Raw genomic sequence first — 68122 nt, 5'->3', positions numbered from 1 at the left:
TGCCCTATGTATGAAATTCTAGCCCCTCTGTATATCACTTTGACAATAAATGAATAATTTTTTTAAAAAAAAGAAAGACAAAGGAGGAGGAGTTGAGGTTTATTCCTGCAATGGAATACTAGTTGGCAAAAAAGAATGAAGAATATATGGGCACGACCAAAAACAATAAAAGAAAACACATATTGAATGATAGACGCTAGAAAGAAGAAAATATATATATATATATATATATATATATATATATATATATATATAAAACGTGTGGTGTGGGGGGGTACTGGAAGAGGCAGAGCTTGCCTCTGGTGATACAGGCTTGATCGTCTCCCACTGGGAATGACAGAATGCCTAAGGAAACACCAGGCACCTTGAACCTGGGAAGGCTGACTTCCATCCACCAAACGGGACCAAGGAGAAGAACCAAGATTTATACTTTCCGCTATGTGTCAATTTTGCCTTAGTAAAAGAATTTCTTAGTTTTAAAATGTCTTGTAGCTAACTAAGCTCAGTCACTGAAATCTTCACACTTTTTTTTCCTCTGTGGCTAAAGAAAGTGGTTTGCTACTAAAGCTCAGTGTACACATAGACATATTCACAGAAGCCCACACTTACGTGATACCAAATTAAACTCATTTCTTTACAACGTCTGAGAAGGAGTAAAATTTGGGATTTGTTTCTCGTGATTTGAAACAGCATGCTGAAGTTGCTAGCTGTTTCCCTGCTTCCATTTTTTCTCCCCAACTGTCAGTGGTCCCACACTTTGGTTTATTCCTCAAGTGGTTTGTGTTCTTTGATGCAAGGCTTTGGAGAACTAGACTAAATGAATTAATTACACTCAGGAAGCTGAGGCAGAGGGATTGAGAGTTTGAGGCCAACCTGGACTACAAAAACAAATAAGTAAATAAATAATTACCAATACAGAAGGTTTATGTCAATCTACCATCATGACACTTCAAACCAACTAAACCCATTACAATTCAGCAGACTGCAAACTTAAAATACGTTTTTAACATTTTCATCCTCGGTGTGGCAAATATTTAAAACTTGAAGTGTGTGCTAGAAAGGGTTCCATGAGACAGGTATCCATATGTGTTGCTGCTACAAATACTAATTAATAGAACTTTCTCGAAAGCAAACTGGCAGAATCCCTAGACTCCTCTCTGGGTCTTAAGTTTTCTGTAATTTTAATAAGTTGAACTTTTCCTTGTCCTCTGGCCCAACACCCCATCGTGTTACACGCTTTGCTCTCTAGATTCCTTATCTAGCTTATAATCATATGCAACTCCTGATCCAAACAGCATGGAAAAAAAATCCAGTTGTGAGAGAGCATATTTTTGGAGTATTGCCTTGGGACACGGAGTCTACCCATGCTTTTAGCTGTGCTAAATATTACCCTGGGCTCAGCTCTGCATTCTTGGCCAGCATTGTTTTGGCCTTTCGTAGAACTGTATCTTTGAAATTTTCCTTTGGAGATAATCATCATGTAGCATTTCAGGCGTCCACAAAAAAAGAGAGAGACATAAGTTCAAGACTGTGTTCATGAGACTGCCTAAGGCTCTTCCCAAAGTTCCCTCTGAGACTTCCCAAGCTGGTCTAGCTGGGGTTTCTCCTAAGAGCGGCAAATGTGTGTGTACCTATAGGCAACAAAGGACTGGGCAAGAAGCGTTTGCCTCCTCTTTTCCTGCTGGGAATCCTGAAGGCACATGCATGACCACCTCTGTGAAAGTACCATATGGCTACTTACAAGAAAAATGCTTGGAGTGACTCATGTACCAAGGCCCAAATCTGAGCACCATGAAATCTGTATTTGTTGTACTTTCCTGTCAATAACTATGGGTTCTGGCAAACAATAGGTCTTCGTTTAACCATAATCCTTAACAAAAGTGGGAAAAAAAAGTCATGTCTAAGTGTTAGCACCTTCTGTTGGGAATTGACAGGAGCTGACATCAATAGCAGTGATTGAATCTTTGAACAAGGCGTCTCCTAAATTCTGGGATGCCGTATGTCTTATCTTCGAGTTACTTGTTTGTGTGTCTGTTTTTCACAGCTCCGGAAGCAGGAGCTTTGCTTTACTCATTGAGTATTGGCCGAGCCAAAGAATAGCTGAACAAATTAATGATGTTCAGAATTGGCACCATAATTTTATTTGTGGTTTTATAATAATTTTCTGTTCATCTGATTTCTACATTTAGACTAATCTTTTGAGAAAGGAACCGCAGTGGTACGGTGCTGAGCACACAGAGCTGAGCACTGAGAGGTGCTTTGACAAACGTCTGGCTCCCTGTAACTGTCAGCAAGCCTAGTGGAGTACTATGGTAATATTTTACTGGGCCAATCTGGCCCTGCCAATCATAACCAGCACTTAGAAAACACTGTCTGGATACAATATGATCTGATATTGCAGCTTATCTATGTTTATGGTATACTTAGAACATCTTGGTCACTACCCTCATATTTTAGAAGGTAAGGACTTGCTACTTTTTGTCTTTTGTAGAAACAGAATACCTTGCCTTGCTCCGGTCTGCATTTCCTAACAATTTTGATGTCAGATTGTAAAGGTGAAAATGCCAACTGGCCTTACTGGCCTAAAATGAACCTACAGTATAACCTCGCAGTTCCCTGCCCTCTGCCAAACTCACTGTTGAGCGGTCCATGCTGAAACTTTGTCCCGCCGAGACACCTTCAACACCCGCCTCCCGGGACACGGTGTCAACTCTCTACTCGTGTGCAGTCAGAAAGCTGCAACCGACAGGACCAAAACACCAGGCCCTTCCCACTCCCATGAGAATGAGGGAAAGTAAATAAAAAGCAACCTTCTTGACTTGGTCTAGGGTTCGGTGGACAGTGGGGGCGGGGAAGTACAGTGAATTCCAGGGGTTCTCACGTGGCCCTGCGTGGCCTTGGCCGTGCCCCCTCCTCTCCCTGTGTCTCGTAAGGTGGCCAAGAGGCCGCTGGGCCCACTGAGCCTCTGTGGCCAGAGCCGCCTGGCGCGCTGGGCTTCCACGCGTGCAGAGCAGCCAGAGCTTGGCCAGTCCCCCCTCAGGAATGGCTCCTGACCTGGCTGGGTCCCCAGATCTCTCCCACCTACGAAGGCTCAGCCACTCGAAAACGGGGCCACAGGGGTGAGCACCCTGACTTTTATTGCTCAGCTCCAACCCCAGTGACCTCTGCAGACAGCAATGGCCGTCACCTGGCAGCTCCCGGCCATGTTAACCCTAGTGAGGGGCCATTTGGGAAGAGCATCTTCAGACATGACCAAGGGGACCCCACACCGTAACTCAGGGCAGTTCCCGAAGGGCCAGCCTGAGGGGACATCGAAGGTGAAGGATCTCTCTCTCTCTCTCTCTCTCTCTCTCTCTCTCTCTCTCTCTCTCTCTCTCTCTCTCTCTCACACACACACACACACACAGTCTCAATCCATGTATCTTACTGTGGTTGTATTCATACCTGTTTCATTAAATGTATCATTTTAACCACTTTAAGTGTCCAGTTCAATGGGGTTGAGCGCAGTCAAGTTGTTGTGCAACCATCACAGTTTTCCTGACTGAACCTCTACTCATTAACCTTTCAGTTCCCTCCCCTAGCACCATTCTGTTCCACCCTTCTACATGCTGTCCCCATAACTCTGTGATGTCTTATGATCCACCAATGTTGTAACGTGTGTCAGAGTCTCCCTCTTTACTAAGGCTGAATAGTATTCTATTACAAGTGTGAAACACATTTTGTTCATCCATTCATCTGTTGATGAACACTTAGATTGTTGGAAGCCATCTTTTCTTTAATGTGTTTCCATTTTTAATTGGCGTATAGTAATCTAGTAATTGTATGTGTTTAGGGGGTACACTGTGATATTTCTGTATCTGTGTACAATGCATCATGATCCGATTAGGGGGGTTGACATATCGGTCTCCTCAGACGTGATCATTTCTTTGCATTGGGAATAGTCAAAGTCCCCTCCACTGTTTGGAACTATTTGGTTGTCATCCACCTCCACTCAGAGGGCGTCCTTTGCCAATGCTGCATCAGGAAGCATGTTTGCAGATCACTTCCTGCTTGCCTCTCTTGCCTTTGCTCTGGCTCTCAAGAGCCCTCTTGGAGTCAGTAGTCTAGAGGCTTGGCCTAAAGCTACTAGAAGGTACTGCACAGTTACTCCTGACCCTAAACTGCACATATCCCCAAGGGCCTGTGCCAACCAGTGTTCTTAAGTGCAAACACCAAAAAGGCACCAAATGCCAGACGCCAAAGGCTCACACCTGTAATCCTAGCTACTCGGGAAGCTGAACTCCTAGGATCGCAGTTCAAAGCCAGCCCAAGAAGGAAAGTCCGTGAGACCTTTATCCTCCAACTAACCATCAAAAAGCCGGAACTGGAGCCATGGCTCAAATGGTAGAGTGCTAGCCTTGAGAAACAGAAGAAAGAAAAAGAAACAAGGGCTGGGAGTATGGCCTAGTGGCAAGAGCGCTTGCCTCCTACACATGAAGCTCTCGGTTCGATTCCCCAGCACCACATATATGGAAAATGGCCAGAAGTGGTGCTGTGGCTCAGGTGGCAGAGTGCTAGCCTTGAGCAAAAAGAAGCCAGGGATGGTGCTGAGGCCCTGAGTCCAAGGCCCAGGACTGGCCAAAAAAAATAAAGAAAGAAACAAAGCTCAGCCACCAGGCTTTGAGTTCAAGCCCAAGACTGGTACAAAAAAAAAAAAAAGTGGGGGAACTAAATAAGTTTAGTAGCAAGATTCACTGAAGGGATATAGCTGGTACACAGAATCTCTCAGAAGACTCAAAAAATAATAATAATAACCAAGGCTGTTGTTAGGATGCTTTAAAAAAACAACTGCATGAGCTAAAACTGCAGCAGAAGCAGCTCCTCCAGATGAGGCCGCGGCCCCCGCTCAGCACCGGCCCCTCGTGGGAGCCCCTCGTGTCGTGGGAGCCCCTCGTGGGAGCCCCTCGTGTCGTGGGAGCCCCTCGTGGGAGCCCCGCCGCCCTGACGCCCTGGGCCTGCGCTGGAGACTCGGCCTCCCCGCCAGTCCCCTCCTCGCAAAGGGAGCTCGCTGTGTCTGCTCCTTCCGGGCAGCAGCTGGGGGCCGAGCAGACCTGGATGCGTGTGGCCAACCGTGCACCTGGTCAAACCCCATGGCGGGCCACAGGGAGAGAGAGGCCAGGAGAGACCAGCCTGTGTCCCAACCCAGGGCAAGACTCAGGTGCCGGGTGAACAAGAGCAGTCACCAAGACCCGCTGCAGCTGGACTGCGCTCAATGAGCGCCCCAGCCCCGTCCTGGTCCTCTTGAAAGCCCCCCAGTAGCTTTCTCCTCCTGTCCCCATGCTGATCACAGTCGGAGTGGTCCAGGCCAGGCACCCATGGCCCGCCTGAGGCTGGTTGCCTTTGGAGCCCCCAGCACCGTGCTACTTCCGGCCAAACAGCACTGCGCCTCCTTCTCAGGCCTGCACAGGCTTTGTCCTCGGGTCTGGGCTGATGGAAGGTAAACCGCGTTGCCAGTGGTGGTACCCGAGGCTCCCGCAGGCCTGGACGCAGCGCGTGTGCATGGAGGTTGGATGTGTTCCCAGGAGTTCCTGCGCGTGCAAGGAGGAACCTCACGGAGAGGAACTCAACCCCGCCGAGGGGAGAAGAGTTTGGGGCCAGAGGCCAGGGAAGCTTCCTGCCTATCCTCCACCCGTCCCTCGCACCAAGCGTGCTTCTCCTTCTTGGGACCTTGTGGGCTTCTGCCCGATACCACAGGGCCCCTTGCTGCTCCTTGTCCGTCACGTTCGCAGGCTTCAGTCGGCCCTCCTAGGCCAATGCACCACACACGGTGACCGAGCACGGGAACCCGCCGGCCACCCACAGCCGCTCAGGACTCCCCGGGGCGCCCTTCCTAGTGCTCCAGTACAGGAAGAAAACAGCACAGCCCATCCCCACCCCCAGGTTCTTCAACCTTCTGAGCTTTCTGGCCCCTGGGCCTGAGCTTGGGGAGAAGAGAACAGCCTCCATCTCCGAGCTGTCCCTCTTCTCTGAGCACTGCACGGCTCCAGACACTTGTCAAACAGGAACCTCACGCTTGGGCTTCTTCCCAGGCTCGCAGCCAGAGCTGAAATCCTTGTGGTCTTTGAAGCGATGACAGCGTCAGGATCGTCTCTTGTCACGCTATCTGCTTTTCTAAAATAGAATATGGAAGAGAAAGGAGCACTTGGGATTTGGAACAAGCCCCTTCAGCCCACACCTGCATCCATGGGACATGGAGGCTTTGGGGAAACCCCAAAGGAGACGAAGGGGTCTGTAGGTTGGGCCCGCCACCGCCGGCCAATGTCATCCATCTTGCGCGAGTGCACCTCAGCCTGGGAAGCTGAGCGGGTCCCTCCTGCCCTCCCCTCCCGTCCCCCCGGAGTATGTTCCTCGCCCCGGCTGTGCCCTAGCTATGGTGACGGGGTGACCGTGAGTGCAGGGAGCCATGCTAGCAGGTTTTCATCCAAGGAGGGGTGCTTGGCAATCCTAATGTACAGGTCAGTCACAAGGAAGGTACCGACCGACTCGCCCTGGTATCCGAATCGGGGAAATCTGGTGGGCTGGGGACTCGACGGTAGACAGTGTCAGAAGTGGATCAAGTCACGGAACATCCGGCCGGTGTCTACAAAGGACTGGACCGTGGGCGGGATGAGCCTCCCCTCCCCCTCCCGTGTGTGAGCTCCGATGAGAAGCAGCTGGCTTCCCCTTTCAAGGATGTCTTCCTCCGCATCAGTCCCGTCTGTCTTAAAATAAACCTTCCGTTCTCAGTCCTCCAGGCGAAACCTATCGGTATTTACAGCCCAGCCTCGGAAGTTCCCAGAAGACTCCTTTCGCTGGACTGCGGTTCCCTCTGAGACTCTGTGAACTTCAGGCTGGGCAGTGATGTCTGTCCCAGACCGTGGCTCTGCTCCTCAGACAACAGAGCCCCAGCCTCAGGCGAGAGCGCGCTGAGAACAAAAATACACCCAACAAATGGTAAAAAAAAAAAATAAAAAAAAATAGCATGCCCCCCATGTTTAGGAAAGTGGGTGGACAGGGCGGCGCCGACAGGAAGGCAGATTCCTCTGTTTCTTATTTTCTGGTGCCATCAGGTGGTAGGATTTCTCGGTTTTGGTTTTAGCAAATGATGCAGATAGCTACTCTTGGGCAAAACTTGTGGTATAAAACACTCTGCTCATTAATGATAAATCACACTTTTCACCTTCCAAAATTAGCTGCTCAAGGACTTTGAGTTAAACAAGATAAACGGACAAAGCACGTTTGCAAGCATGTAATGGTGCAAAGTGGTTTCAATATGGTGTACTTTGATCAAATTCAGCCCATCTTTATTCATCTTTCTTAGGGCCTCTTTCTCCCTCACTTTTTTAAAGCAGGTTTAAATGGGTTTATTGTGCAAATTTTATACATATCCATAGGTGTGTTCTTTACGCATATCTACCTTCCATCCCCCTCTCTTTCCCTCCTCCTTTCACTATCATTGCTCCTGCTACAAGCAGTCCACCTTTCGTGGTCATGGTCATTGGATCTAGATTCCACATATGAGCAAAAACATGGTATCTGTCTTTCTGTGCTTGTTTCCTCTCCTTTGACAGGATGCTATCCACCTCCATTCATGTCTCAGCAAATGACATTGATCCATTCTTTATTGCTGAATGAAACTCCAGTGTGTCTAGGAAGCACATTTCTCTGTCCATTCATTGGTTGTGGAGTGCTTGGGCCGATTCTATACATTGGTTGATGTGTTCTTTTACTAATTGGGTTATTTTTCTTCGGTGCTTAATTTTTGGAGCTACTTATATAGTCTGGATACTAGTCCTTTGTCTGATGGCTGCTGTGCCACAGCTTGTGTGTGTGTGTGTGTGTGTGTGTGTGTGTGTGTTTGTGCCATAGCTTTTCAATTGATGCAGCCTCATTCTTGTTCTTACTTCTTGAGCAATTGGGGTCCAGTTGCAAAAGTCAATGCCTGTGTTCTTGTAAGAGTTTTGAAGTTTCAGACCTACTGAGGATCACACACGTGTAACCCACTTTGAATTGATTTTTGTTTTACAAGGTGAGGCATAGGAATCTATTTTTCCATCCTCTTCATGTGAATAGCCAGCTTTCCCAATGCCATTGTTGAAGCGTCTTTTCTGTCCTATATTTTTAGAGTATGGTTAAAAATCAACTGCATGCTTTTTGCTGCACTAAAAGGAAAGCAAGAAGACAGAAAGGATAAGACAGGCAATGTTATCAGACAGAAGATGTGATCAGTATTTGGGGAGCGATGGTCAACATAAAGCCCAGGAATCCCGGACTGCCTGGGCAGAATAGAACACACCCCCCCTGGAGTGTCATCTTTAATCTACAGCCTTTGAGTTCATAAAAAGGGATGTTTTCTTAGTAGGCCTTAAATAATCAGGCCAGCCCTTAAGGGTATGCTGATCTTTTCTAACCTAGAAATTCGTCTGTATCTAGCAGAAGCTCCCTGTGTCCGTCAGCTTCCCATTCTGTGGGAAATACCCGAGAATATTCACTTAGAAGGAGGCAAGGCTGTTTTTGGCCCGTGGCTTCTGCGGTCTGGCTACGGCTGCCTGGGTCTTTTGCTTTGGGGCCTGTGGTGAGTGCACACAGCCCGGTGGACGCCCATGGCACAAGGCAGCTCCGCTCCTGACAATCAGGAGGAGTAGGGGAAATCCTCCTACCATGCTCAAGGGCTCACTCCAGCCGCCCGACTTCCTCCCCCTCGGCCCCGCCTCCCAGAGCCGTCACTCCCAGCGGTGACACTGCTGCACAGCCTAGAGAACAGCCTCGCACAGGTGGACTTGTAAGGGACACAAGAGTCAAACTAACGCTTTCACTTGACCCTAAAAACACAGAAAAGAAGCAGGGCACCCGTGACTCACCTGTATCACCCTAGCTAGTCGGGAGGCTGAGATCTGCGAATCATAGTTTGAAGCCAGCCCAGGCCGGAAAGTCTGCGAGACTCTTCTCTCCAATCCCCCCACCCTAGGCCTTCCGAAAGCTGGAAGTGGAGCTAAAGCGCAGGTGGTAGAGCACTAGCCTTGAACAAAAGAAAGTCAAGGACAATGCCTAGGCCCCAAGCGTAAGCCCCAGGACTGGCACGCACCTGCGCGCGCACACACACACCACATAGCTTCTTTCTGCCATCCACTTCCTCATCCGTCTTGTGGACATCGCAGTGGGAAGGGGTAGGGCGTGCCTGCCCACTCTACCACACCCGCACCAGCATGGCGCCTAAGGCTGCCCTTTCCATCCTCAGGAAGGTGCTAGAAAATGCAAAGGTCCACAAGGGGAGGGGAGGGTTGGCTGAGGGTAGAGCAAGGCCAGGTACTTACAACGACACACATTCAATTCACAAACCACCTGAAAATGATAACATGTCTGAGGCTCACTCTTGAGGACAGAATAGAGTGTTTTCCACTGGGTGGGACAAAGTGCCGGCCCAGACTGGTAAATGATTGGTTATCTGTTTGATTGACAGGGCTCAAAGGAGAGCTGGCCCCACCCTCAGCCCTCCAGTGCTGCCATTTAAGATCCAGCTTTCATTGGCCAGAATTGATGCCAAAATAAGACCCTGAGAACACACTGGTGCCAGAGTAATGTGCATGTGTTTTTCAGCCTTCAAGAAACTTCTTGTCTGCTGGGAAAGGGGTCAGGAGCTCTACAAACAGAGGGACCGGCGGGAGAGCTTCCTGAGCGAAGACCCAGGGCTCACCACCACCAGAAGACCAAGTCCCTGGACGGTGAGTGTCCCCACTGGCGCCTTCCAGAAAGATCCCGGTGACCCCGGCCGGCAGCCAGCCCGCTTCCTCTTGGTCCCTCTGCAAAGTGACTGAACCCCCCTGAGGGGACCGCAAATTTCAGGAGCCGCCTTGGGGGGGGGCGGGGCGATGGGATCCACTGAGGTGGGGGGCGGGGCGATGGGATCCACTGAGGTGGGGGGCGGGGCGATGGGATCCACTGGGGGGGCGGGGCGATGGAATCCACTGAGGTGTGAACTTCTGTTTGGGCTGCAACGTCTCAAAAGGCTAAAGTGTGTCCCTAGCGCTCCTTTCCCGGCTGGTGTGCGCGTGTCTATGTGTGTTATGGGCATCGTGTGCAGTACCCAGTCTACATGAGTGTCAGCTTGGCTTGAAAAAGTTTTTTTTTTTTTTTTTTTTTTGGCCAGTCCTGGGCCTTGGACTCAGGGCCTGAGCACTGTCCCTGGCTGCTTTTTGCTCAAGGCTAGCACTCTGCCACTTGAGCCACAGCGCCACCTCTGGCTGTTTTCTGTATATGTGGTGCTGGGGAATCGAACCCAGGGCCTCATGTATACAAGGCAAGCACTCTTGCCACTAGGCCATATCCCCAGCCCTTGAAAAAGTTTTTTTTTTTTAAAGTACCAGTAATCAATTTATCAGATGATCCCCCCGTGGCACGGTCTCATGAACGTGAGCGCGTGTAAGTGCTGCCCGCCCCTCTGACGGGCTGGATTCCAGAGTCGGGATCGGGGCAATCGCTGGAAAGGCGGCAAATACCACGTGTTAAGCAACACGGTGCAAAGCAGAAATGGGGGCTGGAAGAAGGCAACTGCCCCCCACTGAGACCCCTAAGACTCACTGGAGTCTCCATGCAAGGTCCTACAAGCCCCGCCCACCCCGCCCCACTTCAAGGGTGAACTCTGCCAGCCCTCCCTCCAGGGCCCTCCCTCCTCTTGGTCTTGGGAACCTCGGTGGACAGGGGAGATGGTGCTGGCCAGGTGCTCTGGAGCGGAGCGGGGGGGGGGGGACCCCCGTCTGCAGGTGCCACCCCGTGACAGCCCTGTAGCACCCAGCCCCCGCAGGGCTCCCCTAGCACCCCCCCCCCCGGCGCCCCAGCGGGGGCAGCGCGCTGCGCAGCGCCGGGCTCCTGGCTTGGGCTCTGCTCTCAGGCCTTCGTTTACGAGCACGCTCGCACGGGGACGGAAAGGTCAGGGTGGCGGCGGGGGCGCCAGGCGCCCAGCTCCCTTATTTGTGCACACTTGTGTGGAAGCACGGCGGCCAGCAGGAGCTCCGGAGCGGGTGTATCCCCCCGGGGCGGCCCCGGCCACTCACAGGCCAGCCCCGCTGCAGGCGGCGGCGGGGAGGCCCCTCGCTGGCAGCTGGGATGACGGAGGGAGAAGGCCTCTCTCCTCAGCTTGCTTCCCCTTTCACCGGAGGGGCCATGGTAGCCACTGGCTTAGTGGAGGGGAAGAGGGAGAGGTGAGAAGAGGCTCTGCCTGCCCCTCCTGGCTGGCCCAGCCCTTCTGCAGCCCGCTGGCCCAGGGGCCTGGACACTCCTCGGAGAGGAGGGACATGTAAAAAAAGACCAGGATCCTCATAGGTAAACAAGAACCCGTATTCTCACCAGAAAGGGAGAAAATGGGCAAAGCGCACAGAACAACCTCCACAGGGAGAAACAGAAAATGCGAATGGGCACACAAAAATAAACAACTCCCAAGGCCTAACCTGTGAAACGGTGACCTCTCTGTACATCACTTTGACATTAAATAGAAAAAATAAATTTTTGTTTAATTAATAAATAAATTTTTTTAAAAAGATCAAAGTCATAAAAAAAAAGAAAAAATAAATAACCCTGCAGGGAAGGTGGCTTAGTGGTAGAGGGCTGGCCTAGCACGCAGGAAATCCTGGGTTCGATTCCTCAATGCCACATAAACAGAAAAAGTTGGAAGTGGCGCTATGGCTCAGGTGGCAGAGTGATAGCCTTGAGCAAAAGAAGCTCAGGGACAGTGCTCAGGCCCTGAGTTCAAGCCCCAGGACTGACAAAGAAAAAAAAATACAGCCCTCAGGAATCATTAAACAACCCAAGAAGGTTTTGGTCTGTGAGTTTTTCCCTGAATCCAGCTCCCTCCCATAGAGGCCTGGGGCCAAGTCCTCCAGACAACAGGAAACACTGGGTATGGTAGAAAACAGGAAGTTACACCCTAGGTCCCTGGTACTTGGGTACCACAGGTCATCCAGGGTTTGGACACTGTGATCTTCACGCATGCTCTAAGTGGCCTTTCCCTCCTTGAATTCCTGCTCCGCAGGGCCCCCTTCTCTGCCTCTTCTCCCTTTCTTTCCATCTTCCCCACGTACAGCTGGATTTTCTTGTCAGGTAAGCCAAAAGAGATGACTGTGATCATGCAGGAGAGAAACACAGAATCACCTGTCAATTGTGCTTATGGCTGATGGATAAAGTGCCGAGGGATTGCCGTGGCTATGCTAAACTCAGCGTATGGGAAGGGGGGAATCGCTGGAGAAGCCAGAGATGATTAACAAATGTCCATACACACTACAGTTGCCTTCTTTTTTGTGCATTGGCCCTTACTTACTGGTGTACTTAAAATAAGTGAAGTGGCTGGGAATGTGGCTTAGGGGTAGAGTGCAAAAGAAGCTCAGGGACAGTGCCCGGGACCAGAGTTCAAGCCCCAGGACTGGCAAAAAATAAAGTAAACAAAAAATAAAATAAGTGAATTGTTTTAGACTTTTCTTGATCTTGCCACCTAGATCTGTTTTGTTTTGTTTTGTTTTATAGAAATCTCTTTTAGGAAGGCAGAGGACAAACATGCACACTGTGGGCTTTCCCACAAAGCCGGGGAGGGCGCAGAGTCACAGTCAGAGTCGATGGCAAGGCCTGGGAAAGGCACCTTCTCTTGGGGTCAGGGAAGTTCCATGGAATCTGCCCGGGTGGATGGATAGGGGACTGGGGAGGGAGAGGAGGAAACAGCTAAGGTCTCTGGCTCACCTCCTGTCTCCTCCAGGAAGGGGGTGAGGGGGGAGATCCCCAGGAAACCGAAGTCATTGTGAGATGCAGAGCCAGGGACACCCATCATTCCATCTTTCATGTCTGACAATAGGTAGACAGGAGACAGCCGGTCATTGCGCAAGAATGGAGCCATGGACCACAACCCTGAGTCCCGGGGAATCTACGCCCTCTTCCGGAAATGAATCTCTGGATCAAACAACCTGGTCATCCGAGCCGGTGACGGAGACCCCCTGGGCCGTGGAGGAAGAATACTATTACACCTACATCTCCTACCTCATCTGTGTGCTGGGGCTCATTGGGAATGGACTCCTCATATGGTTTCTCATCTTCTGCACCAAGAGGAAGCCATTCACCGTCTACATTCTGCACCTTGCCGTTGCTGACTTCACGGTCCTTCTCTTCTCATCCCTCATCGAGCTGGTGGACACCTTCCACTTCGATGACGCCACCTTGGAGACCTATGCGGTGTTTCTGGTGATCTTCGGTTACAACACGGGTCTGTACCTCCTGACGGCCATCAGCGTGGAGCGGTGCCTGTCGGTGCTGTACCCCATCTGGTACCAGTGTCGACGCCCTCGGCACCAGTCTGCCGTGGCCTGTGCGCTGCTGTGGGCTCTCTCCGTGCTGGTGTCCGGGCTGGAAAACTTCTTCTGCCTTCTGGACGAGGAGCCGAGCATCCCGGAATGTCGGAACGCGTACATCTTTTCCTGCGCCCTGACCTTCTTGGTCTTCGTTCCTCTGATGGTCCTCTCCAACCTGGTCCTCTTCCTGCGCGTCTGCTGCAGCCTGAAGCCACGCCGGCCGGCCAAGCTCTACGTGATCATCCTGGTCACCGTCGTCCTGTTCCTGGCCTTCGCCATGCCCATGAAGGTCCTGCTCATCATAGCCTACTATTCCTACCCGAATAACAGCCGCTCGGTTGGTGTGCTCCTGCCCTCTCTGAGTCTGCTGTCCACTGTTAACTGCAGCGTCAATCCACTCGTCTACTTCGTGGTAGGAAGTCTGAGGAGGAAGAAAGGCAGGAAGTCCCTGAAAGAGGCATTGCAGAAAGTCTTTGACGAGAGGCCCGCGGCGGGCGCAGGTGGGAACGCTGCACGGTCCTCCCAGGCCGTGGTCGAGGGGCGGAGGCCTGGCCGGGCTCCAGCGTGGGGAAGGGGGCCTCCATTCTGAAACGCCCTAGTGGCTCCCCAAGATTAAAAAGAAACCCCTTCATTCCTCCTGGGAATTGTCCACATGATCGACTTGTCGTCGATAACTTTGTGAGTGCTATTTTGTGGTTGTATTTTTGAGTTAGTGTATGTTGGTAATATAAAAGGGTTTGGTGAGATTTCTGTACATGTGCACAGTGTATACACACACACACACACACACACACACACCACCCTGGAATTCTCTTCACCTCTCCTATCCCTTCCTTCCCCTCCCCCTTTCACCGATGCCCCCTCACTATCTTTGTCATCATCATCATCGTTATCGTTATATAGGTCCATAATCCACATATGAGAAAGGCTAGTACTCTACCATTTTGAATCACAGCTCCACTTCTGGATTTTGATTGGTTAATTGGAGATAAGAATCTAACAGGGACTTTTCTGCCCCACTGGCTTTGAACCGCCATCCTCAGATCTCAGCCTCCTGAATAGCTAGGACTACAGGCATGAGCCACTGGTGCCGGGCTGTTTCACTTAAGAGTCTTCTGAGCCGTGTTTTCCCACCATCCGCAATAAAGGAGGTGGGCTCAGAGGTTAAGTAAGTTTACAGTATGGGTGCCGCCAAGCTCAATGGAGACCCAAGGAGTTCAACCCCAAGCCCATCCTTGCAATAGGGATACCTAGACGGTCTTTGCCTCCACTCCCACTTTCTCTCCCCAGTCTCTTTAGACCTTGGACTCTTGATTTGTGAGAGGAAAACATTCCTTGTGCTTAGGGATAGGAATTATTGTTGAAAACACAAGACTACATGTTAATGCTCTGTGTGTGTGTGTGTGTGTGTGTGTGTGTGTGTGTGTGTGTGTGTGCGCCAGTACTGGGCCTTCAATTGGACCCAGAGTGCTTCCTCCTAGCTTTTTTTGTCCAATGCTGGCACTCTACTACTCCTTGAGCCACACCTCCACTCCCTGTTTTTGGTGTTTAATTGGAGATAAAAGTCCCTTTGTTTTTGGCCCTGGCTAGCTTTGAACTTCAGTCCTCAGATCTCAGTCTCTTGGCTAAGCTACAGGCATCATAAGCCACCAGTGCCCAGCTTGATGTTAATATTTTTCCAAGACCACAATGTTGTCCTAAAGAACATTCTCACTATTCACCCATAAAGATTTCATCCTGGGGAGAGTCAGGCAATAGAAAAAACATCCCATGAATCCTTGCCACTAGGCCATATCCCCAGCCCTCCATGAATCCTTAAATGCTCTACAGAAATGAAAAGGAGTTGGTTTCTTTTTTAACAAATGGAAAAGAGCCGCAAATGGAATCATTAAAGCTGTGCTTGGGCATAGAAATTTTCCTGTTTCCTCCTTTCCTGCTTCCCCCCACTTCCCTCCCTTCCTCGATGCCTCGCCTACTATTCTTCCCTTCCTTTATCCTCCTCCCCTCTCCTTGCTTAACATGGAATCTGTACAAACCCATGTATAAAACACAATCATTTCTTCACAGGATGTGCTCAAACGAGCTCATGTGTTTTGCAGAGCTCTGCACGTCGCTTGCACACAGTCCCTCCAGCCCGCCAGCCCCAAGCCTCAAACCCTCACCCACTTAACGCACTGCCAGTTCTTTTTGGAATATGTTTTCATTTTTTTATTTCAAGAAAACACTCTGCTGTGGTCCCAAAGCACTACTGATAGACAGACATCACTATTTTAAGTTGAAACCCAAGCATTTGCCAACACCACTTACAGATTTAGCCTACCCAGTCATTTTGGTACTGGGACAGTCCTGTAGTCCAAATGATGGTCACATAATACTTTTTTTGCCAGTCCTGGGGCTTGAACTCAGGGCCTGGGCACTCCCTGAGGTTCTTTTGCTCAAGGCTAGCACTCTACCACTTGAGCCACAGCACCACTTCTGGCTTTTTGTGTTTATGTGGTGCTGAGGAATTGAACCCAGGGCTGCATCTACACAAGCACTCTACCACTAAGCCATGATCCCAGCCTACATAATACATTATTAAACCTAATTCCATCCAACTGGGGGCTTAGTGAATGTTTTATGATTTGATAGCATCTAAAAGTTCCAACAAGTGCCAGGAATATGCATTTTAAGGCATAAGTTAGAAAATATGTTTTGATAAACATGACAATGGGTTACTATTTCTTAATCGAATGTCCAACTAAATTGAGAAGGCAAACACTAGGGCATCAAGAAGTAAATGTGCAAAGGTAATGGTGGATAATTTGTAATCATCACACACAAGCAAGCTAGCACAAATGATCATGGACATTAGAAATGTTTCAACTCACTAGTAATAAAATTGTAAATTAAATTTCCTGTGTTCTTTTTGGATTTTTTTTTTTTTTTGCTTGTCCTGGGGCTTGAACTCAGGGCCTGGACTCTGTTGCTAAGCTTCTCTTGCTCAAGGCTAGCACTCTACCACTTGAGCCCCAGCACCACTTCCAGCTTATTCTAAGTAGTTTATTGGAGATAAGATTTTTCCGCCCGAGCTGGCTTCAAACTGCAACCTTCAGATCTCAGCCTCCTGAGTAACTGGGATGATAGGCGCAAGCCACCAGCTCCTGCCTAAATGACATTTCCTGTAACGAGTTGCCATTGTCACTGTCTTGCTGTGCTTGTGGGTGAGATGTAGTGGAAGATGACACTCAACACATCATGCAGGTTCCTAGTCAAGAGATCTCAGGGTCAGGAAAGAGCATGCTTCTCTTAATACCAATGGGTCTGAGTCTGGCCTTCATAACTAAGCATTTTTCTCTTTTTGCTTTGACTACCAGGAAGCTTAAAATATCCTTATGATGCACCTTCTGACTCAGTAGAACGAAACCTAGCCTGGCTTTTATTTCTTCTCTGGTTACCCTACCATCCATGGTTCGCCATGTAGCCCTCAGTGAACGACTTCAATAATAGAAAGAAGTATAAAATATAAGGTGATTCAAAATGTCGGAAGAAACTTGCATAAACTTTCTGGGAAAAGTCTGGAATTCCCAGGTCAGCTCTGCGAGCCATAAACCAGAATTCTTTATTCTTCTCCTTGTACTGATTCTGGTTGGTTTTAGGGCAAATAATTTCTATATTATATGTTCCATACTATTTGGGAGATCAAATAGGCAAAGAAGTCAAATTATCCCTAGACTAAATGCTCCTCTACTGAACAGACCCTATAGACCATACACACACACACACACACACACACACACACACACACACACAGTATAGCTCTAATGAACACCTCTGGTAGTGCAGTGGGCTATAGAATGACTTAAATCATTCTTCAGAGTATTTAGGTTGTAGAGTTCCTTAGTTTATGTGGCTCTACTTATACTCTGCTTATACTTATTTGCTCTTAGTTTACGGCCATACTACGAGAGGACATTACTGTTTCTGGTCTGTGTAACTGTGGACACCTTCCTCGCCTCCTCCCACGGTAGAAAACACCGAGCCACAGTCCGGCACCGACGGCCCCACAGCTCAGGCCTGAGGCGGGGTTGGGTACAGCCAGCTTCTCCCAGCCAGGAGCCCCTCGCTCGTTACGCATCCGCTGAGGCCCCGCGAGTGCCAGGCACTGTCCGGGGAACCAGAGGGAAGAAAGAGGCGCAGAGCGTTTTGCTGAATGGAGCAGTCGGGATTGGCTTGTACGTAGCATTCGCGTCTGAGCAAAAAACTCAATCAAGAAAGCAGCTGTGTGACTGTGAATCGAGCGATCGAGAGTGAACGTTGCAGCTGCTGCAGAATCTGCGCGCGCACAGGGGCTGCGGCTCTGAGATGGGGCAGCGTGGGCTGGGTGTGGGCAGGACGACGATGAGGCCGATATTAACCCCGGTGACCACGGTGGCCACAGTGGAGTGAAACGTGTCTGTCCAAAGGTGGCCCAGTCAGGAAGAATGAATGACTACCACCAAAGTGGGGATAAGGGACTAAGTACTGCTTTCACACTGCTACGTTATGGAGACTGAGTGTCACCAAAGGCGTGACTAAAGGCGGAGCAGGCAGTGGTGCCCTCAGAAGGTGCCGGCACCTGCTGGGAGGGCCTTAGGCCACTGACAGGCCGGGGGGGGGGGGGGGGGGGGGCGGTTCTAGGAACCAGTTTCTATCATTGCATCTGTGCTCCTGTTCAAGAGATGGTGGCATCCCCACGGGAGGCCAAAGCAATGTCCCCCCAACTTGGACACAGAGCCCCTCAACATGTGAGCTCAATACACCTCTTCCTTTCTTAAGTGTCCCCCACATGGTGATTATGCTGTAGCAATGCAAAGCAAACTGATAAACCCATTTTGCCCTTCCTCGGTGTAGAAGAGAGCACGCAGTCATAGTCACCAAGCACAAGCTCAGTACAACCTACTGAAACACCAAGACGGTAACTCTGATTGATCATTGGTCAGGAGGCAACTGGCAAGAGCTGCTGGTTCTTTTTGTTGTTTCCTCGTTTGTAGTGGGGTAATGACAAGGTGACAGAAGTAACCGTGGAGACTTCTACAGCGGGGTCCTGCCTCCCCCTCGGTCCCACCCCCACCCCCGACCCCCTCCAGCCGGCAAACCTAAGGCAATTGTCCCAGGGGATGGGAGGTTAGAGGCGTGACCAAAAGGTCACATTCTTGGCTTCTGAGCTTATAAACTTAGGAAGAATTTTGGAAAGGGAGCAGAGGTGACTGTATGAACGCCAAAGCCGCCTCTTGAGAGGTTTTGTTTTGTTTCCACAATTCTGAACCCTTGGCATGGATTCTGCGGAGTTTACAGAGAAGTCATGGGTAGAAAAAAAGCGTCCGACGACGAAGGAGCAATTTTCCATCCAGACGGAGCTGAGTGTTTAAGCAGCTGGGCTGGGGGAAGGCGAGCGCCAGGCCGCGGGCCGGGGTGGGGAGGGGGTGACAGGAGAATCCTCAGGGCTTCCTGCTGAGTGGTGTAGGGCCGAGGGCAGGCGCCAAAGCAAAACCCCCACACCCACAGTGCGGGAAGCCCGTGGGGACACGCTGAGGCCCCCTGAACTCAGCTGCCCCCCCAGGACGCTGTCGGGACAACGGAAACCAATGGCAGGAGCGGGAAGCCATGATCTGGTTCTAGATAGACAAGGGCCTAGCGCTGAACAGCACTCGGCCCCTCGGGAGGGCCACGGGGAAGAGGATCGCGGGCCACGGGGAAGAGGATCGTGGGCCACGGGGAAGAGGATCGCGGGCCACGGGGAAGAGGATCGCGGGCCACGGGGAAGGCACAAGATCCAAAATTCTAAGAGCAAGGGTGCGGAAGGACTCCCGGCAGTCCTCCAGGGCAGGGGCCGCGGGCCGGCAGGAAGTCCCTGCGCTGGGGAGGCCTGGGAGCTGCCGAGGCAGAACCTCAGCCCCACGCAGAGCCAGGAGGCTCAGAGCCCCCGCCCCCCCCAGCATCCTCGCCTGCACAGTCACCAGCAAGCCACGAATCCAGCCGTGGCTGAGCTGGCAAACGCAGGCACTCCGCAGGCTCCGCGGCCTGGCCGCCCGGCGGCACCCCGCAGGCCCCTCGGGGGACAGACACCCACACAGCAAGCGTGCGCTCCAGGAGTGGCCAGCGCCTGTCCAGACGTGCGCCGAGCCGAGCCCGGACGAGCAGCGTGAACTGGACAGGGGGAAGGGGAGAGAGGGCCCTCAGAGGCAGAGGGGAGGAAGCAGGGATGATGGAGGCCACGGGGGGGGGGGGGGGGAACCAGCAGAGGGCCGCTGGTGGCGCTGCGTGGACACACGCAGCTGGCACTCGGCAGACTTGCTCAACAGAGGACGGGTAAGGCTGGCACGGTGCCAATCCTCCACCGTGGAGACGGCGGAGGGCACTTCCCTCCCGAAGCCGGTGGTCTCTCGAGCCGCCGAGCTGAGCGGGGCTCTCCACGCAGACCCGCGCCGCGCGCAGCGAGCCGGGAGGGAGGGGGGGACAAACCCCACACTGCCTCCCAGAAGGGCTTCAAGAAGCTTTCGTGACCCCGGAAATGAGAGCCAGGTGGCTGGGGAGCCCCCCCCGCCTCCACAGTGGGCACAAACAACTGTGAATCTGGAATGCTTTAAGCTGCTCATCAAGATGCGGCATGGACACCTCCAGGCTTCGCTCTCCCTTTATGAGAAAAGCATTGGCCATTCCCCGCCCCCCCCGAAATGACCGGGGCTTTCGTTCCCTGGTCCGCTGCCCCTGACACAGCTATTTGTGTTCGACAGTCGGGAGCACAGTCGCGGGTGGAAGGAAATCTTCAGCCACACACCAAGAGAAGGACACAAGAATTTCTTTATCATTGATAGTAATTACAGAATTTCACGTTCCAACCTAACAGCATTTCTGGTAAGGACCATGCCGGCGCGTCTGTCCACGCACAGAGCCAGGAGGGTCGCCCGGGGAGGAGGGGGACGGGCCGGGCGCTCAGGGACCGGCTCTTCCCAGGAGAAACGCGAGCAGGGCCCAGGCGGTGACCACGCTGCAGACTCTGCAAGGCAGGGGCGGGGCTCAGGGCAGGACGCGGCCGCTCTGACAGCACCCCACCCAGCCTGGTCTTCGTCCTCCTCCTGGCCTGGTTCTCCTTCCTTCCACTCGCTTCCCCTGTGTCGGGGCTGAATCCCTGCTCCCCAGGACCAGGGGCTCTGGGGGTGCAGATGGCCCACGTTGCCTACCGCTGTGGGTCAGCGCTTGGCAGGACAAGGGGCTGCCAAGGAGCGGAACACCGTTCTCCCACAATGCTGTGCAACGATCAGGGCTTGGAAGCCCACGGGTCCTCTCCCCAGACCGGCCTTCCATGGCGGAACACTTCAGCAACGGGGAGGCGTCCCACCGGTTGCTCAGGCCCTCCTCACACGGGGCCCTCCTCAGTCCCACGGGGGCTCGCTAGACTGGACTGCAGTCCGCGCCCCCCCCCCCCGCTGCTTCTGGACGCTCTGCTCTCCTCCTATGCCCCCCAGTTCGCAGGCACCACCCACTCAAGGCTCTGCCAGCCGCCCACCCCGCCCCGCTCCTCCCTCGGTCCTCCCCACTCCACCCATCACCTCCCCGGCCTGCCTCCTCCTCGCCCCGCACCGAGGACATCCACTCGTGTCCATTTGATTCCTCGCTCGAGGACCTGAGCTCAAGGGGTCGACTCGGGCTCACTGAAGAACCCCCAGATCCCGCCACCGGGGCCAACGCCGCAGAGGAAGTGTGGAAGGTGCCCGAACACTCCGGTTCACCATGCGTGTCAGCAACTCCTCCACAGCCCAGCCCGCGGCAGCCAGAGACCGGGGGGGGGGGGGGGGGGGCCCCGAGTCAGACCCCCCTCCCCGACCACCCAGGGAGCAGAGCACTCACTGTAGCACGCAGGTGATGTTGGGGGAGTGTCTCCAGTACCGGTACAGGGTCACCTGCAGCGTGGGGTGGCACCGGTACTCCTTTAACACACTGCGGGCACTGCCGAAGGAAGCGCGGGCAGGTTAGCGAGCCCGGGAGGCGGGCTGGGGGCGGGGCGGGGCGGCGCGGGGCGGCTGCGGCACCTACTCCTTAAACTTGTTGGTGAGGAGCAGGAACTGGTTCTGCGTGAGCCGCCGGACGTCGAACTTGCAGAGGTTCTGGAACTCGCAGTAGACCTGCTGCTCACTGACCCCGGGCCACCTCCTGATGCGGAGGATGAGGATGGGAGGCCGGACGCTGGGGTAATCCGGGCCCGAGAAGTTCTAGGAAGCGTGAGGAACATGAGAGATTTTCCAGAAACCTTACTGCCACCTTACACCATCGGAACATGCTAGAGGAGTCTAGAAAAGGCTCGATTTAGGGAGCAGGGAGGAGAAAGCGGGGGGGAGGGAGTGGGGGATAAAAGGAAGGAAGGGTCTGTGTGCGTTTTGGCAGAAAAATTCCTGAAGAAATAAAAAGCACTGTGAAGCCAGGCGCGGGGGGCTCGGGTCTGCAATCCTAGGTAGGCGGGAGGCTGAAATGTGAGGACTGCAGTTCAAAGTCAGCCCAGGCAGAAAGGTCTATCACTTGCTTAGCCACCAAGAAAGCAGAAGTGGAGGTGTGGTTCTAGCAATAGAAAGCCAGGAAATGGCGGGAATCCCTGAGTTCAAACTCCGATACCAGCACCAAAATAACCAACAAATAAATAAGATCATGACATGCGTGATCTCCTCCCCCGCTCTACCTGCTGCTCCTGAAACCCCGCTAGCACCCCCCCACACATACACACACATTCTGGGAATACCAGGGTGCCTCCCACTGTAAGCCCCCGAGCAGAACAAAATCTACATACGATTTTGGGGACCCCGGCTCGGATGAGATTCACTTGGTTCACATAGGGAGCCAGCACGTCGAGGTACTGAAGGAAGGCAGGCTCAGCTACGGGAGCATTGCTGCAGACACGACACCCAAAGCGCTCAGGCTCGGGGGAGTCTCCGCCGGCGCTGAGGACCCAGGGGCAGAGTCGACCAGGGAGATGCCTCGGGCCGTCCTCCTCCCACCCCTCTCAGGGCTTGGGGCTCCTGTCAGTTGGTTCCCCGCACACGCAAGCAACGCAACGTGGCCCCAGAGACTCTAAGACCCCGTCAGCCGGTGACCTCTGGCGAAGGTCCTCCGCTGGCCGTCCCCGCCAGACACAGGCTCCGCGCGGGAGAGGCCGGCCTGGCGGGGAAGCGCCCCCCACCCCCGCGTCATCCCTGCGGTTCTAAACGCCCATCCCGGCCCACAGCCTCTTTCTACCACCAGCCGTCCCGGGCCGGGGGCCACCCTGAGTGCACGGGTCCAGGCAGCCAGAGACACCCCTGGACCAAGGCGGGCTGGCTTTCGGGGCTCGAGGAGCCAAACCAACACGGATGGAAGGCCCGGGCACTGAGGTGCGGTGCCGCCGGTAGGTCTTCCGTGCCCTGCACCACCTCCTACCACCGGGCACCGAGCACCGCCAAGCCGCCGGAGCGCGGGAGGAAGGCGGGCAGCTTCCTCACGCACGCTCTCTGGAAGCGGCACAGGCACGGGCACGTCCATTGCCAACCTGGAGGAATGCCAGCAGCACTCCAGTTAGATGACAGACTGGACCGTGTGTTTCTAAGTCAGTCCTGAAGAACAGGTGACAACCGTGATTAGCTCCGGCCCTGGGCCTGCTACATCCTACAGAACAACCGCTCGGCTAGGGCAGGCAGGCAGAACACCCCGCGCCCCCTGCTGGAGACAGCAGGGGTGCTGCCCCAGGGGAGGGCTGTTTAACAATCTGATTTGGAGCGACATGGATGGGTGCTTTACTCAGTCTCCCCCCCAGCTTATGTGAACCCCAATGATGTGTCTTTTGTCAGTCCAAACCGTCTCCTCAGCTATGGGAATACACATTAGTAACTAATCAAACAAATGCACCCAGCTGATGATCTAAAGAAGGTGCTAGAATACAAGCCAAAGCTGGGCGCTGGTGGCTCACACCTGTCATCCTAGCGACTCAGGAGGCTGAGATCTGAGGACCACAGTGGGAAGCCCGCCCGGGCAGGAAAGTCCTTAGGCTCTTTAGCTCCAATTAACCACCAGAAGATTGGAAGTGGTGCTGTGGCTCAACAAGTACAGGCTAGCCTTGTGCAAAAGAGCTCAGGGACAGTGCCCGGGACCCCAGTTCAAGCCCCGTGACTGACCAAGAAAGAAATGAAAAAAAGAATACAAGTCGAACCTGACCGCTTGGGTCCCCTGACACTCTCTTCCAACACGGAGATGGAGGGAGGAGGGCGGGGAGGCGGGAAAGGGCTAGGGAATGGCATCTGTGTACGGCACTACGCTAGCTGCTGCCCGGGCCGGGACGAGATGGACCCACGCTCAACATTGCTCGTCCTCCCTTCCTGGGAGCTGGCTTCCGGCGCGGGCCTGCCAGGTCCTGCCCACTGAGTAACAGGACGAGAGGAAAGACACTCACCTGTGCACCCTCTGGAGGAGCAAGTGAGCCACTCTCAAGAGAACTAGGAAGAAGAAAAAAAGCTGAGCTGTAACACACTTCGAGGCCTTGTGGGAGGAGGCAACTCTGGTGCAAGGTGCGCCCCCACGAGATCAACCCGGGGCTGAACCCCGTCAGAGAAGTCTCTTCCCAAGGAGCAGCAGCTCTTACCTGACCCACAGAGGAAGGCGTCGTAGGCGGCTTCGTGGGGGCACTTTGTCTTGGCTGAAGCGTGTTTCCGTACATAAGAGAGATACTGAGCAGCCATTAGAAACAGGGCCTGGGGAAGAAGGCTCTCCCTGCCCCCGCTCAGTGTCCGTGGCGGCCACGGCCCATCGGACCACCCGCCACCGTGGGCCTCACCCCCCGCCCCCGTCCCGGCTCAGAAACACGCTTCCCTTTCATCCGATCCTCCCCACGTGGAGAATGACGAGAGCCCAGAGCCTCCAGACAGCCCCACGCCCCACGCCGAGGGGGAAGCAGCCAGCTCCCAGGGGCCTGGCAGCGCCTGTCTGGGGGGCAGGGCTGGGTGGAAGAGAGAAGGGAAGGGCCGTGGAGGAAGACCGCAGGAACCTTCCAAGTCTGACAAAGTCTCATCTCAGCCCTGTGCTTTGCCCAAGGTACGAGGAGCCAGGACTAGTGGGAACATACCATATCGTTCACACTTGCTGGCGTGAACAATCACAGGTCCAGAATTCTTTGTGGGATTCAAGTTACTGGGAGAGGAAGAAAAAAAAAAAGGGTAAAGAACATCACACCAGACACACACAGACACACACAGACACCCTTACTCCCCCGAGCTCGCCCTCTAGTGGCCTGAGGAATAAACATGGAGGTGACGGTGTGTGCGTCCTGTCATGGCCACACCCGAGGGCCAGACAGGGGCTCCAGGGTCCTTCTGGCGCTGGCACCAGGAAGGCGAGCGCCCCGAGGCATGGGGTTCTATAGAGGCAGGTCAAGGAGGGACTTCTGAAGCAGAATTGCAGAGATGAGGAAACAGGGGAATGAATAAAAACCCACCTGCACCCACACACCCGCCCCTCCCTCCCCCACTGGGGGAGAGAATTCCAGAGAGAACAACACGGAGCAGGGGAAGGGAGACCAGGTCTCCAAAGCCACGGCGTGGCCCTTGCTCAGGGCTGGGTGCCACGCCCTGTCCCCGGTGCCAACCTGCAGTGTCCCGTTAGTGACAACCACAGATGGAGTGTGCAGTGGGTAGCCCCACGGAGGGCAACTTGTGAAGAGTGTGGAAACGTGACAAGCAGCGCAGGGAGGGGGTGTGAGCGGCGTTGCGCTGCAGTCACTCCCTGCCGTCCTCTCCTTCCTCCCGCCCGTCACACACCACTGCCCACGCCACGGGGGTGCAGAGGTGGCCAGAGCCAAGAGTCAGGGAAGGCCTGAAGCCGGGAGTGTGGGTGCTGAGAGAGACGGGAGAGGAGGGGAGAGGCGGGGGCCAGGGAGGCTGCTGAGGAGAGGCAGGCAGTGGGCGGCGGGCGGGCAAGGACGGTAGGGGTAGACCTGTGTGCCGGCTCTGGCACACAAAAGGGGCATGCGTGTGTGTGTGCGCGTGTGTGTGCGTGGGTGTGGGTGTGACAGAAGACACGGGGAGAACGGTGACGGTGAGCACAAAATGAGCAGGAGGCAGGCAGCGCTGAGAAACGCCATGCCTGTTGTTCCGCGTTCTTCCTGGCGGTGGGCACCGTGAGGGGCAGGTGGAAGGAGCCCGGAGAGCCGCAGGTGTTGGGGCGGGGGGCGCATGGCAACCCAGCCGTGCTGGACGAGTACCCGTCACCCCCCCCCCCAGGACCTCGAGTGCACGCGCAGCTGAGGCCGCAGACCCCTCCTCACCTGTTCAGCACTTCGTACACCTCCGAGAGATTGGACACCCGTGGGAAATGCAGTTCCTGCAGTTATGGGGAACACAACATCGGTGCCTGCGTGTGCCCGCTGCTGCGGGGCTTCGGCGTCGGGGCCCCAGGATCCCGGGGCTTCCTCAAGGGGCTCCTGGTCACCAGACTACACACAGGCCACGCCGTGTCCCTCCGCGGGTGAGGTTGGGGGACTCTTTACACACAGGAATGGGAGGCAGTGTGGGGGCCCAGGCCACAGATGCAGAGTACCAGGCGTCCTGGGGACGAGAGGGCCCTGTGGCCCCACAAAGGCCACATCTAAGAGGGCCTCAGGGCAAAGGTCACAGGAACACATCCCCATTTCTGTGGCTCCCTCTAAGTGATCCCTCAGTCTTTAAAGTATTGACCCGATGCTCTTTCTGCCCCGCAGCGGACCTCCTTTAGCTCCGTCACATCGCTCCCTCTCCACGTGCAGTGTAACGGAATCGCCGGGGAAGCTTGCAGAATCGCTCCCGGCTTCCACCCAGGCAGTGGCTCGAGGGCTGGCGTGCGCCACCCCGGGTGCTCATTTGCCGCCAGTGAGAGAACCCATAACCCACAGTGCTATTCTCTGAAGACTCTCAAGAGGGGTCCTGCTCCGGTGCCTTCCACGCCTAACGTGTTTAAGAAACACGTATCGGGTTCCAAACTCAGCTATCCCACTGTCCAACCTAAGTCAAAACCTGGGACGTTCAATGGAGGAGGGGGAGGAAAATCAGAACTGATTTATGAGATGGTCCACAGACGCCACTATGCATAGGACACTGATAACCGCTTCCCTAAGAGCTCAAGGAAGGAGAAGATTGGAAAACCGAGCAGAGGATGTGTCTGGACAGAGCAGTCCTGGCCCCAGCGCCATTCTACTCCGTACCTTCCAGATGTCCTTTGTCACGTTCTTGGTGTCAATGAGTACAGGAAATAGACTGTGGATGTTCTGCTTAAACTGATCATAACTTTCTGAGGGGAAAGATCCAGACAGTGGAAAGTTGGTTAACAAAAACAACAACGGGGGGCTGGGGATATGACCTAGTGGCAAGAGTGCTTGCCTCATATATATGAGGCCCTGGGTTCAATTCCCCAGCACCACATATACAGAAAATGGCCAGAAGGGGCGCTGTGGCTCAAGTGGTAGAGTGCTAGCCTTGAGCAAAAAGAAGCCAGGGACAGTGCTCAGGCCCTGAGTTCAAGCCCCAGGACTGGCCAAAAAAAAAAAAAAACTACAACAACAGGAACTGTTGTCTAATCTAGCTCGTCACCAACATGGATTAGTAAAGCAAACAAAACAGGAATTGAGAACATCCTTAATCCTAATCCTTAAAGATTTCTAATCTCTACCCGAGGTACCACTACTTTGTGTGTGTGCATGTGTGCCAGTACTGGGGCTCGAACTCAGGGCTTCTTGATTGGTTTATTAGCTTTTGTCCTTCAAGGCCGGTGCTCTATCATTGAGTCATACCTCCACTTCCAGCATTTTGCTGGTTATTTGGAGATCAGGGGTCTATTGGTTTTGTCTGCCACGTGATCCTTAGATTTCATTCTCCTGAGAAGATAGGATTGCAGGCTTACGCCACAGTGCCTGTGCTTCATTGCTACTTCTCAGTGTAAATGCCAAGTGGTTTACCACTAAACTCAATACTTGCTATTGCCAACATCAGCACAAGCAGGTGAGAAGCTCGAGCCAGTGGGTCAGGAAAAGAACAAACACGCTTCTTAAATAAGTTATTAGCATGCATTAATTGTACAGGGAAGTTCCACTCTGACATTTCTATACATTTATACCACATATCCCAATGTATCACAGACCAGAGATCAGACAGGACCATGTCCAGCCTGTCCAGAAACTGTGACAGCAAACAGGCTAAGAGGAGAGACAATGGTGGGTTTCTCTCTACCTGGGAGAGGTCTGAAGAACTTCTCGTGGAGGTGCAGCAGGTCCATCATCATATTGTGTCCCACTAAGGGCTACTTGGAGAAAATCAACAAGGAGAGATGAAATTTAAAAAAGAAAGACACCAGAGACTTAGTAGCAGTTTCTTACAAAGAAGGTAGCATTGGGGCTGGGAAGGTGGCTTAGCGGTACAGTGTTTGACTAGCATGAACAAAGCCCTGGGTTCGATTCCTCAGCACCACATAAGCAGAAAAAGCCAGAAGTGGCGCTGTAGCTCAAGTGGTAGAGCGCTAGCCTTGAGCAAAAAGAAGCTCAGGGACAGTGCCCAGGCCTTGAGTTCAAGCCCCAGGACTGGCACAAAAAGGCATGGTCCATTGGGAATCTAAGCTTTGAGGAAGATACTTATAGCACTTCTGTGCGGGTTGTATTGTTTTCTTGTGTACGTATGTATGTATGTATGTATGTGTGGGTGGGTGTGTATGTGGGGGGGGGGGTGCACCTGTGTGTGGGAGGGGGGTACCAAGGCTTGAACTCAAGGCCTCATGCTCACACTTGGCTTTTTCACTCATGGCTGGCACTCTACCACTTCAACCATGCTTCTAGCCCAATACCTCTAAGTAATTTTAAATACTTAGCATGGGAGTCGTTGTGTCAAAGAGGCAAAGAAATATTAACATTTTTCCTCTAGATTTTTTTTTTTTGGTAGATAGTGGGGCTTGGACTCAGGGCCTCTGTGCTATCGCTGAGCTCTTTTGCTCAAGGCTAGTGTATATTAACATTTTTTACATGTAGTGTTTCTCCAAAATTACCCCATCATGATTTGGAAAAAGAAGGCTGGGTTTAAGCTACCAGTATCAATAAGAAGATAACTGCTTATCTTAGCAAAACTCACTTTGGGGGGCCGGGTGCTGGTGGCTCACACCTATACTCCCAGCTACTCAGGAGGCTGAGATCCCAGGATGGCGGTTCAGGGCCAGCCCGGGCAGGAAAGTACATGAGCCTCTCCAACTGACCATCAGAAAGCCAGGGGTGGCGCTGTGGCTCAAGTGGTAAGAGTGCTAGCCTTGAGCTGAAGAGGTCAGGGACGGAGCCCAGGATCAGAGTTCAAGCCCCACAACTGACAAAAAAAAAACCCAAATCTCATTTTGGGCTGGGATGCAGCTCAGTGGCAAAATGCTTGCCTAGCAAATGCAACGTCATGGGCCCAATCCCTAGTATCAAATAAAACACACAAATTATAAACAAGAACAAGAAAAAAGAAATCTCGTTTTATTGACAAAGAATCCTTCAATAGCTAGCCAGAAATACAAAAGACTGTGGAAGGTCAAGAAAGATGTTTTCCTACCTTCTGGGCTTTTACCAGCATTTGGAAGAAGACAGAAAAGCCCTTGGCAGAGAGGAGGATCTGCTCCTTCCAACAGCTGGCTCGATCGCTAGAGGCGTGCTCCAGGTACCAGCGATGTTGTCGACTCACCTTCTTCACGATCACCTGGGGAGAAAACCGGACACGTTCCCCAGAGCCGGCCTGGCTTGCTGGGAACGCAGCCCACCGCAAGGGCTGTTCTTCTCAAGTGAGAGGAAGAAGACCAAAAAGGGAAATCTCGAGAGCCCCAATGAGAGGGAGGTGACGGAACTGCTGGAGGCAGCCCTTCCCAGGGGAGAACTCACCCCCTTCTCCTTCACCTCTGTCCAGATGTTGGGGAGGGCCTGCCTCAGCACCAATTGGACCTCAAAGGCCTGGAACCCTGTGGCAGAGGAAGCACAGAGCGCACAGAGCAACTGGAACAGCACTGCAGCACCGCGGAAGCCAGAGAGGAAGAGAGGCTGAGAGACCCTAAGGGACTTGTAGGTCTCATGTGTGTCAGACATGGCCTCCTGGGATAGTCTAGGGTAGCACCCTCAAGATTTATGAGCACAAGGATGCTCTTAAGTTGGTGATATCCAAAGATTTGTTTCTGAGGGCTACAATCATTGCTGTTAGCCATGGTAGGAATTAAAATGTTAAGTTAAAAAAGACCTCAAGGAATGTGGCTTAGCAGTAGAGCACTTGCGTAGCATGCATGAAGCCCTGGGTTCTATTTCTCAGTACCACATACGCAGAAAAACCTGGAAGTGGTGCTGTGGCACGAATGGTAGAACACTAGCCTTGAACAAAAGAAGCTAGAGATGGGGTCCAGGCTCTGAGTTCAAGCCCCAGGACTAGCAAAAAAACGAAAACAAAAAAACCTTCCAAGATGGGTGTGGGTGGCACATGACAGCAACCTTAGCTACTCATGAGATGAGATCAGGAGAACTGTGGTTCAAGGACAGCCTGGGCAAACAGTTCAAGAGAATCATGCCAGTCAATAAGAAGCTGGGCTCCATGCTGCGTGTCTGTCATCCCAACGATGTAGGAAAGGTAAATTAGGAGGACTGAGGTCCAGACTGACCCTGCAAAGTAAAGCCAAGATCCCATTCATAAAAGTAACAGAAGCAAAAGGACTGGAGGTAGAGTTCAAGTGGTTTAGTACCTGCCTAGAAAGCATAAGATCCCGAGTTCAAACCCAACTACCACCAATTTAAAAAAATTTTTCAAATTTTCTTTTAAAATAAGTTAAACATAGATTTAGTGAAAGGGTTTTTTTTTTTTTTTTGCACATCTCTAACATCTGGCTGGAATTAACATCTGCTTCTGCACTTCATCTGTCTTGATGTGTTGTGATCACTGGGTCCAGGAAGGACTCCCAGCCTCACACAGATGCTTACACGGAAAAAGGAGGAGAGTCACCAGTCTAATCAAATGACTTTGGTGTTTTTTAATACTATGTAACATTCATTGGGTGGCAATTTCTAAAAGATAGCTTGTTATATGAGCTCAGAAGCCGCAATGAAAGGCCTTCGCCTGGCCTGTCATGCACTTTGGATATTTCCATCCACGGATTTGTGCTCTGGGTACCACAGGCTTGCAGAGTGTCACACATCTCACTACACAATGGAAGACACGTGTACACATTGCCACTGACCTCATTACAAAGGTCCTGGGTTGGGAGGCTGTCAAGCTTATGCTGGTCCAGTGGTAGCCACTTGTACGCATGCACGTGCGCACACACTACCAGCTAGTCCAGCTCGCAAGTAAAAGGACCTCGTGCAAGATGCTCTTGTTCAATGGTTGCTCTACAGTGGTTGCAGCAGACAGTGTGCAGTGTGCCATTCTGCGCACTACACTGGCACATGGTATTTAAATAAAAAATGAACCACGAGAGTCTGAGACTTAATAGAACTAAGGTATTACTTCTAGCCAGGTGCTAGTGGTCTATGCCTACAGTCCTAGCTATTCAAGAGGCTGAGATTTGAAGACTGCAGTTCAAAGCCAGCCCGGACAGGAAAGTACATGAGACTCTTATGTCCAATTAACCGCCAAAAAGCTAGAAATGGAGCTGTGGCTCAAGTGGTAGAGAACCAGCTTTGAAATAGATTATGGACAGCCCCTGAGGTCAAGCCTCAGTACTGGCATACACACACACACACGCACGCACACACACACACACACACACACACACACTTCAACTTCGGAGTTTAGGTCATGTGCTTCTCTAACCCCAAAGACCAGACACCAACTGAGCACGTGGGGCCAGCGTCTGTGGGAAGGGGGATGTGTCCCTGGAGCAAGGCCAGAACAGAAGCTCAGCCCCCGCCGCTGCGCCCGCGCCGGGCTGTCCGGTAGCCGGGGCGTGCTTTCTGCATCCACTCCCGGGGTGGGCCCGGCGGCCTCCTGCCTACCTGCAATGCCAGGCAGAGTCATCCATTCACCCTCCTCAGCCAGGTCCAGCCACCGCGTCACCTCATCAATCACCACCTTGATTTGGTCTTTATCCAGAGAGCTGAAAAGTGGGCGCAAGAAACATGAGAGAAAACCGCCCAGGAATGCCAGACACAGCGTGGCGGCATCCTGAGTCTCAGCCAGTGCCCCACAGGTCTGGTGCAAGCAAGGTTACCAGTGCGCCACCCTCGAAACTCCTAGAGAAGATCACACTGAAGACCAACGTAAGCTGACAGCAAAGCCAGAGACCAACGTAAGCTGACAGCAAAGCCAGCCCCGAGGCCCCGAGGCCCCCCGGCCTGGCACTGCAAGGAACGGACTCTGCTTCTGTGGTACTAGATCAACAGCCACTCTCCTTTCCCTTTTAAACAATAAAGTCACCCTCCGAGCAGTGGGAAGTTCCCAAGGGAGCTGAGAGGAGGAAGGCTGCCGTCATCTGGGGGTGAGGGGACCCCTGGCGCTACAGACTGTCCTGCAGGGAGCACAGGCCGCTGAAGCCAGTTCCACTAACCATGGGCGGCAGGACGGGCCTCCTCACCTGCGAACTCTCCAGTTCCCCGTCAGGACACTGTGCTTGATTTTCTTCTCCTGTTCTTCATTCATATAGGGGATTCCGTTTTTGAGAAACTGAGGACAGGAGCAGGATGGGAGGTTAGTGGGGGCAGCGTGGTGAAGAGAGCCCCTTGGGTCCCGTGTGGACAGGTGAGAACAGAAGCCGAGGAAATGGGCAGCCAGGGCCAGTCCAGCCAGACTTGGACAGGCCCGCCCCTCCTCCGGAGCCGTACCTTGTTATAGTTGAAGCCATACTGATTCAAAAACTGAACACTGGAAGCCTGGAAAGAGAATTCTGAATCCAAAATCCCAAACGTGGTAGGGAAGAGAAAGAAGTTACATGAATGTGCTACATATCTATTCAAAAGAACGAAAAAAAAAAAAACAGTTCAAACATAAGGATAAAAAAAAAACAACCATCAAATAGTGTAATTTTTTAGAAAGAAAAAGTCAAAGCCCAACAAAATAAGCACCAGCAAATGGGTACTTGCAAGGCGGGGGGGGGGGGGGCGCAGGGGGAGGGGGGATGAGAAGATGAGAAGGGGGAGGAGGAGAGAATGCAGTGGAGAAGTCATTGTATATACCACCAAATCCACAGCAGGGAAAGCGTGGGTGGAAGGGGGGTGGAGGGGGACGGGGATATTGAAGGGGTGACATTGACCAAAAGGCACTGTATTCTTAAATTGCCTTGTTAAATGGCGCTTCCTTTGTACAACTACTTAAAGGTAATTTTTTTTTCATGTTAAACCTCAAACTACAAAAAAGCCAACCAACAACCGGAACGTGCCCTGCTTCTCCTTGAGAAAGTACTTGAAGATCTGGATGCTCCAAGTGTTCTGGGAACTGGAGGCCAAAGAAAGGAAGGGCCGCCGCGCGGTCCCATAAACGGTGCATCCTTTCTGACCGCTGGAACCTGCACGCTGTTAGACAGCTGCGACTTCCCTCTTAGCCTACATGGCTCCCACGAGGCACGCAAGGGACAACGGAAATAAGGGCAGGGGAAACGGAGGTACAGGGCAGGGGTGGTGGGAAAAGTCTCACAGAAAAAGTACTGCGTTTGTTTTTTTTCTTTTTATCAGTCTGGGGTTTGAAATCGGGGCCTCTGCACTATCTCTGAGTTTGTTTTTCTTTTGGCTCCCAAGGCTAGCACTCTATCACTTGAGCCACAGCTCCACAGCTGGCTTTTTAGGAGTTAATTGGAGATCAACTGTCACAGACTTTCCTGCCCAGGCTGGTTTTGAACTGGGATTCTGAGATCTCAGCCTCCTGAGTAGTTTGGATTACAGGCGTGAGCCACCAGCACCCAGCTAAGGCACTGCTTTGAGAACATTTGGAGGTTAAGTTGGAATCTTCAAAGGGGAAAAAGTCCAGAAAGTAGGGAAGAAACCACAGTGTCCAAGACAAAAGTAACGCAGGTACCCAAGGCAGAATCTGAGAGCAGAAAGTTGCAGAGCACAGACGGGCAGGGGCTACCTGTTTCCCCAAAGCTCTTTATACATACTTGTTTGACTCTCCTTCAACACTGGAAAACACAGACAATCCTAGAGGAATGACAGCAGATGTAATGAATAGCAGAGAAAAGTGACCTAAAATTAACTGCAAAGACTAAGTATTCTGAACAGTGCTTGGTAGCCATGGATACTGTATGGGCTGCAGAGCAGAATACCTTTATTGAAAGATAGAGAGCTGGGCATGGTGGCACACACCTATAGTCTGCGATTTGGGAGGCTGAGCTACAAAGATCAAGCATTTGAAGCCAGCCTGGGCTACACAGTGAGTTCAAGGCCAGCCTGACCAACTTGAAACATAGTCTCAAAATATAAATAAAAACAAGGATTGGGATGTAACTCACTGATATAGCACTCACCCAGAATTCATGAAACCCTACATTCCACCCCTAGGTCTGAAAAACAAAAACACCAAAACAAAGACAAACTTTCTCACTGTAATTTTTTATGGTACTAAGGTTTTTAACTCAGGACCTTGTGCTTGCTACCAAAGCACTGCACTACACGCTCCACACGCTCTCCCACAAGGTGTACTTTGTACTGAAATTACTAAAACATAATTTGGGTAAGTTCTTTAAATACAGAAGTATTAACTGGGGCTGGGGATATGGCCTAGTGGCAAGAGTGCCTGCCTCACATACATGAAGCCCTGGGTTTAATTCCTCAGCACCACATATACAGAAAACGGCCAGAAGTGGCACTGTGGCTCAAGTGGCAGAGTGCTAGCCTTGAGCAAGAAGCAGCCAGGGACAGTGCTCAGGCCCTGAGTCCAAGACCCAGGACTGGCAAAAAAAAAAAGTATTAACTGGATGTGTGGCTCAGGTGGCAGAGCACCTACCCAGTAACTGTGATGAGGACCAAAACTCAAACCCAGTACCGCGCACACACGCACACGCACACACACACACACACACAAATATGTCTAACACCATTTTCATAGTTTTGGAAATAATCAGAGGAAACTAAAACCCACTAACTAAAAGTCTAAGCTGAGTGAGAGTTCATACTTACAACTGCTACAGTAGCTACCTAGGAGGCGGAGGTCTGAAGGTCAGAGTTCAAAGCCAGATTGGGCAGAGAAACTTTTTTTTTTTTTTCCAGTCCCATGCCTTGAACTCAGGGCCTGAGCACTGTCCTGGCTTCTTTTTGCTCAAGGCTAGCACTCTGCCACTTGAGCCAGAGCACCGCTTCTGGCCTTTTTCTACATATGTGGTGCTGAGGAATTGAACCCAGAGCTTCGTGTATATGAGGCAAGCACTCTTGCCACTAGGCCATACTCCCAGCCCCACAGGAGAAACTCTTTATCTCCAATAAACCAGTAAATAGCCAGAACTGGATGAGTGGCCAAAGAGACTCTCAGTTGAAGGGAAAAGCTAAGTAAGAGCATGAGGCCTTGAGTTCAAGTCCTAGTACCAGCACAAATAAAAAAGTAAAACAAAAGGTTAACTTTAACTGCTTTAAAACATCTGTTTGGCTCGGCAGTAGAGTGCAGTGCCTGTCTGCCAGTGTAAGTCCTGAACTTAACCCCAGCATCACCTAGGGACAAAAATCCTGTTTGTTGGACATGGTAGTATAACCCTACAGAAAAACCTTAATCCCAAACAAAGTCTGATCTAAACTGACCCTAGCTAGAATGAGAGAGATTTGTAAATGGGGGCAGAACAGCAATATATCTAAGAGCCATTTCCTAGGCTTCTCTTGCCACTGAGAAGACCTGCCACAACAGAAAAGCAGCACAGGATGGGGTTGAGAACAGAACACACACAAACACGGTCAGTCATGAAGAGAAAGCCAAGGTCAGAAAAATCTGGCCCATGACCTGTTCTTGTAAATAACAACCTACTCAAATAGGCATGATCATTGATCATCTATTGTCTACTGCTGATTCAGCCTTACAAAAAGGATTAATCACTAATAGAAGCCACACTGCCTATAACATCTGATAGTTACAAAAGTTGTGGACTCCTGTATTATAAGATGTAAGTTGCAGGACTCTGGGCATTCACTAACAGTTGAGACCAAAGGATACTCTTAGGAGAGGAACACAAAGGTGCAATGCCTACTGCACCTGATCACATAAAATAAGAGTAACAAAATAAACGCCTGTGGAAACGAGGGATTTATTTTTCTTTTTTTGTCGGTTGTGGGGCTTGAACTCTGGGCCTAGGCACTCTCTCTGAGCCTTCAGATCAAGGCTAGCACTCAACTACTTTGAGCCACAGCACCGCTTTTGGTTTTGGAGTGGTTAACTGAAGATTAAGAGTCTCACAGACTTTCCTGCCCTGGCTGGTTTTGAACCACGATCTTCAGATCTCAGCCGAAGTAGCTAGGATTACAGATGTGAGCCGCCAGTGCCCGGCTTCTTTTTGTTTTGTTTGTTCATTTATCTGTCTTTGGGAGGGTAAGGGGGAGGCACCGAAACGGAGGGACAAAGGGTGAACAAGTGCAGCAGCGGTACTCACTAGACACTGTGTGGAAAACGAGCTGTACGGCATGTGGGTGGGGATGGGAGGGAAGAACTGGGAAAGAGTGAGGGACGGGGTGACACTGTCCAAAAAGAAATGTATTCCCTACCTAGCTTATGTGACTATAACTCCTCTGTACATCACCTTTATAATAACAATAAAAAATTAAGTACAAATGAAATAAAATGCAAATCAGAAAAACAATGAGATCTTTTCCCACTACCAGGTAGTTAAGATTTTTCAGATACTTTTTTTTGGTCCTGGTATAGATTTTGAACTCAGGGCCTTGTACTTGTTCCGCTTGCTTGTTCATAGCCAGCATTCTACCACTTGAGCTAAAAAGCTCCCAGCTGGGCTTTGTGCTGGTTAATTTGGAGAAGGACTCTCTCAGACATTCCAAGGCTGACCTTGAACCTCAATTCCCCACATCTCAGCAACCAGAGAGGGATTCAAGGTGTGAGCCACAGGTGCCTGGCTCTAGGGTCAGACTTACGGATAGATGGCAGGAAGAAAAGTTTGATTACATACACACCTTTCTTTTTTGCCTTTTCAAGGTTTTATTTGTATATACTTTGTATTAAAAAGAAAAGCATAATTACTACAAAGTACAAAGGACTAAAGCAAGACTAGAATAATGAATAAAATCACTTCAGCCTGGAAAGCAAAAGCTCTCAATAATATTAAGTATTATAATGCAAGCTTTGTAAATTCCTTAATGCATATCGTTTAACTCGGTAATCCCACTGCTAGAAGTGTCCTGCATGCATCTACTCACAAAAGCACGGTGTGAGGACTAAGTTAGTGGCTGCACTCATAGTCTGAAATCCTACGAACTGTTCAAATGAATAGGTCTGTATGTGTCACCAAAGAAAAAGTCCCACCAATCCCCATCAGGTTAAAAACAACAACCAGGCTGTAAAAATACTTGTAGGATCTTATTTGTGTAAATTTTCTTTCTTTCTTTTGCCAGTCCTGGGGCTTGAACTCAGGGCCTGAGCACTGTCCCTAGGGCTTGGACTCAGGGCCTGAGCACTGTCCCTGGCTTCTTTTTCCTCAAGGCCAGCACTCTGCCACTTGAGCCACAGCGCCTCTTCTGGCTTTTTCTGTGTGTGTGGTGCTGAGGAATCGAACCCAGGGCTTCATGTATGCAAGGCAAGCACTCTACCCCTAGACCATATTCCCAGCCCCCTATATTTTCTTTTTAAAAAAGAAAAAACACCCAACACATGAATTTTCCCTTGGGAGATGGAGCAGGTGGCAGGACCTGTTCACAGTACTGGCTTACTGAGGCATGGAAATAATACAGCTATGTTTTCTGCTTGCTCGGAAGTATTGCTCCCCTAAGCATAAAGTGTCCGCAAACAGAATAAACATCTAAAACGATAACATTGTTTCTAAAAAAGTCGGAAGCTGTCTGTTACACAGAGGCAACAAAATACCATTTTTAAAATATATATAAAATACCTTGTTGGACGATTTATAAGAATCAAGGGAACAGACTCACCAATCTGACAGATTGTAAACTGCTGAACACTCTGACGCGTCTTCAGATACCACTCGGATGGCAGATCAAAAAGACTGGACCAAAAAAAAGAGAACAGGAAAGGGCGTGTCATTGATCCCAGCCACTCAAGCAGGAACCACTTCTCTCCTTGTCACAAGGGGGGTCCACAACGGGCACCCCACGACAGGCAGGAACACCCCCCTACAAAATGCCCCGCCCCCTCCCTCCCCCACCCCCCAGACCCAAACGGTGCGGCTGCGAACGCGGGGCGGGCGGCCCGGGCTTGCCCAGGGGCCCCCTCCAAGCCGGCCGGCCGGAAGCGTACCTGATTTGTTGGGGTCCACACAGACTGGAGCGGAGCCCGGTGAACTCGATGTCCAGACCTGCAGTGGGGGGGAGGGGAAGGGCAAGAAGGACGGGAGCGCCCGGGGACAGCAAGGACGCGCCCCTGCGCCCCCCTCTCCGCTTCCTGGGCCCGGGGGAAGGCCTCTCCCCGGGCAGGGCCCCCTCCCCGGCCCCCAGGCCCAGGCTCCCCGAGCCTTACCCACGAAGTCGGCGTCCAGGACCAGCTCCTGCAGCAGGGGAAGGGTCTGTTCAAAGTCATCGGCGCAGACGTCCATGGCTGCCGGGCCTACGGAGGCCGAGGCCGGCTGCCCTGCGCTGCGCCGCCCGGCCCTGCGCGACACCCACGCCGCCCACGCGCCGCCCTCCACCCCGCCCAGCCTTAAAGGCCCCGCGCAGGCGGGACCCCGCCCACCCCGGCCGGACCCCGACGGGGGCGCCGCCCCCTCGACGGGCCCCCGAGGAGAAGGCTGTCGGGGATCCGGGACGGCCCGGCCGGGCCAGAGGAGCCCCAGGCCCGTACACGGCCCTCCGCCCACCCCACGCACCGCCACGCACCGCCACGCACCGGGGACGCGAGCTTGGGTGCGGAGTTTCCAGGGGCGGCTAGTGCACGGTGTCCTTGCAAGCCGGCCTTGGGTTCTAGACTCCTGTTTGGACGGTCTTCTAGAACCTTGGTCTTCAAAGTACTCCAGTCAAGATTTAAGGTGCAAGAAAAAAACAGAATGGGAATGATCTAACCTTGGTCTCCACTGAGACCGACAGGGGGGACCGAGCCCTGGGCTGCTGAAAGCCTGGAACCAAGCACAGACAGGGCTCCAGAAGCCACCGGACGAGTGCACAGGCTTCTGCTCCTCGCCCAAACCGAGGAGCCGGAAACCCTGAGCACGTCCCGCGTCTGCGGTGCACGCCAGGACTCCCTGGCTCGCCTAGCCTGACCTCACCCGACAGCCCGGCACTGCCCGTCCACCTCCATCTCCCACGTTTGTCTCTCCTTCAGTCAGTCAAGAAGAAGGGAGCTTTGGTCGATTGTGAACCCCTTTGCTCAAGGCTAGTGCTGTATCACTTTGAGCTTCACCTCCGCTTCGTTTTTCAGTGGTTAATTGGGGATAAGCGTCTCACAGACCTTCCTGCCTGGGCTGGCTTTGCACAGCCGTGCTCAGATCTCAGCCTCGTGAGTGGCATGCACTGCTTTTACCTTCATGACTTAGTTTTGTAACTTATACACTGACACCTCCTATTTAAAAAGTAACAAAAACAAAGTAGCCCATACCCTGGGCATCAAGCCATTCTCCCTTATTGAGATCACTTGCCCCCACAAACTACCCACAGTAACAAGTGATATTCACAATCCACACCTGTGGAATCCTGCCACGGGATGCTCATAAGAAATCTCACAGAACCAGAAAATAAGAATTAATAATATACCTTTATTTTGTAACTTACAAACGACTTTGCCATCTAATCACCTGTCACTGGTGATCATTTCCCTTAGATACTGAGCAATAGGTTAAGTATCTACAAACACTTGACAGGCCCAAGGAAGGGGAAAAAATAGCCCTGGTTAAAAAGGACACTAGAGCCATACACAGATGAGGGGGACCAGGAAGTCCAAACTACAAATAATCTTCCTCTGTTACATTATTGCTCTCAACTCCAAGCTGGTTGTTCTAGATGCTTTCTTTCCACGGCTGCAGTAGCTGGTAAATCTTGTATTCACGTGTCCAAAACAATGCTTCTTTTTACTCATAGATTCTCCGAGGCTCCTTCAGTACCACACCACCTTCTGTCATGGCATTTTGTAGACGTGTCATCTAGTTTTGACGATCAGAAAGAGAAAAAAGATTCAGTTAGCATTAAGAGAGCTGAAAATTACTGGAGGCAGAGCTCAGGTGGTAGAGTACTTCCTTAGTGAGCTTGAGGCTCTGAGTTCAAACCCCAATATCAGTAAGAAGACAAAAAAAAGTTGCCATCAAGAGAGAAACTGATTTGCTCTTAAAAACCTCCGAACCAACACCATTTATGCTATGATTTAAATATGATGAAAGAGAAAAAGAATGGAAATGTGAAAAGGAAAGCTGTCAGAGACTGGCATCATTTTCAACTGCATGGACAGGATGTCAGTACAAAATGGAAGTAGTGTTGAATACGTTTATAAACAGGAAATAGTGCTGACGCTGTGGGCTACAGAACCAGTTATCCTGAACTTCAAATGTACCACACACTGACTTGAGTTTATGTATAGTATGAAATAACAGGCTACTCCCCTAGAGAGGCAGTTCTCACACACAGCATGCAGCAGTGTCAAACACAGGGAAAGCACTTGGGAGCCATCATAATATCTAACATCAAGAATCAACGATCATGCCTTTGATATGCTGGGGAGTGAACCCAAGGGCTACCGTCATGTTGGGCAAGTGCTCTACCCCTAAGCTACAGCCTCAGTCCTGTGATACCTTTTAAAGATGTAAATAAAAACAGAAATACCGAATCTGAGGCCGCCTCCCAGGGGGTTGGTTGGTAGACCATGAAATTGATGCCTGCCTCCAGGCATCGCTGCGCCAGCACTCGTCCTATGCTCTCACAAGCCACCACGTTCCGGGTACTGTAAAGATGCTTTTTAATAGCCCATTCCCGGGTGGATGCCGAAACCACAACCTGGCCGTTTCGATGCTCGACAATCCCTTCCACATGGTGCTGAGTCCTTATAACTCGTAACCTAAATGAGACAGTAAGAGAATAAAACTGTAAAACATTCTATCCAAACACAAGTTAAATTACTTCAGCTGAATACCTGAATAATTCTCAAGTGTATCGACTTCACCTGGGAAAGGTAAGCTTCCTCTTTGCCTTGTGCAACTATACTAGAGAATAAAAGGCTACTCACACTGAACTTCAAGGATCAAATTAAAAACTTGGCATTTCTCAAGAGCCTTACTTATTTATTCAGATGCTTTATAAAAGAAGTTGAAGCTGTTGATTTTGCAGGTAAAAATATACTTAAGCTCTTATTTTCCAACAAAAGGCAAAACAAATGCAGCAAAAGCTTAAATGAAAAAACTAAAGTCATAAGAATACAAGATGGATGCCAGTGGCTTATGCCTATAACCTTAGCTACTTACGAGGCCAAGATCTGAGGATCAAAGTTCAAAGCCAGCCCAGGCAGGAATGTCCAAGAGACTCTTCTTTCCAATTCTCCAATTAACTACCAGAAATGGAGGTGTGGCTCACTCAAGTAGTAGAGTGCTAGCCTTGAGCAAAAAAAAAAAACTAAGGGACAGCGAATATGCCTAGGCCCCAAGTTCAAGCCTGAGTATTGTTACAAAAAAGAAGAATAAAATGGCAGCAACAATGTCAAACAGCTTTAATAAAAGGAAATTTTCTGCATGGTTAAAGAGGAAAAAAAAAAAAAAAACACACATCAAACTGAGACTGAGCATGGTGGTACATTAATCTCTGCCTAGGAAATACTAAGACAGGAAAATCGCTAGTTCCAGGTCAGCCTGCACTACAGAGATCTCGAGGACATCCTACGCTGTATCAAGACCCTATCTCAGGGGCTGGGGATATGGCCTAGTGACAAGTGTGCATGCCTCGTATACATGAAGCTCTGGATTCAATTCCCCAGCTCCGCATATACAGAAAACGGCCAGAAGTGGTGCTGTGGCTCAAGTGGTAGAGTACTAGCTTTGAGCAAAAACAAGACAGGGACAGGCCCTGAGTCCAAGCCCCATGACTGGCAAAAGAAAAAACAAACAAGGGGCTGGGAATATGGCCTAGTGTTAAGAGGGCTTGGCTCGTACACATGAAGCCCTGGATTCAATTCCCCAACACCACATATACAGAAAATGGCCAGAAGTGGCACTGTGGCTCAAGTGGTAGAACGCTAGCCTTGAGCAAAAAGAAGCCAGGGACTCAGTGCTTAGGCCCTGAGTCTAAACCCCAGGACTGGCATATATATATATATATATATATATATATATATATATATATATATATACTAAAAACAAGAAATGAAAAAAAAATTAACACGTATTTTTCAAAGGGCTAATTTCAGTAATAGATAAAAAGCAGTCTTATTAATCAACAGAAATAGGCAAAAGTTTTCAATTTTTGTCTTCAAATACGTTCTATGAAAGGGAGGGTCTCAGTATCTGAGACCATTTCCTATTGGCTATATGTGTTGTGGGGTTTTTTTTGGCCAGTTCTGGGGCTTGGACTCAGGGTCTGAGCACTGTCCCTGGCTTCTTTTTGCTCAAGGCTAGCACTCTGCCACTTGAGCCACAGCGTCCCTTCTGGCCATTTTCTGTATATGTGGTGCTGGGGAATTGAACCCAGGGCCTCATGTATACGAGGCAAGCACTCTTGCCACTAGGCCATATTCCCAGCCCGTCCTATTGGCTTTATGATCAAAATATATTTTGAATATGTATTCTCTGAATATATCAGAGAATAAAATTCTCTAACAGGATGGTTAAGCAGGCCAGACAAGGAATGGAAAAGGATAGGTCTGCAGTTCAAATGATCCAACCACTAAGTGAAAGTACTAAGTTTAGTGTTCCAAAAGATTTTAAGGCATAAGATCCAGATTGTTTTAAAATGAGTTCATTTACTTCCTTTCTTTGATTCTTCCCTAATTACTGTTACTATGCAAAAATATATTGTACCACTGTAACAGTTATCCTTACTCTACCTTCCCCTAAAAAACCATGAAAGACTTTTAGTGACAGGGTTAATGGAAGATAGCTAACTGTATCTCCTAGAGCATAATGCCTGGTAAATGTGCAGCCTTTTATGTCCACTGAGTAAATATACTGACATCTAACTTGCTCTTGTAACTTCATACACTCCTTAAGTATTCTGCTCTAACAAAGCCTCACCAAGAAAAACAAGCAGCAGACAAATACCTACACACTGCAGCACAGTGGTAAAAATGTCCTGTTCTGCTTCTAATACCATATAAGTCATGGTTCAATCTTAGCTTGGTCACTTATTAATCCTGTCTCCCTCGGCTTCAGTTTCCTACCTCTGTAAAATAGAGAAAGTTATTATATTTGCTTCATAACATTCTTTTTAGAGCAACTAGGTACATAAGAAGTTTTCAATCAACAACCATCGTTGGGTGGGAGATACAGCTTTAGTGATGGAAGGCTTGCCTATTATGTTTGAAGCCCTGAGTTCAAACTCCAATATCTTCAAAACAAAATCATCTTTATACATAAATGAATAAAACCCACAAATATTTTTATAGGTAGAAACTTATAAAGGAATACAAATTCTCAATACACAGACATAAAAATTTGTTCTATTTCACTATTTCAAAAAATATCAGTGATAACTTATCACATTACATATAATACATATATCAAACTAGTATAATCATACAAAAGAAATTCATTGTTTATGCATATAATGTACTTTTATCAAATTAATCCTGTTAGCCAGGTGCTGGTGGCTTATGTTTGTAATCCTAGCTACTCAGGAAGCTGAGAGCTAAGGTTTGTGGTTTGAAACCAGCTAGGGCAGAAGTGTATGAATCTCTTTTATCCCCAATTAACCACAAGAAAAAAAAATGTCCTGTCTATATTATTCTTCCCCAATTGTACTCTCTGAGCAATACTTATAACTGATCTTCTATTTAACTCCTCCACATTAACAATGTATCTCCTTGAAGCAGATAATAGATACAAAGATGGTTAAACGAGCTTTTGAATAATGGAGAATAAGGAGTGAGGAACCAAGAGGTTAATCGGATTGTAATGCAATACATGTACGTTTGAAATACCATGGTTAAACTCCTTTGCATGATTAATGCAAACTAAAAACAACAAAGTAAAACAAATTGGTGGTTGCCAACTGGAAGATGAATATGATGCACGTGCTTTATACATATATATGAAAGCAGAATAACAACACCTGCTGCAATTGTTCAGAAGAGGAGAGACATGATGCAGAGTAACAAGGAGGGTAAATTTATCAGGAGACATTGTATGTATGGAAATATCACAATCATCTCCTTCGGATAACTAATATAAATCCACTTACAGTTTCCCAAGACAAGTGAAAAAGACAATCTCGTGTTTTTATCTTAGTATGCAAAGCTCATAACCCACCTCCCACCTATTCTACTATCTTCATGCTACGTCACCCACCGAAGGTGAGGTACCAAGGCCTGTCAGTCCCTGACCGCAGTTTCTCTGCTCTAGAGCTCTATTGGCAGATGACTTGTCCTCTCTGGGATTTCAGCATTTTCAATGTCACCTACTCAGAGGAGCCTCAGTAAGTACCCAGTTCCTAAGTTTCCCCCCCCCCAGAACTCCTGCTAATTGTCGTGGAATAGCACCCCCTTCCAGCAGCCACTACCGCGAGTCGGCCTGCCCAGAGGGTCCCGGGCACGGGTGGCTCCGTGGCTGAACGAACGGATGTCTCGTTTGCCAGGCGCTGGGCGCGGCCAGGTCGCCCGCTCCCCGGCGGACCTACTTACCTGTGCCAGAACTCTCGGGAGGGCCACACGGTCTTCCAACCCCGTTCCTTCCTGGCGACCGCCAAGAGCTCCAGGTTTCGGGGATTCCTGTTGGTGAACTCCGGGGCGACGGCTTCGTTTTCCGACGGCTGCTCTGCGGGGTTGGCCGCGGGCGTGGAGCTGGAGAGGGCGGCGGAGCCCCGCTCTAGGAAGGGAAGACGACCACACCGCGGTTAGGATAAGGCGCGGGGCGCGTCCCACCCCGCCGTCGGGCCTGAAGAAGGGAGGGGAGCGGCCGTCCTCAGTCCCCGGACCTTAACCTTCTTCCGTCTCCCCAACGCTGGGGGGCGCATGCGCGGACGCGTGCAGCCCGCCGGGCAGAACGGGACTCGGAGCCGGAGCCGGACCCGGGAGGGTGGGGGGGGGGAACGGGGGGCAGGCTGGGACGGGCCCGGCGCGTTACCCAGGGTCCTGCAGACCGAAGGCAGTTTCCAGAACCGCAACTGCAGCGCCGCCATCGCTGAGGGGCTCTCGCCCAGAGCGTCGGAGCCGTGCCCAGGCTAGGCCGCCCTGGCCATGCCGGCTCTGGGCAAAAGTCGGAGGCCCCCCGCTCCAGCCGCCGGCCACGGGAACCACCGAGACCGGAGCTAACCGGGTGGCCGCCCCTGAGCGGCCGGAAGGTCATCCCCGCTCGGCCAATCATCGCAGACGTCCGGGCGCGCGCCGGCCTGGAGCCCACCAATCACGTCGCGGCAGCGGGAGGGGGCGGGACGACGCTCGCTCTGGGCCGCCGCCGTACGCACGGCTTCCTGCGCGTGGCGCCCGCTGGCTGCCGAGCCACGAGCGGGTCTAGCCGTGCGCGCACGCGTGTCCGACAGCTGGGCCGTGGGAGCACTGTAACACTGGAGGGAAGTTTTTCTTCTCCGAAAAGGCGACTCTCTCTTGACATTTCTCCGTACGGCTCAGGACAGCGTTGCTCCATCCCACCCCGGAACCGACGCACCCAAAGCCAGCCAGGCCTGCCGACTGGCCTCTCAGGCTTCCTGAGCAAGCATTCGACGGAAATGTCAAAGCAAAAGTCCATTCCTACCTCGGCGGGCCTATCTGTCCCTTCCAACCACCAATACACCCCAAGCCCCGCCCTAGCTCCCACCGCTTCCGGAAGGCACGAGAACACCCAAGGCGCTAGTGCGACCCGGCCGGAGGGCGGATGCAGAGGAGCACTTCCGCCTTCCTGTGGCCCAAGAGCCTGACATCCGGGTACTTCTTCCGCGCCCTTCTCAAAAAAAAAAAGAGCCCGCCCCCTTCTAAGTTCCTGACTTCCGGCGAGTTCCCCACCCCCGCTTTTTCCCGGAGTGCCTCGCGGCTGGGGCGTGCTACCCACCAGCCCCCGCGGCGCCGCTCGGGCCTCCGCACGCCGTCGCCGCCTCGCGCGTGTTCGCCGGGCCTAGGAGCCGAGATCGCCGGTTGAGTCGGACGCCTGGCCCGCCGTGGAGATGGAGGGGCCCCTATCCGTGTTCGGGGATCGCAGCACCGGGGAGGCGATCCGCTCCCAGAACGGTGAGGCCGGGAGAGGGCGAGGCCGGCCTCCGGGGCTGCCGCCCGGGCGCCTGGCCGCCACCCTCGCTCGCCTTCTAGAAGGGTCTGGCGGCCGCGGCGGCGGCGTCCGTGCCCGATGCGGGGAGGGGTCCCGCCCGCCCGCCCAGTGGGGTTTGCGACCGGGATGCGGGGGACACGTGTCCGGGGCGGGCTGCGAGGAGGCCCGGGGCGGGGACGCGAGCCCGGGGGCACCGGCCCCCGCCCGCCCCGCCTTTGTTGTTCCACCGCGAGCGAGCGGCGGCGCAGCCTGGGCCCGGAGGCTCAGCTCTGCCTGCTGACGGGCCAGTGCCCGAGAAGCCCGGCCCTCCCCGGCCCCCGACCCGGCGGAACTTGCGCCGACACCGCCCTAAAGGGAAACTCAAGTGCTAACCGAGTCATAAGGGAGACGAGCTCCTACAGGAACGTGACGGGAGTTTGCGTGTCATTTGCGGTCGGAGGTGGGGCCCTCCGCCCTTGGGAATCACGTGCCACTGTCGCGGTTACCCTCTGGGTATTACTTCTCCACGGACGAGTTCGAAATAAAAAGCTTGCACCATTCCCTTCACAAAACAGATGGTGTTAGACGAGTAAAGTTCATCTGCGTAGCTGGATCTGAAGGACAGGCCTGATACGTTATTACCTCTTCTCTTCCCCTCCTCCTCTGGCCTTTTGAAGTTTCTGACTTGATTACTTTTAAACATTCAAACAAGACCCTAAACTGAATGCATCACTGCTCCAAAGGGGGAGGGGGGAATCTCTGAAGCCCCTTATGGAATATACTCGGCTTCAAACTGGCTGGCCTCCTAATAGTCTTAGAAATAAGGACACGGGTGGGCTTGAGGATAGATTTCCTTTCAGGCAAGAGGATTATCTAATTCTATTTTTCTCAATTGATTGCAGTTATGGCTGCAGCTTCCATTGCCAATATTGTAAAAAGTTCCCTTGGTCCAGTTGGCTTGGACAAAATGTTGGTGGATGATATTGGGGTAAGTACATGTAACTGTTGGTTGATTTAAAGGGGGGAAAAAAGGCCTTAAATGTACTTTTCTCCCCTGAACCTCCATACTAGGGAGTATATTCATTTTTTGGTGGCTGTAGGGCTTGAACTCAGGGCCTGAGTGCTGTCCCCTAAACTCTTTTGGTACAGGATAGTGCTGTGCCACTTCCTTGGGAAGTTACAAAGTTCAGTATGTATCACCATAGAGCTGTGCTAATGTAGGGATAGCCTGTATTTGCAGGTGACCCGTGCTGATCATTCTTTCCTTTGGGTTTGTTAGGATGTAACCATTACTAATGATGGTGCAACTATCCTGAAGTTGTTGGAGGTTGAGCATCCTGCAGCTAAAGTTCTCTGTGAGCTGGCTGATCTGCAAGACAAAGAAGTCGGGGATGGGACTACTTCTGTGGTAGGTGATATAGCCCTAAGTGGGTCAGAAATGTTAGAAATAGCTAAGAAGGTGAGAGTAATTTGCTTTTCCAGTAGTGATTAATAGACAAAAATTGACAACTGATGATTACCTAGTTCAATTTAAATAGGAAAAAAAAAAAGATAAAAATGGCCCCTCTTATCAGAGTAATGCTTCATGTCTGTAATTCTTCCTACTCATGAGACTGAGCTGTGAAAATCATGGCTCCCCAAAACTAGCCTGGGCAGAAAAGTCTGTGAGACTCTTAATCACCAAAAAACTGCAAGTGGAGCTGAGGCTCCAGCAGTACAGCATTTCCCTTGAGCACAAAAGCTAAGGAACAGTGTCCAGGCCAAACTCCAGGACCAGCACACACAAAAATGTTTTAAATTTTAAATGTTAGGGTTTGAGCATGTTTGGGGTTTCTCTCCACCTCCTTCCCCTTTCAGTATAACAAATAGCCATCTGAGACTTGGAACAGATGCAAGCATTTGCTTTTATATTATCTAAAGGAGGGATTCTTACCCATCATTTGGTGTCCCTGGGGCGTATACTGGGTTTATACTCAGTGACAGATGCTCTACCATTTGAGCCCCACCCTGGGTATTTTAAGTAGTTTCAGGGAATTCAAAATGGAAGCATAAGAAACAAATTTGCCATATATCACATAGATTATCCAGACCACAAATACATTATTGCTTAGTGGGAACGGTGTTGGTTCTGGCAAAACAAGAAATTGAGGGAAATTACTTCTACAATAAACTTCAGGCACAGCTGAAAGAATCTCAGATATGAAAGTAGTCTAAATAACATGATTTCTGGCAAAAGAAAAAAAATAGGATTTAGGGCTGGGAATATGGCCTAGTGGCAAGAGTGCTTGTCCTCATGTACATGAAGCCCTGGGTTCAATTCCCCAGCACCACCCACATAGAAAATGGCCAGGAGTGGCTCTGTGGCTCAAGTAGCAGAGTGCTAGCCTTGAGCAAAGAGAAGCCAGGGACAGTACTCAGGCCCTGAGTTCAAGGCCCAGGACTGGCAAAAGCAGGGGGGATTTTTATTTATTTATTTATTTATTTATTTATTTATTTTTGGCCAGTCCTGGAGCTTGGACTCAGGGCCTGAGCACTGTCCCTGGCTTCCTTTTGCTCAAGGCTAGCACTCTGCCACTTGAGCCACAGCACCACTTCTGGCCATTTTCTGTATATGTGGTGCTGAGGAATCGAACCCAGGGCCTCATATATACGAGGCAAGCACTCTTGCCACTAGGCCATATTCCCAGCCCTGGGATTTTTAAAATTTAATACAGTGGTACTACTTAGGGATATCGCTTCTGTTGAACACAACTGTAAAATGTATGTGTTTTTTTAGCTGAAATAGCTGAACTAGTTTGTTAAGGATAATACCTTCTCCATTTGGGCCATTTGCATGTAGAGTGCCTTAATTTTTAACCTGTAACTCATTCCCCAACTATTGTCATTGGTTACTTAAGACTTAGCCATTTTGCTGTCACTTTATGTATACATTGCACACATTTGAATGTCTCGTTTACTTTAGAGCAATGATTGTTCTCTTAACAGGTTATTATTGCAGCAGAACTTCTGAAAAATGCAGACGAACTAGTCAAACAGAAAATTCATCCCACATCAGTTATTAGTGGCTATCGACTGGCATGCAAGTAAGATTATTTCCATTTAGTGAAATTTTGTTGATAATAGTAGTTGTAAACACTCTTGTCTTACTGGTTGGACTAGTGAGGAAATTTTGTTTGAAAAGGTTTTGAAGAACTGGGATGAGTGCTTTGTCCCATTTGACTACCACATTTTCTCCAAACATAGACTTTAGTGGCTATGCTTATGGGATACATTAAACTTGCCATGATCTGAAGGGGGAGGGTTCTAAAGTGCCCTCCTTCTATATGAAATGGCTGAACAGAAGATCATTGCCTATAATGTTTTCAGAGGCTGTTTGTTTGCTGAATCTGGTGAAACCAATGAGTTTTTTTGTCTCCTACCCTACAGGGAAGCAGTGCGATACATCAGTGAAAATCTAATTATTAACACAGATGAACTTGGAAGAGATTGCCTGATTAACGCTGCTAAGACATCCATGTCTTCCAAAATTATTGGAATGTATCCTTGGTTTTTCTCTAGGTTTTTTTTTTCCCCCTTCCTTTTTGCTATTAAGTAAGACTGTCTTCGTTTTCTGGGATATTGATCTTAGTGAACTGTTGTGTTAGAGAAAATTAACACTTAGGGGCTGGGAATATTGCCTAGTTGCAACAGCTTGCCTCGTATACATGAAGGCCTAGGTTCGATTCCTCAGCACCACATATGTAGAAAACGGCCAGAGGGCTGGGTATATAGCCTAGTGGCAAGAGTGCCTGCCTCGGATACACGAGGCCCTAGGTTCAATTCCCCAGCACCACATATACAGAAAACGGCCAGAAGCAGCGCTGTGGCTCAAGTGGCAGAGTGCTAGCCTTGAGCGGGAAGAAGCCAGGGACAGTGCTCAGGCCCTGAGTCCAAGGCCCAGGACTGGCCAAAAAAAAAAAAAGAAAACGGCCAGAAGTGGCGCAGTGGCTCAAGTAGCAAAGTGCTAGCTTTGAGCAAAAGGAAGCCAGGGACAGTGTCAGGCCGTGAGTCCAAGCCCCAGGACTGGAAAGAAAAAACCAACAACTATATTAATCCCTGTTGCCTTTCCTGCATTCCTAGAACAAAAAGGTAATGTGAGGCACCTTAAAGTGATTAGAATTGAAGTTTGCAGTAGCAAATCTTATGGTAACAACTATTTCTTTGTAACCAGCCTGGTGACAAGCTGGTACTTGCAAGGCAAAAAGTAGCAAGATGGACAGTTCAATGCCAGTCCAGGACTTGGTAGCAAATCGGGCTAGAATGGCTTTGGGTGTTAAATGTGTGTTCTTCCTTCATTGAGAGTCTTTTTCCCCCTTAACTATTCACACAAAGAAGCGGTGATTTCTTCTCCAACATGGTAGTAGATGCTGTACTTGCCATTAAGTACACAGACTCAAGAGGCCAGCCCCGCTATCCGGTCACTTCTATTAATATTCTGAAAGCTCACGGGAGAAGCCAAACAGAAAGCATGCTGGTCAATGGCTATGCACTCAACTGTGTGGTGGGATCCCAGGGTAAGGTCTTGGAATTAAATGACAACAGTGTAAATGTGCCTTGTTTTGTGCCTGTGTACAGTATTATCGTCTAACATAAGCACAGAAGTGGTGTGTATTTAGTGCCTTGATGGTTATTGAATTACAATTTAAATTGTGTCTGTATGCAATATTACATTTCTGTCCTGTTTTCACTATTTCCATCTAGAAGTTGCATTTTATGGAACATAGCACTATTATGGTTACCTCACATTATGTGTCTTTATAGGTATGCCTAAGAGGATAGTTAATGCAAAAATTGCTTGCCTTGACTTCAGCCTGCAGAAAACAAAAATGAAACTTGGTGTACAAGTGATTATTACAGACCCTGAGAAATTGGACCAAATTAGACAGAGGTATGGTGGGAAACTTTGGGCCTTTGAAAGGAGCTGTTTGTGAATTATTCTTATGTCAGACCAGATTGAGTATACTAAAAAAAGAATGGGCCTTACAGATAACCAAATAAGTTGCGTATTAGTAGGATATATTATTTTTATACAGTTAGGAGTTTGAAGTGTGTGTTTTGAAAGACTTTAACATCTTACCCAAGTCAAACAGAAGTTTCAGTAGGATTGAAGGTGATACGTGGAAATTGTGTGTGTGTGTGTGTGTGTGTGTTTTATAAGCCAAGATCTAGGATCCTAACTCATCAAAGAAGCACTTAATCAGTTAGACATTAACTTACTTCGCATGCTTGATACAAAGGCTGCAAGTCATGGGATTCAACCTGTACACTGGAATGGCCAGTTGTGGAGATGTTTCCCAAGGGATTTTTGTCTGCCTACTTCCATGTGACCTGCTTCATTCAGATAGTTTGGTTACTTTTATTTCAATTGACGAGTGGCAACTAAATGCTATGGAGCATGTGTGATGTTGCACTAATTGTGTACAGTGATTAATGACGTGACAGGGCATCTGGCAAATCTGTCACCTCCGATGTATAACTTCTTTGTGTTAGGAACTTCCAAGTAATCAACTGTTATCAGCCATAATCCCCTATTCTCCTGTGTTGTAGAACATTGAAAGTTGTTCCTGTTGACTACCTGACTCAGCCTCCTACTTAAAGACAGCAGAGTTCTGATTTTTTAACTACATTTCCTGATTAGGAAGTCAAATTTGAATTAAAGACTTAGTGGTTTCAATACAACTATTTTGGGTTTCTAAAACAAAATACTCTTGTCTCTAGAGAATCAGATATCACCAAAGAGAGAATTCAGAAGATCCTGGCGGCTGGTGCTAATGTTGTTCTCACCACTGGTGGGATTGATGACATGTGTCTGAAGTATTTTGTGGAAGCTGGTGCTATGGCGGTTCGGAGAGTTTTAAAGAAAGACCTTAAACGCATTGCTAAAGCTTCTGGGGGTATGTCTTCTACTGGCTCTCATAAAGTACCCCGCCTCAATATATGTGTCTGTAGTGGCTTGGAATGTGGCTTAGTAGTAGAGTGCTCGCCTTGCATGCATGAAGCCCGGGTTTTGATTCCTCAGTACCACATAAACAGAAAAGGTTGGAAGTGGTGCTGTGGCTCAAGTGGGTAAAGTTCTAGCCTTGAGCAAAAAGAAGCCAGGAACATTGCTCATGCCCAGAGTTCAAGACTCATGACTGGCAAAATAAATTGTGTGTGAGTGTGTGTGACTGTATCAAAACCATTTTACACTGAAATACTGACCATACAGTTTTTCAAAACAATTCCCCTCAATGCTGTGTGTAACAGCACTTTCACAGAACCATTTTTATGTGAATAGAAAGGCTCTTTAACTCACTAGGTTTGTTGATTTGTGAAATACTTTTTTTCACCTCAAAATTGAGATTGTGCTGCCTTAATTAACATAGGAAGACAGTTGCTTGTCTGATGCTTAACTTTAAACCACTTTTTTTTTTTTTAAGGTTTTGTGTTTTTTTTTTTAAGGTTTTGGGGTTTTTTTGCCAGTCCGGGGCCTTGGACTCAGGGCCTGAGCACTGTCCCTGGCTTCTTTTTGCTCAAGGCTAGCACTCTGCCACTTGAGTCACAGCGCCACTTCTGGCCAGTTTCTGTATATGTGGTGCTGGGGAATCGAACCCAGGTCTTCATGTATATGAGGCAAGCGCTCTTGCCACTAGGCTATATCCCCAGTCCCTTTAAACCACTTTTATCATCAAAGTCTGAATCTTAAGATTGTAAAACTATTGGGGGGTGCTGGTGGTTAAAGCCTGTAATCCTGGCTATTCAGGAGACTGAGACCTGACAATCACAGTTCAGAGCAGCCTGGGGAGAAAAATCTGTGCTACTCAACTACCAGAAAACCCTAAATGGTGCTGTGGCTCAAAGTGGTAGTGAGTGAAAACTGGAACAGTGTCCAGATCCTGAGTTCAAGTCCCACAACCAACACAAAAAGAAAAATATTCTAAAACGAACAAGAAAAACCTTTTTAAATCTTTTCTCTCCTAGCAAGTATTCTGTCAACTCTGGCCAATTTGGAAGGTGAAGAAACTTTTGAAGCTACAATGTTGGGACAAGCAGAAGAGGTGGTACAAGAGAGAATTTGTGATGATGAACTGATTTTAATCAAAAAGTAGGCAACTTTCTACATTCTTAATAAGAGTAGATTTCCCATTTATTTGCTGCTATAATCTCTTAGTGATTTGAGCAGTTATACGCGTGGGATAAAGTAATATTGGGCCATTGTAAATTGGGGTGAAACATGTTTCCTCTTTTTGCATGGTCTAGACATTGTACTAGTGAGTGGGCAAATGTTGGTATGCAGGCAGAATTTAATCTCGGTACATGCGGTGAAAATACTAACAATGTCCTATTGTTTTTAATAGTACTAAGGCTCGTACATCTGCGTCAATTATCTTGCGTGGGGCAAATGATTTCATGTGTGATGAAATGGAGCGCTCCCTACACGATGCTCTTTGTGTGGTGAAGAGAGTTTTGGAGTCGAAGTCAGTGGTCCCAGGTGGTGGGGCTGTAGAAGCTGCCCTTTCCATTTACCTTGAGAACTATGCGACCAGCATGGTAAGAGCGCTTTCTTTTCAGTATACAATGGGAGATCAGTTCCTGTTTTACTAATACCTGGAGGCCTTAGCTGCTGCTGGGGCCTTCAGGTGCCTTTTGTGTTTCTTAGGGGTCTCGGGAACAGCTTGCGATTGCTGAATTTGCAAGATCTCTTCTTGTTATTCCTAATACTCTGGCAGTTAATGCTGCTCAAGATTCCACAGACCTGGTTGCAAAGTTAAGAGCATTTCATAATGAGGCCCAAGTTAACCCAGAACGCAAAAACCTAAAATGGTGAGTACTCAATTTCCAGGTCTTTCATTTTCATTTATTTATCATGCATGGCAGTGTAGTTCTATGATCACTTCTTTTTAACCCTCTGTGCATTTAAAAAAATAAATTGAGGTACTTGTATGAAGGGATTTGTTTTAATGTCAATTTATGATTGCATTGTCTTGATGAACATCACCTGTTCTATCATTGTCCCCTGAAAACTACTTAAATACTTGCCGCGACTGGATTTAAACTCTGGGCCTCTGGGGTATCCCTAAGGTTTTTTTGGTTTCTTTGTTTGGTTCCCGAACTGGGGCTTGAAGTCAAGTCAAGAGGCTGGGCACTGTCCGTGAGCTTTTTTTCGCAAGGATACCACTTGAACTGAGCCATTGCGCCACCTCTGGCCTTTTCTGTTTGTATGCTACTGAGGAATTGAACCCAGGCTTTCATGAGTGCTAGGCATGTACTCTACTACTAACCTATATTGCCACCTATATCCCTGAGTTTTTGTGCTCAAGGTTAGCACTCCACCACTTGAGCCATGGCTCCAATTCCTGTCTTTTTGTGTGTGGATATGTGGACATAAGTATTATATATACTTGTCAGCCTGTGCTGGTTTTGACCACAGCCCTCATGTCTTTTGGATTATACTCATGAACCACTGGGGCATGGTTCAAAATAGCAATTTAAAAGATAGGTTTAGCACAAAAAATTAAGCCATTATAACAGGCCTTTATTATTTAATTATAACTTAGTCAAAGGATGATGGCTGATGATTAGTGGGGCCTTTCCTACTCTGCTTGCTGAGTATCACTACTACAGGAAGGTCTGAGTGTCCAGTTTTCTGAAAAACATCACTGGTAAGTGTGAGAGCCTCATATAGTGTGCTTAACAGAAATGATCAATATTACTGTGTAATGGCTGGGAACTGTGTGCTGCCATATCAGCTGTTGTGCAACACTTGGTGCAGTGTTCCTTACTAAGGTTTGAAGCCATGGACAGGAGTTATTTAATAGGTTATCAACTATTAAAATCCATTTTTCCCTAACTACAGGATTGGTCTGGATTTGGTCAACGGCAAACCACGAGACAACAAACAAGCAGGAGTATTTGAACCCACAATTGTTAAGGTGAAGAGCTTGAAATTTGCCACAGAAGCTGCAATTACCATTCTTCGAATTGATGATCTTATAAAATTACACCCCGAGAGCAAAGATGAAAAACATGGAAGCTATCAGGATGCAGTTCACTCTGGAGCCCTTGATGACTGATCTCACTCCCCTTTATTTATGACAGTGTTAGACACAATGTCTTACACCTGAAATACTAAAATTACAGTGAGCTGTCAACTTGCATTCTGGTGAAGTTGCATTCTGGTGAAGTTGTAGACTGGTTCCCTTCCTCACTTTGGTCCTTAGATTTACAAGTTTCAATTCCCTTGACTAAAAATTGAGTGAGGTTCAAGTATCATTGTTAGCAGTGCTAAGTAGTTCACCCTCTCTGCACACACATTGCTATTCCCATCCCGCCTCCAATACACAGGGCTGCCACACCTCGGCTCTTGTCCATTCTCTCCAGGGTGTGCAACAGGGTCACCAGGACCCTGCAGCCTGAGGCTCCCAGGGGGTGGCCCAGGGCTATGGCTCCGCCCTGGATGTTCACCTGCAGAGAAAGCAAAGGCTGCAGTCATTTGTTTTATAACCACATTAAATTCCCAACTTTGACTCTAGCTGTTTTATGACTGCAAACCACCCTCTGACTGCTTACAAATAAATTCATGCCTTTGACATCTGGGTTGACTGTACCCCGTTCTTTCTTTCACAATGCCCCAGTCCCTGTAAATAAACTAATGGAGTCAAGGTCTTGTTGCCCTGGGAAGCCAACTGAACTGTCCTAGTGCGGGCTTAACTAGTTGATTCGTTACCAAATGGCCAAGGCTGGGCAGTTACCTTCTCTGGGCATAATCCAAGTTCTTTAGCTATGGCAGCAGAGAGAGCTGCATAGGCTTCATTGATTTCAAATGCATCGACATCCTCCAGAGCCCAGCCTGCTTTTAAGACCTGCAGGAAGGATGGATGGAGGCTGAAATGAAACTATTCCTGTTAAAAGATGCACAACATGAAACTGACACTTCCATGTCACTTTTTAAAGGTGCTACTATGAAGCTATATGTGGTACTGCATGCTTATAATACCAACAGGTTGAGTGTCTAAATGGTGTAGCAAAACAATCTTAAAAACATGGCCCAGGGGGGCTGGGAATATGGCCAAGTGGTAGAGTGCTCGCCCTGGGTTCGATTCCTCAGCAGCGCATATATAGAAAAAGCCAGAAGTGGCGCTGTGGCTCAAGTGGCAGACTTCTAGCCTTGAGCAAAAAGCCAGGGACAGTGCTCAGGTCCTGAGTCCACGCCTCAGGACTGGTAACAAAAAGAAAAACAAAAACGTGGCCCAGGGGGCTGGGAATATGGCCTAGTGGCAAGAGCGCTTGCCTCCTATACATGAGGCCCTGGGTTCAATTCCCCAGCACCACATATACAGAAAATGGCCAGGAGTGGCGCTGTGGCTCAAGTGGCAGAGTTCTAGCCTTGAGCGGGAAGAAGCCAGGGACAGTGCTCAGGCCCTGAGTCCATAGCCCCAGGACTGGTTGTGGAACTCTGCTGAGATGCTTGCAGATGATCCTGCCCTGACTTTAAACTTCACTACATGGAAACGATGTTTGGCTGTGCTTCATGGTAGAAAAAATAAAACTGAGATTTAAGGATTTTACAGAGAGGGAACCTAGTAGGGAGAATGCAATCAAGGAAATCTGGAGTCAAAAGACATTTAAAGAAAACATAGTACAAAATTCTGGGTCTGGCCTGAGTTCTGTCCAGAGAGCAAATGACAGGGGGGAGGAGACACTCACGGCTTGCTTTATGGCTGGAATTGGTCCTATTCCCATAATGGAAGGGTCCACACCTGCCTGTGACCAGGAAATTATGTGTGCCAAAGGTGTAAGGCCACGATTCGCAGCTTCTGACTTCTTCATGAGAACCACCGCGGCGGCACCATCACCCATTCCTGTAAAATTGGACTTGGTTTCTGTAGGCTTTGAAACTTAACTTACACAGCGGTGGCTCCCTGACTTTCCACAAGTGGCCATGAGTTACACTGAGGACCTCCTGGCAGAGCTGTTCACTGAAATTCAACAGAATTTACAATACTTAGAGTTTAGACCATATAACTAACCAAAGAACAGCACAACCAGATTTCCCCAGATCAAAGGGGAAAGGGAGATTTAGGCAGAAAATATAATGAACTGTTAGGAATGTTGGGTATTTTTGATGTGAGGAAAGATGGGACTAAACTCAGGCATGCTGGCAAAGAACTCTATGACTTTGAAGAATGCTCAAGGTCCTGTTTTGTTTTAGAGAAATGTCCTTGCTAACTGCCTGGACCAGGCTGTATCTGAGATTACATGGGATAGCGACCAAGTACTGACTAAACTGGAACCTTTATGGGTACTTGAGATGTAAAGAAACTATAAAGGCCAGGCATGGTGGGACACTCCAATCCCCACTATGTGATTTGAGTCAGGATGAATTCAAGGCCAGTTTGTGCTTTAAGGACCCCAACCCTAAAGAATGAAAAGATCAGTACACGGAAACTCAGGAATTAAATATGGAGAAACTGCACTATTGTTTTCATTGTTCTGGGAGGAAAGGGTATTCACTGGGCAGACCTTACAGAAGGTGGCATTTCCCCCAAAGCCCTTTGGACCCCAAACCTGAGGCGTTGGCTGCGGTGACGGTCCCCGTGCCGTCGGTGAGGAAGTACGGCTTCAGCTTGGCTATGGCTTCAAGGCTGCTCCCGTGGCGAGGAAACTCGTCCACTTTCACTTCAGTAAGGCCTGGGAAGAAGATGGCAGAGAGCAGAGCTCAGAAACAAGAGGATTCACGTGCGGTTAGACAAAAAGGGTTGCCAGTAGTGTCCACGTTCACTCAGCAGCAAAGTACACACGTTGCAGGGAACCGTTCCTAAGCCCTCTGTCCTTCAGGTGAAAGTTCGGGAGTGGGGGGCACGAGGAGCCGTGCCTTGTGTCCGGGCACTTGGCTGGTTAGGACGGAGGGGCAGAAGTCTGAAGCCCTTGGGCTGCACATAAGATGGCAGTTGGCAGTAGGGAAGGTGCATGTTGCATTCCGCGTTACATGAAGACGAACAGCCAGAGGCCCTTCCTCTAGGAAGTGACTGTGAACGCACCCGGAAGCAGCCAGACATGATGGCCATTCCCTGGGGGAGGGGACCAACCCCATGACCAGGGCCGCAGGTCTCAGGACACCTGCAGGGCAGCCGCCATGGCTTGTGGCCCTCCAGGCTGCACAACCCATGTGACAGTGTCCATAAATGTAGCACGGGCCTTCCAGAACACACACCTGCCACTCCCTACTCCTGGACCTGCTCACCACACACACACAGGTTCAGGCATTCAGTGTGACTTATACACTCACCTTTTCTAGCACTTTTACCACTAGGCTATATTCCCAGCCCCACTCACCTTTTCTAGAAGACACGAGAACCGGCACAATCTCTTTGTCAAAATGGCCAGCTTTCTGTGCGTGCTCTGTCCGGTTCTGGGACAGAAGTGCAATCTTGTCCTGATCTTCTCTACTCACCTGCCATTTTTTGGCAACATTTTCAACTACAGAGAAATAACAGAAACCCAACGTGTTTAGGAAATGTGTTTTAGCAACACAAAGCGCACCCAGCAGCCAGCTCCTGGGTGTACAGAGGAGCAGTGTCTGCAGAGTGAGCCTGCATTCCAAGCACACCGCACTGCTTCTAAGGAGACCACCTGCTTCCTCCCTCCCTCTCTGGGTCAGTGTGTCCCAGGAAGTGTTGGTATATTTGCACGTTGCGCTTTACCCTTCTCGTTCTGAACTGAGATGCATGTGTGTGTGCATGTGTGCGTGTGCATGTATGCGTGTGTGTGTATGTGGGCATACATACCAATTCATGGCTACACTGACATTTCTGAGCCCACCCCTGACCCTAGGGATGGAGCCCAGGACTGCTGGCTGCTCTGTGGGGGTTGGGGATGGAGTGAGTGGGTGCATCTGCAAGGCACAGCCTGTCTCCTTGTCGAACGTCAGGCCCACCCACCCTGTTCTTATCAATAACTTCTACTGCCATGACCGGCTGCTCTAGCATGAGGCCCAGAGCAAACACCGGCCAGCAGCCAACCTCCTCCAAGGGCCGCAACAGCCTCTACTTGCTCTTTGACACCATTTCATGACAGCTTCCTGGCCAGGGCAGAGTCAGTGTGATATGGCTGCCACACCAGAGCCTGAGAGAGCAACTGCCTAGCCTGCTATGCTTCTTGCAAACTTCTTAGCCGGGGTACTAGTGACCCCATGTGCCTTACCTGTGATGCCCATGTGGTAGTTGTGAAAGGCATCCGTAAGGCCATCATGGAGTATGCTGTCGGCCAGGGGCATCTCACCCATCCTCACGCCTGTTCTCAGGTGAGCCACGTGAGGAGCCTGCAAGAAGGGAAAAGGGAGCCTGTAATCCCATCTACTCGGGAGGCTGAGGTCTGAGGAGGGCGGGTGAAGCCAGCGTGGGCAGGAAAGGCCATGACCCTCTCATCTCCAGTAACCTTCTCAGAAAAAGCCACTAGCGGTGTGGGGCCGTGTACAGACCCGTGTGTGGCGCAGGCAAGGACCCTGAAAATGAACAGCCACTGCCTTTCGAGTCGTCTTTCCCAGGCCTGCGTCCGAGTCTACGCCGCTGCGGCCGCTCGGACGCCGAAGCTCTTAACTGCAGCCATGAGCAGCCATGAGCAGCAATGAGTGCTTCAAGTGTGGGCGATCTGGCCACTGGGCCAGGGAGTGCCCTACTGGGGGTGGACGGGGTCGTGGAATGAGAAGCCATGGCAGAGGTTTCCAGTTTGTTTCCTCATCTCTTCCAGACATCTGTTATCGCTGTGGCGAGCCGGGTCACCTTGCCAAGGATTGTGATCTCCAGGAGGATGCCTGCTATAACTGCGGTAGAGGTGGCCACATTGCCAAGGACGGCAAGGAGAGAGAGAGAGAGAGAGAGAGAGAGAGAGAGAGAGAGAGAGAGAGAGAGAGAGAGAGAGAGAGAGAGAGAGAGAGAGAGAGAGAGAGAGAGAGAGAGAGAGAGAGAGAGAGAGAGAGAGAGAGAGGAGAGAGAGAGAGAGAGAGAGAGAGAGAGAGAGAGAGAGAGAGAGCAGTGTTGCTACAACTGTGGCAAACCAGGCCTTCTGGCTCGTGACTGTGAGCATGCGGATGAGCAGAAGTGCTACTCTTGTGGGGAATTTGGACACATTCAGAAAGACTGCACCAAAGTGAAGTGCTACAGGTGCGGTGAAACTGGTCATGTAGCCATCAGCTGCAGCAAGACAAGTGAAGTCAACTGTTACCGCTGTGGCGAGTCAGGGCATCTTGCACGGGAATGCACGATTGAGGCCACAGCCTAATTATTTTCCTTTGTCGCCCCTCCTTTTTCTGATTGATGGTTGTATTATTTTCTCTGAACCCTCTTCACTGGCCAAAGGTTGGCAGGTAGAGGCTACTCCCAGGCCAGTGAGCTTTACTTGCCGTGTAAAAGGAGGAAAGGGGTGGAAAAAAACCCAAACACGACTTTCTGCATTTAACTACAAAAAACGTTTATGTTTAGTTTGGTAGAGGTGTTATGTATAATGCTTTGTTAAAGAACCCCCTTTCCGTGCCACTGGTAAATAGGGATTGATAAATGGGAAGAATTGTGTCAGACTGGTAAGCCCATTCTGGGTTTCTTAAATATTCCCATGAAAGAGGTAAAACCAATTCTGGAGGTGTATATGAACTTCCATAAGTAACTTTAATTTTAGCATAATGATGGCCTTGGATTGTCTGACCTCAGTAGCTATTAAATAACATCAAGTAACATCTGTATCAGGCCCTCATAGAACATACAGTTGAGTGGGAGTAAACAAAATGAGAAGGCAAACGTGTTAAGGCTGCAGGAGAGAAATTGGAATAAAAGCCTACAACAGTACAGCTTTATCACAGCGCTGATGCTGGATGTATAGATGGTGATGGCAGAGGTTAAGAACACATTTTCAAAGACTAAATCTAAAACCCAGCGTGAACATCAATTCTCAGAGTTTGCATAATTTGGATTTTTTTTTTTTTTTTTTTTTTGGCCAGTCCTGGGCCTTGGACACAGGGCCTGAGCACTGTCCCTGGCTTCTTCCCGCTCAAGGCTAGCACTCTGCCACCTGAGCCACAGCGCCACTTCTGGCCATTTTCTGTATATGTGGTGCTGGAGAATCGAACCCAGGGCTTCAAGTATACGAGGCAAGTGCTCCTGCCACTAGGCCATATCCCCAGCCCCTGGATTTATTCAGGAATTGCAGAGAAATGCATTTTCACAGAAATCAAGATGTTATTTTTGTATACTATATCACTTAGACAACTGTGTTTCATTTGCTGTAATCAGTTTTTAAAAGTCAGATGGGAAAAGCAACTGAGTCCTAGAAAATAGAAAATGTAATTTTAAACTATTCCAATAAAGCTGCAGGAGGAAGGGGAGTTTGACTTAAAAAAAAGAAAAAAAGAAAGAAAAAGAAAAAGCCGCTAGCACAGAGTGCTAAGGCAACAGAAGCGCGGGCACACTCCTCACTGCCGCAGATGTGAGGAGCAGGACTTACGGAAGAAATCCCATGTGGCAAACCTGCTGCTCCCGAAGGACACCGCTCAGCGGTCCTCGTCTCCGTGTTATCGAGTACAGGGCATGCACTCAGCCCTTGCACTCTTGGCGGCTTTTGACCTCAAAGCTGGCACTTTACACACTGAGCCACATCTCCACCTCTCATTTATGGTCTGAGATGAGGTTCTGGACTCAAGCTGGTCTCAAACCACTGGGCTCCAGGGATCCTTCTGACTCAGCCTCCCGAGAAGCTGGGAACACACGCGTGCACAAGCACACCTGACTCTTGCCGTGTTTTCTACCACAAAGTTAGTCAAGGCTGATCCCTGAGGTCTTCCTTGTCATGTACTGGAGGGAAAGTGGAAACCTCCATTTTTCAGTTTTCCCTGACAGGAGGGAAACTTGAAACCCGGGGTACTGCCTGGCCGGGGGCCTCATGCTGCCACCTGGGCACTCGGGACGATCACTGAGCTCCGGGCCAGCCTGGGCCATACTTCAAAACAAGACACCAGAGGTATCTCGTAACCATTCTGGACTTACTTCCGCAAACACTGCATGCATCAGTATCAGTAGGGAGGCAGGCTTTTCCTCTACTGGGATTTCCTAAGCAATCTGAAGAACACAAAGTGCACTTTCCCTGTCCATTTTGAGTCCAGCCCTGACAGGGACACGGCTGTGGGAGAGCCTTACCTTGCTCATGCTCTCCATGCCTCCTGCCACCACGATGCTGGCGTCCCCGATCTGTATGGACTGGGCTGCCAGGCACACGGCCTTGAGGCCTGACCCACACACCATCTGGCAGCTCCACGCCGGCACCGAGTAGGGGAGCCCGGCACCCACACTGGCCTGCCGAGCAGGGTTCTGCCCACACCCTGCAAGAAGGAGCACAAAGGCGACGGCCAAGGAAGGCACCGTGTCAGCTTCCAGGGTAGGCCACAGCCAACGAGCTCACGGCCACCTCTGACAATCGCCACCCGCTAAGTGCCCACCAAAGGCCAAAAGGCCTGGATACACCTGACACCTGGCAGCCTGCCCTTGATCTACAGTGCCAGCTCTCCCGGTGTTTGAAGGTTTCTCCTCCACTAAGCAATCGTTCTATTCTTTTTGGATGAATGGCTACAGTCTGAACTGACAACTCCCTTTCTGCTATTCAAGAAAAAATTCAGCACTACTTAAAAGTAGGAGAAGTGATATTTAAAAATTCCAAATACTCTCATTCACCACAAGCTGTTACCAACAGTCAAAATGGACACTTACTAGATATTCTATTTCTAATTGTTCATTTACTAGTAGTTCTAAGTTTCAGATATAACCATATCTCAGATGTTTTCTTAGGGTTTATTGGAAAAAATAACAATCAAGTGTGGTGGTGGTGACTGCTTTTAGTGCAGCACTGAGGAGGCAGAGCTCCAGGCCAGCCTGAGCTATAAAGCAACATCCTGGCTCTCTCTCTCTCTCTCTCTCTCTCTCTCTCTCTCTCTCTCTCACACACACACACACACACACACACACACACACACATAAACCTAGGGCACGGAATGTAACTGAATGGTGGTGTGCTTGCATGGCATGTCCAAGGTCCTTCATTTTGGTGTATAAAAAACCAAAAAAACCCACAAACATCTAACAAATGGGCCACAAACCAGAACTTTATATTTATCAACGCTATTACTCTGGCGTTAGGCTGTGTTCAGAACGGGTGAAGATCATTAGATATATAGGAGTTTGATCGCAAGATACAGAGAAGGTACATTTTGAGCAGGTGAATCAGGAGTCTTTATTGGCAAGGCGGTGGACTGTGAGCGGGTACATGTCCCCAAAACACTTGCAGCCTGGAATTCACTTAGTAATGTTAGGAAACTGAGCCACGTGGTTGGAGACAAATGAGGGAGGAGGTAACAAGTTTGACAAGAAATGTACTCACTATTTATGAATGTAACTTGAACCCCTCTGTACATCTTGAGAATAAAAATTTGTTAAAAAGGAAAGTGAACCACAAGGGTAGTAAAGAATGAGCAGAAAAACAATCTCACCAAAACAAACCAACTCTAATTCACGATAATAGAATAATAATCTAGTGCCTGAGCACATGAATAACTTTATATGCCTTAGTTGTGCCAGCTACAGTAATTGTATTAGGTGGCTAAAGTGCAACACCTACTGGATAGTAAATGAATAACCTATTACTCGATCAAATACATACTCGAGCAAATATGCATCTCCACTCATCCCTTAACTATTGTGCTCACTAAAGTACTTGCCTAGCATTCAGGGAGCCCTGGGTTTGATTCCTCAGTACCACATAAACTGAAAAAGTGAGAAGTGGTGCTGTGGCTCAAGAGGTAGAGTGCTAGCCTTGAGAAAAAACACTCAGGGGGCAGAGATGTAACTCGGAGGCAACGTCCTGGGTTTGATCCCCAGTACAGAACAAGAAGAGACAAAAAACAAAACAAAACAAAACCAAAAAAGAAATGGAAGTTCAAGGACAGTGCCCAGATGGTGTTAAGTATATGTGTGTGTGTGAGAGAGAGAGAGGAGGAGGAGGAGGAGGAGGAGGAGGAGGAGGAGGAGGAGGAGGAGGAGGAGGAGGAGGAGGAGGAGGAGGAGGAGGAGGAGGAGGAGGAGGAGAAGGCTCCACAAAGCAGATCAACTGTAATGGAGAGTTGGAGACACCATGGTGACCTGCGCCGGAGGGGTAGGAGACACAAGGCATGGTGCCGATGACAGCTGAGATGATGGGCCCTAAATAGGGTCATGGTTTGGGGGAAGAGGGCAGAGTCACAGGGAGCTCAAAAGTTCAGAGTCACCCAAGTTCAGGGTGCAGGTCTGGCAGGTCTGGGAACCTATTGTCCAAGTCCCTGCCCACCTGCTTCTCATTTACTAACCTATCACCAAGGGGTGGGCATAGGGACATGGATTTCACCTCTTAAGAGTTTTCAGAGAGTCCCCACCAGCCACCGAGATGCCAAGATGGTGCTGGTTAGCACTCACAATCTTCCACATTGAGGTGACAATGACCTTTTTGGCCAGATGTCAGCTCACGCCTATAGTCCTAGCTAGTCAGGAGGATGGGCTCTGAGCACAGCGGTGCACAGGCAGCCCTAGCAGGCAAGCCTAGGCGGTTCCTCTCTCCAGCGAGCCACCGGAAGGGCAGAAGGGGAGCTGCCGCTCCAGGGGCAGGGCGCTAGCCTTGGGCACAAAAGCTCGGGGCAGTGCCCAGATCCTGGCTTCGAGCCCCAGGACGGGCACCAAAGGAAACAAACAAAAGAGTCGCGAGCTGGGCGAGGGCCGGGCAGGGCCGCGGGAGGACCCGTACTGGGGGTGCGGGGAGCCCGACCTCCGGGGGCCCCCCCGAGGAGTTACCTGCGGCCAGCACCTGCCCGAGTATGACCTCGGACACCTCCTCCGGAGCCACCGAGGCCCTTTTCAGGACTTCTTGGATGACGGTGGCGCCCAGGTCGTGGGCCGGCACGGTGGACAGGGCACCATTGAAGGAGCCTGCAAGGGAAGGGGGGGAGAGGCGCAAGTGACCCGCGCCCGGAGGACCGGGGCCGCCGGGAGAGGCCCCTGCCGGGCGGGGTGCGTGTGCGCCACGCTCCCTAGACAAAGGCCGCGGGCTCCCGGGCCGCGAGGAGGCGGCGAGGAGGCGGCGGCGGCCGCGGGGCCCCGGCCCACGCCCGGCTCACAGGCCAGCGCCCGGCTGACAGGACAGCGCCCGGCGGGCCGCCTCTCGCGGGCCGGTGGCGGCTCGGGAACCGCCTCCCGCGCGCAGCCAATCAGAGGTCTCGGGGGAGGGCGCTCTTCCGCAGCAACCAGTGAGAGAGCCCAGCGGCTTGGCAGCGCTACTACAGCGAGCCAATCCGAGCCGGAGGGGCGGAGCCACCTGGCGGGCGTGAGCGCGCGGGGGTGCGGGGCTCCCAGAGGCCGGGGGTCCCGCGGTCCCGGGCCCCTCACGCAGCCCCCGTCCCTCCCCACGTAGGCCCGGGCCGCTGCGGCCGTGCTGAGCGGCCAGGCGGCCAGCACAGGAGCCGCAGGGCAACTCACCGATGCTGGTCCGCGCCGCCGCGACGATGACCACGGGGTCAGAGGCTGCCTGCATCCTGCCGGGACGGCTCGTGGCTCCGCGAGTGCCCGGCCCAGCCCGCGAGCGAGGTAGAAGTGCGCGCCGCCCCGCACGGGCCCCGCCAGGGGGCGGAGCCTGCGCGCGTCCTGCCGGGCTGCCCCCGCGGGGCCGGGCAGGGTGCACTGGGGGACCGGTGTGCTCCAGGTTGGGTGGGAGGGGCGGGGCGGGGCGGGGCGGCCCGCGGACCCGAGCCCCGGGGTTCGGGGATCCGGACCAGGCCTAGGGGGTGCAGCCCACCCGCGAACTAGACAGAGAACTTGGGGCGCAGCCTGCAGCGCGAGCCGTTGGATGCACAGCCCTCCGCGCACCCCGATCTTTATCTGACCTTGGTTGTTTCCGAGCTTGGTTGTTTTTCTCCCAACTTGGAGTTTTCGGTATCAGGGCGTTGTTTGTTCAACCCGCCGAGCTCAGTAAATATTGACCGTTGTGTTAGGGGGGAAAATGACACTATTAAAATTCCCTGCTGCCTTCCCTGCGTTCCTAGAACAAAAAGGTAATGTGAGGCACCTTAAAGTGATTAGAATTGAAGTTAGCAGTAGCAAATCCTATGGTAACAACTATTTCTTTGTAACCAGCCTGGTGACAAGCTGGTACTTGAAAGGCAAAAAGTAGCAAGATGAACAGTTCAATGCCAGTCCAGGACTTTGTAGCAAATCGGGCTAGAATGGCTTTGGGTGTTAAATGTGTGCCCTTCCTTCATTGAGAGTCTTTTTTCCCCTTAACTATTCACAAAGAAATGGTGATTTCTTCTCCAACATGATAGTAGATGCTATACTTGCTATTAAGTACACAGACTCAAGAGGCCAGCCCCGCTATCCGGTCACTTCTATTAATATTCTGAAAGCTCACGGGAGAAGCCAAACAGAAAGCATGCTGGTCAATGGCTACGCACTCAACTGTGTGGTGGGATCCCAGGGTAAGATCTTGGAATTAAATGACAACAGTGTAAAAGTGCCTTGTTTTGTGCCTGTGTACAATATTATCTTCTAACATAAGCACAGAGGTGGTGTGTATTTAGTGCCTTGAGGGTTAATGTAATGAATTACAATTTAAATTGTGTCTGTATGCAATATTATATTTCTGTCCTGTTTTTACTATTTCCATCTAGAAGTAGTTGCATTTTATGGACCATAGCACTATTATGGTTACCTCACATTATGTGTCTTTATAGGTATGCCCAAGAGGATAGTTAGTGCAAAAATTGCTTGTTTTGACTTCAGCCTGCAGAAAACAAAAATGAAACTTGGTGTACAGTGGTTATTGCAGACCCTGAAAAATTGGACCAAATTAGACAGAGGTATGGTGGGAAATTTGGGGCTTTTGAAAGGAGCTGTTTGTGAATTATTCTTGTGTCAGACCAGATTGAGTATGCTAAAAAAGGATGAGCCTTACAGATAAACAAATAAGTCGCTTATTAGTAGGAACATATGATTTTTTAATACAGTTAGGAGTTTTAAGTGTGTGTTTTGAAATACTTTAACATTTTATCCAAGTCAAACAGAAGTTTCAATAGCATTGAAGGTGATACATGGAAATTGATCTTTTTGTGTGTGTGTGTGTGTGTGTGAGTGTGTGTGTTATAAGCCAAGATCTAGGATCCTAACTCATCAAAGAAGCACTTAAAACCAGTTAGGCATTAACTTATTGTGCATGCTTGATACAAAGGCTGCAAGTCATGGGATTCAACCTGTACACTGGAATGGCCAGTTGTGGGGATGTTTCCCAAGGAATTTTGTCTGCCTACTTCCATGTGAACTGCCTCATTCAGATAGTTTGGTTACTTTTATTTCAATTGACAAGCGGCAACTAAATGCTATGGAGCACGTTGTCGGGCTCGGGTCGCCTCCCCTGGCGTGGGGTTCAAGGCTCAGCTACGTTTCTCACCACCCCCTTTCTCACCCTCTCTCCTGGTCACCTGGCCGGCAGGTAAGGCCAGGATGGGGCGGGGGAGCCAGCACTGACCTCTCCTGCACGCGGCCTAACGAGAACGCTTACCCACCTCCTTACCGGTAAAGAAAGCCAGGCGTAAGCAAGTCTCTGAGAAGCTTCAAGAGCTATCTGATTTATTAAGGCGGGGGTAAAGGGAAGTGATAGGAAGGGAAAGGCGATCGGCCAGGACGCCCATAGGCTGGGAGCCCACCACATGATCCCCTCTTGAGCTAACGTCACTTGAAAGCGCCGCGCCAGGGAGAGGCTGGGGGGGCGCTTGGGCTGGAGAGAGAGTTGGGGGCTGGGTGCAAAGCCGGTTCTTCTGGTTCCGGACCCAGAGAACCCTAGCCTGCTTCCGCATTCCCCTAGGGCTGGGGGAAAGGGCGTCAAGTCCCCCATCAAGTCCAAAGGCTGGATCCCAACAGCACGTGTGATGTTGCACTAATTGTGTACAGTGATTAATGACGTATCAGGGCATCTGGCATATCTGTCACCTCCTATGGATAACTTCTTTGTGTTAAGAACTTCCAAGTAATCAACTGTTATCAGCCGTGATCACCTACCTCCCATGACGAAGAACACTGAACGTTGCTTCTCCTGACTACCTGACCCGTGTACCCATTAACAATCTTTTCTCCAGTCCCAGGTGATGGGGTTGTAGAAGCAGCCCTTTCCTTTACCTTGAAAACTATTCGACCAGCATGGTAAGAACTGTTTGTTCTCAGAAGAGTGTGGGAGGCCAGTTCCTGTTTTACTAATTGTAGAGACTGCGGGAATCT

At 50.3% G+C, this 68122-nt stretch overlaps 6 protein-coding genes and 2 non-coding genes across 9 annotated transcripts; 5 read left to right on the top strand and 3 right to left on the bottom strand.

Annotated features, from left to right (window-relative positions):
- Positions 1-12885: 12885 nt before the first annotated feature.
- LOC125357754 (mas-related G-protein coupled receptor member H-like) lies at positions 12886-14008 on the top strand. The gene has a single exon (XM_048354682.1). The coding sequence runs from the start codon at positions 12886-12888 to the stop codon at positions 13930-13932; it is 1047 nt and encodes a 348-aa protein (XP_048210639.1). The 3' UTR covers positions 13933-14008.
- A 6154-nt stretch (positions 14009-20162) lies between these two features.
- On the bottom strand, positions 20163-38073 carry Pnldc1 (PARN like ribonuclease domain containing exonuclease 1). Of its 2 annotated transcripts, XM_048354680.1 has the most exons (19): positions 37943-38069; positions 37724-37781; positions 37399-37472; positions 33423-33462; positions 32155-32278; positions 31908-31996; positions 31330-31430; positions 29239-29315; positions 28916-29059; positions 27575-27644; positions 26554-26639; positions 25642-25697; positions 24445-24509; positions 23965-24018; positions 23776-23818; positions 22144-22243; positions 21399-21574; positions 21213-21311; positions 20163-20361 (listed from the first exon to the last, which is right to left on the bottom strand). In XM_048354680.1, exons 1-19 carry the CDS (start codon positions 38016-38018, stop codon positions 20298-20300), a joined length of 1596 nt encoding a protein of 531 aa, XP_048210637.1. In that variant the 5' UTR covers positions 38019-38069; the 3' UTR covers positions 20163-20297. The 2 variants fall into 2 exon arrangements, with proteins under 2 accessions (XP_048210637.1, XP_048210638.1); XM_048354681.1 differs by lacking the exon at positions 23776-23818 and having other exon boundaries at positions 23965-24049; positions 37943-38073.
- Positions 38074-39150: 1077 nt separating this feature from the next.
- On the bottom strand, positions 39151-44849 carry Mrpl18 (mitochondrial ribosomal protein L18). Its single transcript, XM_048354395.1, has 4 exons — positions 44667-44849; positions 44225-44408; positions 40228-40459; positions 39151-39554 (listed from the first exon to the last, which is right to left on the bottom strand). Exons 1-4 carry the CDS (start codon positions 44719-44721, stop codon positions 39483-39485), a joined length of 543 nt encoding a protein of 180 aa, XP_048210352.1. The 5' UTR covers positions 44722-44849; the 3' UTR covers positions 39151-39482.
- A 739-nt stretch (positions 44850-45588) lies between these two features.
- Tcp1 (t-complex 1) lies at positions 45589-54978 on the top strand. The gene is made up of 12 exons (XM_048354385.1): positions 45589-45763; positions 46682-46767; positions 47059-47187; positions 48765-48862; positions 49206-49316; positions 50151-50332; positions 50580-50706; positions 51537-51712; positions 52779-52902; positions 53156-53348; positions 53458-53621; positions 54655-54978. Exons 1-12 carry the CDS (start codon positions 45700-45702, stop codon positions 54869-54871), a joined length of 1671 nt encoding a protein of 556 aa, XP_048210342.1. The 5' UTR covers positions 45589-45699; the 3' UTR covers positions 54872-54978.
- LOC125357854 lies at positions 48987-49125 on the top strand. Its single transcript, XR_007212242.1, has one exon. It is a non-coding gene; the product is annotated as a small nucleolar RNA SNORA29 (small nucleolar RNA).
- On the top strand, positions 52937-53063 carry LOC125357852. Its single transcript, XR_007212240.1, has one exon. It is a non-coding gene; the product is annotated as a small nucleolar RNA SNORA20 (small nucleolar RNA).
- LOC125357459 (acetyl-CoA acetyltransferase, cytosolic) lies at positions 54817-65437 on the bottom strand. Its single transcript, XM_048354386.1, has 9 exons — positions 65336-65437; positions 64655-64789; positions 61982-62163; positions 59001-59118; positions 58134-58277; positions 57366-57488; positions 56505-56659; positions 55550-55660; positions 54817-55262 (listed from the first exon to the last, which is right to left on the bottom strand). The coding sequence occupies exons 1-9, from the start codon at positions 65388-65390 to the stop codon at positions 55092-55094; spliced, it is 1194 nt and encodes a 397-aa protein (XP_048210343.1). The 5' UTR covers positions 65391-65437; the 3' UTR covers positions 54817-55091.
- On the top strand, positions 59314-60513 carry LOC125357463 (CCHC-type zinc finger nucleic acid binding protein-like). The gene is made up of 2 exons (XM_048354394.1): positions 59314-59651; positions 59803-60513. The coding sequence occupies exons 1-2, from the start codon at positions 59414-59416 to the stop codon at positions 60075-60077; spliced, it is 513 nt and encodes a 170-aa protein (XP_048210351.1). The 5' UTR covers positions 59314-59413; the 3' UTR covers positions 60078-60513.
- Positions 65438-68122: the final 2685 nt, after the last annotated feature.

Source organism: Perognathus longimembris, chromosome 9 (assembly GCF_023159225.1).
Source record: "Perognathus longimembris pacificus isolate PPM17 chromosome 9, ASM2315922v1, whole genome shotgun sequence".
NCBI lineage: Eukaryota > Metazoa > Chordata > Mammalia > Rodentia > Heteromyidae > Perognathus > Perognathus longimembris.
This window is presented reverse-complemented; position numbering and strand designations above follow the sequence as displayed.

Bases quoted from the DNA above. Each gene is read 5' to 3' on its own strand.
- LOC125357459 (XM_048354386.1), bottom strand. From the start codon at position 65,390: ATGCAGGCAGCCTCTGACCCCGTGGTCATCGTCGCGGCGGCGCGGACC. The intron at 55,661-56,504 runs GTGAGTGTCTCC...TCCTTCCTGCAG, and splicing joins TTCCAGCCATAAAGCAAGCC to GTCTTAAAAGCAGGCTGGGC. The intron at 55,263-55,549 runs GTAACTGCCCAG...CTTTCTCTGCAG, and splicing joins TTGGATTATGCCCAGAGAAG to GTGAACATCCAGGGCGGAGC.
- Pnldc1 (XM_048354680.1), bottom strand. From the start codon at position 38,018: ATGGACGTCTGCGCCGATGACTTTGAACAGACCCTTCCCCTGCTGCAG. The intron at 27,645-28,915 runs GTAGGAAAACAT...TTCTCCAAGTAG, and splicing joins TGCTGGTAAAAGCCCAGAAG to CCCTTAGTGGGACACAATAT. The intron at 20,362-21,212 runs GTGAGTGCTCTG...CCTGCCTTGCAG, and splicing joins AACATCACCTGCGTGCTACA to AGTCTGCAGCGTGGTCACCG.
- LOC125357463 (XM_048354394.1), top strand. From the start codon at position 59,414: ATGAGCAGCAATGAGTGCTTCAAGTGTGGGCGATCTGGCCACTGGGCC. The intron at 59,652-59,802 runs GCAAGGAGAGAG...AGAGAGAGAGAG, and splicing joins TGGCCACATTGCCAAGGACG to AGAGAGAGAGAGAGAGAGAG.
- LOC125357754 (XM_048354682.1), top strand. From the start codon at position 12,886: ATGGAGCCATGGACCACAACCCTGAGTCCCGGGGAATCTACGCCCTCT.
- Mrpl18 (XM_048354395.1), bottom strand. From the start codon at position 44,721: ATGGCGGCGCTGCAGTTGCGGTTCTGGAAACTGCCTTCGGTCTGCAGG. The intron at 44,409-44,666 runs GTAACGCGCCGG...TTCCCTTCCTAG, and splicing joins TTCGGTCTGCAGGACCCTGG to AGCGGGGCTCCGCCGCCCTC. The intron at 39,555-40,227 runs GTATTTCTGTTT...CGTCAAAACTAG, and splicing joins GGGAGGCGGCCTCAGATTCG to ATGACACGTCTACAAAATGC.
- Tcp1 (XM_048354385.1), top strand. From the start codon at position 45,700: ATGGAGGGGCCCCTATCCGTGTTCGGGGATCGCAGCACCGGGGAGGCG. The intron at 45,764-46,681 runs GTGAGGCCGGGA...AATTGATTGCAG, and splicing joins GGCGATCCGCTCCCAGAACG to TTATGGCTGCAGCTTCCATT. The intron at 53,622-54,654 runs GTGAGTACTCAA...CCCTAACTACAG, and splicing joins GAACGCAAAAACCTAAAATG to GATTGGTCTGGATTTGGTCA.